Source organism: Ostrea edulis, chromosome 9 (genome assembly GCF_947568905.1).
Source record: "Ostrea edulis chromosome 9, xbOstEdul1.1, whole genome shotgun sequence".
Classification (NCBI taxonomy): domain Eukaryota; kingdom Metazoa; phylum Mollusca; class Bivalvia; order Ostreida; family Ostreidae; genus Ostrea; species Ostrea edulis.
The window spans coordinates 12,509,327-12,570,274 of record NC_079172.1 but is presented as its reverse complement, the minus strand read 5'-3'; the positions used below and the strand labels follow the sequence as shown (position 1 = coordinate 12,570,274).

Below are 60,948 nucleotides of genomic sequence, written 5' to 3'. Positions count from 1 at the left end.
TTTACTACTTATTTTCTACAACTACTTACAATTTCAGGTCTGGAATTAAGCGTAGTTTTGCCAATATTTCTTTTTATAGAAAACGATATTTTTAGCGTTTGTTTTTTATTTCAAAAACGTTCACCTGGTGAACATAAAAAAGTTTTTCTACCATGTACCAATAACAAATTCTTGAAAGATACTGAATCTTTTTCAACAGGTCACTCTTACATATCTGCGGGAGAAAAATGATTGAAGAATATGAGTATATGCAATTTTTCTTCAAAATAATCAGTATGTTTCAGGTAAAACGTTATATCATATATATATATATATATATATGCAAACCATGTCAGAATGATGCTCAGTCGACAAAATTGATCAATATAAAGTGCTTTAAAAAGTATTAAAGTCATTTTAGGGATAATTTTATTCAATTTCAATAAGGCATAAATGTAGTCACAAATCTTTCATGTGCGAAAACTGGCGCTAAATTAATGTTTGAAAACACCATAATTTTCAACCATTCGTAAGCCACTCTTTGCTATTACCGACACAATCTTGTAATGAATGAAAATAGAAATAGTAACACGTTTTATAAAATGCAGTTGTTCACAAAACATTAGAAATAGACATAATGATAATGCTGATACATAATTACAAATTACCGATGGTTGAATAGTTTTAAAGCTTGTATAGTCAGAAATTTGATCCGTCCTAGTGATTTATCGCTAAATATACGGACTAGTTGAAAGGCGGCTATGTATGATTAAAAGTTTGCCCATGCGTCACAGAAACTCTTTGACACCTGGAAAGCTGCCGGGCCCTTAGGAAATTTGATAACTCCAGATCCTCCCGGGGCAGATCACCACGACACTTTGAAGAAGAAAATTCGGAATTTAGAAAATAACAAAGAAGCAAACGATATATTTACATCTTTTATATTATAGATAAACGGGTAAAAATATAACCAACAAGAATGTTCTTAAAATATATATTTATGTGATTTCCTTGGTCAAAGATGGCGTTATGTAACGTGCAAAAAGTTCATTAATAGGTACACCAAAATAAAGTGCAATATAAAATTGGATGGAATACATCTTGGAAAACATCTAAGCAAAATCTAATCCTCAGGAGTAGCATTAGAAATATCAGTAAACACTGTATGACTTGTTTCAAATAAAGGAATGTCGTCCTTGGATTTGCCTGACGAATCCAAACAGGACCTGTTAGAGTACGGAATGGTACTGAAAGTAGATTCTGAGCGTAATATAGCGGACATTGTTTTCATTCTGCACCGATAAAAGAAGTCGCATCTGCCTAGCAAACCATCTTGTTTGCGCCAGGAAGTTGTGTGGCGAGATCTAAAGCATGCTACGCGGGATTTTACCTCTTTGCGGAAGGATTCATTCATCCAGCAGTAAACAAACGGGTTGTAACAAGTGCTACTTATGGCTATCCAGTGAAAAACGAAGAACACTGTACTATCGTATTTGAAAACGCTGGTGTCGGGGTGAAAATCGGTCAGAATATGATATAAATTCAAAGGCATCCAGCAGAGTGCGAAAACAACCACCACTGCAACTAAAAGTTTGATGCTTTTGCGTTTTGCTCTATTCTGTAATTGTTGTTGAGAATGCGTTACTGCTCCCAGATGAGTTCGGAGCCATAACTTCCTCGCTATCCGTCCATAAGAAAAACCTATAATGGTTAGTGGAATAAAATATTGAATTATTGTTGTCGACATGGTCAGCGTCTTTTCAAACACTTCTTTCGGTTCTGGAAATACAGATCTGCATCGTTTAACTGCTTTAATCATGAAGAAGACATCTGTCACTTGAGAATAAATCCCATACGGCAAAGACAACAGGAAAGATACCATCCATATCACCAGCAAAATTATAAGTCCAGTCCGCTTGGTTATTCGTGGTTTTAGAGGATACAACAGGATGTACTGACGATCGAGGGCAATGGCCGTGAGTGTGAATGTAGAGACATACACCGATATCATCAATGAAAAGTTCGTCAAATGACAAATAAAGCTTCCAAATGGCCATTCTTCCATTAGGTGTCTAGCAATGTTGAATGGGACATTGAAACACGTGACGAACAAGTCAGATATAGCCATGTTGGCTATGAAAAAATTGGTCACCGTGTACATTCGTTTATTGCGAATGATTACGTAGCAGATTATGCTGTTTCCAAATAAAGAAATGCACATCAAAATAGCGTATGCCGTGATCAAAACAATATTCCCAACGACATGCTTACTAATCTTGGTAGCGTTCGTGTCGTTTGTCATGTGCAACTGGAACGCAGCCACCGCCGAAAGGTTTTCAGATTTGTTTTCAAATTCTTTTAAAAAATCCTCTAAATGGTCAAAATAATCCATTTTATCAGCATCCGCAGATGTCCACTCTGTGTGCACTTTGAGTTAAAACAAGAACAGGTAAATGTTAGACCAAGTCTGTATTCTGATATCAAAATCGGATTTACAGTTTATTTCACCTGCGATTCCAACAAGTCTTTTAGATCCTCTTCACCTGCAAAGATAACAAAACATTCATAAATCTGCAGTAACTCGAACAGGTGTATATAATCCTGTTCAAAAGTTAAATGGTTCATTTGATCACTTCAAAAGTCTTAAAGCATTGTTTTCACAAGGTGTTTACCGTTTTATGATTTCTTAATTATTTGGCCCTAACGAAAGAAAATTAACAATCACTCAATCGTTCAAAGACGATATAATTTGCTTTTGTTAACAACAGAAATATTTTAATAAATAAAGAGCTAATTATCAGTGATGATGATACTACGGTTAACCCAAATGGGCATACCACCATTAACGATTCACTTATTCAAAGACACGTGAATAATGTATAACTAGTATTGTTACCATTTTAAAAGATGTGTGCCTAGACCGAATGGCTAATGATGTTGTGTTTCGGTAAGATGAGGCGGTGAGATAAAAGTACAGATGGTCGTTTATTTTCTTTACTGTATAGTTTAAAACAAAAACATCCCTTTACATTAAATATAAATATCTCAAATAGTTTACATGAATCAGCAACACGATAATAAGTACATGTACACCTGCACTCTCTCTGTATACTCCTACATATATTATCTAAAATAGTGTACGTTACAAATGAGTTTCTTAGATACTGCAAAAAAAAAAAAAAATAATAATAATAACCGGATTTATACAGAATTGATAAACAGACCACAATAGACATCTGGGAAGGTTATTTTGTAATTATATCAACGAATTAAACAGCTTTTAGAACATAAACTGCAATAATTCAACAGCAACGGATTCTTTTGTTGGAGATTTATTACTTCCTTGATTAATAATTATACATGTATAATCACACGTCCTCCAATATTGTTAAAGGCCTTATGTATCTACACACTAGATTATAGCCTCTTTTTAAAAATATATTCATTTCTCATATTATACTATAGACACGTAAATGTTCATTTCTGCAATAAATAAATATTTGAAATATCATTTACATGTAGGCATTAATCGTTTTTTTTCTTTTTTTTTTTTCATACACACACTTTCTAAAGAAAGTTAGGATATATTTTTGTTACCCTGGTCCGTCCATCCGTCACACTTTCTTCTTCCTCAAACCCCTCTTTTATTTTAAGCAGTAAACAACTAACATTTTGAAATGTGATAGGTGGTATCCTGTAGATGTACTGTACATATATGGTGGCATATTTCTGCTTCCTATTTGCAAGTTATTTTTATAGATCATATCGACATGCAAGATAATTAATCATGTCAACATGCAACATATCAGATAAGGCTTTGGAATTTTTTTTAAATTATCAAATATCACCCACATGTGACTTTCAATAATGCTATGATGCAACTTATGTATGTCAACATCCAACTTATCTATATTGACGTGCAACTTATTTATGTCGACATGCAACTTATTTATATTGACATGCCAGATTAATATGTCGACTTGCATATTCATCTCGCGTGTCGACATATTTATATCGCATGTTAACATATATAAGTTGCATGTCGACATATTTATCTCGTATGTCACTATGAATAAGTTGAATGTCGACATAAATACATGTAAGTTGCATGTTAACATAAATAAATTGCATGTCGACATGAATATGCTACATGTCTGCATATTTATCTCGCATGTCAACATAATTAAGTTGTATGTCAACATAAATAAATTGCATCTAGCATCTTGGAAGTCACATGAAGGCGATATTTGATAATGGAATATTTTACAAATTCTTTTCTGATTATATTTTTCTTGCATGTCGACATATTTATCCTGCATGTCAACATATTTATCTTGCATGTAGACATAAATTATAGAAAAATAACTTGCATACAGGGGGCAGAAATTTGCCACCATATATAGATATGCTATAAGTTTTCGGAATTTTCAATTGGGGGGACTTGCTTCAGCTCCCACATTTAACTCGGCACTTTATGTGAACCAGGTCAAACAATGATGAATATACCTCATAATAACCTTAAAATGAAATGTTGGTCTGATTTTTTTCCTTCAGTTTTTTAAATTGATCAATAGGTTAGGCACTATTATACTCCAGCCGCCAGAGGTTCAGCGGAGACACTTTCATTATATGTTTGCATGTATATATATTGTTTGCTTTTAATTTCATTCTATTTTCATTTCATTTATTTATTTTCATTATGAGATATAAAAGGAACGTAGGGACGTTGACGGAGGTTATTACTTGTAGAGGCAGGTACTAGTAGTCCCCTTTTCAAAATAATTCTATGGGACTTGCAGACACTAAACATTTGAGCATTTTAAAATTTATGTGAAAGTCCGAGTCAATTCAAATGATCAATTCTATACTCTCAGTCTTTTTTAAAAGGACGTTTAATGTCGCGGATGTGTGTGTGTGTGTGTGTGTGCGCGCGCATGCGTGTGTGAAATACACACCCTCCGAGTTTACAATCGCTGCTTTTCGCAGACATTTGCAAACTGTAATGAATTATCATAGCAACCTTGTGTATGATTATATTTGAAATTTTACATTTTGGAAAAAGTACCAACAACTGAATCTCGTTTATATTGTAAGCCAGCCTTAAGTTGTGTGGGTATCTCATTAAAAGTGTGCAGATATTAGGTCATTCTAAACAAATAAAAATGAACGGATGGGGGAGATATTTACTTTTCACATCCCATTCCCTTTTAGAAATTGCCAGCTACGGGTCTGGTTAAACACGATAATCAATACCGGTATTTACATTATAATGTTTCTGTCATAGTTAACTGTTACCTGTATAGTTTTCTTTATTTTAAATAGATTTAAGATTACAATCAATTAAACGAAAAAAGAGTATGTGGGTAAACATATGGATTAATTTTTTTTTTAAAAACCGGAATAAATTGTTACAGGGTGTCATCGGTTAATATTCTCATATAACCTTCAATTCCATTGAATCATATAAGGTGTATTGGTCATTATTTAACCTGGTTCACATAAAATGCAGGATTTAATAACTTATTAGGGTTAATGTCATCAAATTCAATGACTCGTTGACAAATGCGGGTCCAGAGTTAGATTTGTTGGAGCTGGGGCAAGCTTATATAATGACATAAATTATGTTAAAACCTCGCTATTAATACAAGACAATATTGCAGCTCTGTTTCCATTAAATCATAACAGAAAACGTTTAAAATAACGAAACAATGCGAGTCCTAAAGATAAATATCGATACGTATATTCGCATCTTGGAATGAATGCAATACATCTAAAGTATTAGACAACAACAGTTCTCTTGTCCACAATGAAAGGTGAAGATAACGAACAGTGATCAATCTCATATGTTACCCCAAAAAATGCGATAAAATACAATATGAACATTTACTGGAAACAAAAGTGGCATATAAAAATGAAAAATAACAAATGAATGTTGGTAAAATTATTAGAATGAACCCAGCGATTGCGACCGATAATTGTTTGATTAGTTAGAAAACATAGTTTTGAATTTCAACAAAACATAAAAAGTGCACCGAATCCCTAACGTTTACCGTGCACAACATAAATGATAGAGATTTTCACTGCCTTTCTATCATATTTCAAATTTATGTACAATAACCTCAAACCTCTAATCTTACCATAAAGATGACGATCGGTTATATTTGATGAGCTTGATTAAAATATTTTGTCTCTTTATAAATCCTATAGAGTGACTTATATTTTGATATGGAATTTCGAACTTCTCTTGAATGTCGATTAAGCCTTTTGGGCTTTCGTATCTTTCTCATCTTTTGCATACTAATAACTCTTTTGCTTATAACATAGCTAAAGACCTCCAAACACCGTCTGTCTTCGTCTAATGCGCGCAAAAAATGCTGAGTACCGTTACTGCTTTACACGAATCAACAGCGTATTAGCAATTTCTTAAATTAACGTTCTTAAAATCATGCGAATCTGTCTACGTCGGTATATGTTATATATTTGTTTTATGGCTGTTAATTATTTTGTATCTTTTAAATCTAGGAACCATATTTTATGTGGAAATAATCGAGCAATTGTGGGAATTTAATAGAAAAGCTCGGCTTAACGCAATTTCCTTTCGATCTCCAGATCTTTTATTTCTTTTTAATTTCTGTCAAGAACTGCTTGTCTGCCGATAAGAGTGGGGGTGGGACTGGTAACTATGAGTGGAAAGGCTTTTCAAAGCGGAAGCTCAAACCTACGCATATATATTTTTTGTGCTTCATAAGAATCCCTATTCATTTAAAAAAAATATACCTGCACTCCGTTACTACAGCAATTCCGTCATTACAAACGCCACAGAGATTCCAGAAAACAAATGTGATTATGACGTTAAAATTCTTTGAAATAAATAAATACATTGAATTTGTTTCCGTAATAAATGATCACCTCCCCTTTCTTCCGTGGTAAGTCGTGGATTGGCAGGATCGAAACCTCCTGTCTCTGCCAAACGTCTTTTAAAGGGAAAGGCAACCCTAACCAAATTGTTGCTTTTATGAATAAAGTATTACTGATATCGTATATGATAATCTTTAAAGAACAAGAATTCTTGTTTAACGATGAAGTCAATATTAAGCTATCATTTATCTTAAATTACCCGCCGCTAGGAGAACGGCCATCGAAGTTTAATTGATGATGTCACACCGTCGGTTCCGGTTTATTTCATCAGCAGCACTGTAAACATGACAAGTCACGAACAGTAAAGTTTGGAGCCGTAAAGACTTGAAGCCGTTTTTTCGCAAGAAGAAATTAAGAACAGAAGACTTCAGTCGAGTCGCAGACCAGGCAGACGGTACACATTTCTTCATACAAATGTCTTGAACCTCAATTTGTCATTACGCAAATGATGGATCCACAGCTTACATAGTCTTTTGTTTTCAGATGACTTGGTTGGGTCAAGAATTAAAAAACAAAAATTCTTCACATCTCCCCTTCGCATTAGTGCAATTAACAGCTTGACCGGAATGCATCAACCTATTTATTCGTAAAAATTTACCACATGCATATCTTTGATGCTCTTAGAATCTCATCAAAACCGTTCAAAAGACGGTATAATGTTAAAATTATTGATTTTTGAAGACTTGAATATGACAGAGTTCCACACCATGGCAACCTCTATAGATGGCGGGAATTTCAATTTTTAACGCTTTCAAATTAGTACTGAAGCTTATCTAGGCCGTATATCAACAGAATATTATGACAATTTTTTATCATATAATTAATCCTATCGTTTATCATGTAAAAAAAAAAAAATTGGGGTTGCGTTCCCCTTTCAGTATATTTCGTCATTAAAAAGGGGGACAGCGTCAAATTTACTGTGTACTACACAAAAAAATGTTTATGTAAAGCCAAGAAGAATGGTGACATAGCACAAGTACCACAACTTTAGGTTTATGCTTAGCGCTTACGGCCGTTGCAGTGAGGGTTCTTTAACGTGCCATCGCCTGGCCTCCATGTTAAAGACCCGTGATTCTAAATGCCGAAGGAGCAATGCTGTCTGCATTCAGATAAGGAATGATGGAAAACGGAATAATTCTGTGAAATATTTGTAATATGTAAGACTTATACATTGTACGGTACCAATTTTGATGCATCCGATGCGCATTTCGACAAATAAGGTCTCTTCAGTGATGCTCAAGCCGACAGTTTGGAAATTCGAAATAACAATAAACTTGTAAGAGCTAAAAGGAAAACTAGAGTGCCAAAAACTGGAGCCAAATTCGTCCAAGGATAGAGCTATGAATGAGGGAGATAAACCTTAATTTTGAAATGAAATTCTAAATTTCATCCCAGCAATTAAATATACATCCGTATTTTCAAGATAGTAACGAAGTACTTAGCTACTGGGCTGTAGAGGCCCTCGGGGACTAACAGTCCACCAGCAGAGGTCTCGACCCAGGGGTCGTAATGTAAAACTTATAAGGTATCAATTTTGATGCACCAGATGCGCATATATATAATACAAAAGGGGAAACTAAATGTAACGGAACACTAACGAAAATTATTTATTATATATAGTTATTTGTCATCAAATAGAAATATGTTGGTATCATTAAGAGAACAGAAATGAAACAAAATGAGAATTGTATAACATCACTACGAGGACAGACATTTATTTAGACTACATGTATATGGAAATTCTATTACATTGGTCTTTGAAGCAACTTAGAAAAATATTTGTACATATGTGCCCTTGACTTTCAACTTCTTTTTCTAAAATTAATAAAAAACAAAACAAAAAACTCCCCCTCTCAAAAATACACTCCACACCACAAACAAGATTATGGCCAGACCATGACGTGGTTACTAGTTGGCATAACAAGTATCAATCATGTCCCACTCGAGAATTGAGAGATTTATCAGAATCCGACATTTATTGTGCGTGCCCCCTCAGGACGTACCGTTTGTACTGGAACATTGATGAAGATTTGCATCACACCATGAATTTGATTTTACCAACAGCTTTGACTATTCTACCATTGATGATACATATGTAGTTAGGTTTTAAGTTACTTTTAACCTGCGAAAAAATTATATTAAAATTTAACCTGTGATAGAAAATGTTAAAATTCAACCTGCGATAGAGATTATTAGAATTTAACCTATGGTAGAGATTAATAGAATTTCGTCTACGATAAAGAATGCTACGATTTAACATGGTAGGCTATAACGCAAAAGATATAGAATGATTAGAAAATCTAAATCATTTATTAACAAAATAAAATGAATTCTTTATTAATTAACAAAATGAACTCAAACGTGAAATGATGTTAAAGCCTCTGTTATTTGCAAGTTCAATTTTATTAAAAACAATTCATGAGAAAATGTGCATTGCATACTTTATGTGCAGTAATCTGCTTGAAGATGAATTTTATTTTGCTTTGAGACTTCCTTTGTATATGCGTTATAGACAGCAATAAATAACAACCTGAATACCAATCAGGCAGTGTATCTAAACTGATTTAAAGGGAATAGAAAGAGGTTCAGATGAGTTTCTATCAAAGACAAATCGTTCTCAGGAAACTTCTTTCTACATCTTGTATTTGCAGTGTTCTCTTAATAACTTTTATATTACAGATACTCCGGTCGATATTAATTTGTCTTCGCCCCTTGGTTATGTATCTACGAAGATCTTTCGCAAATTATTGAAACATCGCGATTTTTTATTGGTGATTAAAGAGATGGAATAAAAAATGTATGCTGTTACAAGTTAACGTATGTTGAATACCGTTTGTGTAAACCAGATGAGCGGAACCAGATGATTTCACTTTTGTCTACACTAGACACGATTTTGTCAAAGATATTGACATGTTGAACAGTTAAAAGCTGTAGGATTCTTGATTGGTATTTCAATAGATTATTATCCTCAGTAAAACTCAAGAGTATTTCCCATAGTTTTGGGCCAATATTAGATTTTAATGGAGAGAGTGCCAAGAACGGCCTAACAATCGGTATGATGCACGACATACAACATTTGACCCAATGATAGGTTGTATTGACAAACTAGATCGTCACAACAACCATAGAATTGGCGAAATACTGACTTTAAACGAGACTGTTGAAACCCCATGCACCATCAACTTGTTTGTTAGAATTTGAAAACTGACCATAAGCAGAACAAGCTCTTGAGTATCGAATCAGTTGAGAGACATAAACACTATATGCAGGTGATGATGGAATATTGCTACATAAATATGGGAAGCTGGCGATGGAGAAACTGAAATCATCCCATTTGTCATAAGTTTGAGTTGTTTGTTTGCGTGGTTAACAATTCGCTACTATTTTTCTGGTAGAAATGTTTAATCAAAGAGTTGAGAAATCAACTTAGCTTTGTGTTCTGGTTCATGTCTTGATTTTCTAACCAGATCAAAAACTTCATAGCATACCTCACAAACACTAATCAACATTTTAGAGGACTTTTTTCTTATTTTGCTTTTCGCTTTGGGGTTTCTATATTGGAAAGGATATTGAGAAGGTGATTCACGCTCGTTCTTGTAAATTAAATTGATCTTAATCAAGGACATCCGCGACGCTTCTGGATAATATATATATTTTTCGTAACATATCGTGTATAATTCACTTACATTCTATATCGTTTCTACAAAATATTTTGGGGAATATTACCACGTAGCTTCATTTCTTGATTTTCTAACCAGATCAAAAACTTCATTGCATATCTCCTAAACTCAAATTAGAGAGGACCTTTTTTCTTATTTTGCTTTTCGCTTTGGGGTGTCCATATTGGAAAGGATATTGATAAGGTAATTCGCGCTCGTTCTTATAAATTGATCTTAACCAAGGACATATGCGACGTTTCTCAATAATATATAATTTTTCGTGACATTTCGCGTATAATTCACTTTTCTACAAAATATTTTGGGGAATACCGTATTACCATGTCTGTTATAGAGTTAGTGTATTTTGATAGTTCCTAGATGTTGCAAGAAAAAAATGTTATATTAGGTCAGCTCTTATGCATTTCTGTAAATTGTGTAAAGGTGTTGTAAAGAAGAAGATAAAAATCATTGGAACAATCCGGTATCGAACCCAGGACGCTTGCATTACTATTTATGCGATCTAACCACTGAACTACCTAGGTTGATATATGAAGTATTGTAATATTGCTACAATAAAAAAAAAATTAAACCTATTTCGGAAATTATTCAAGAACTTTTCATATCGAGGAGATAAAAAATTATTTTGGAGAAAACGTCAGCCACGTCGCGTAAGTCCTTAAAAATTAATAACTGTTGGTGAAATTTTATTATTTATACAGAACTGGGTTGTGTACTTTTTTAAAATACAGAAATACATAGAAAATTACGCATTCTGAAGTACAGTGTATTGGGTCAAGAGCTTGACTACACAAAATTGTATATTCATAAAATTATATGAAGAAATGTATGCCTCCCCGTATCCTAATTCATGGTTATCTGAGGTGAAAGATAAGTTATGCTTTCTAGGTTTCAATAATCTCTGGTATTCATACAAATTGTTAACAATCCCATAAAACGTTTTTGCAATAGTGAAACAAACGCTGATATATACTTTTATTCTAGATAGAAACTCATTCTTTGAAAAATATTCTAGATGTTTCGTTTAAAAATACTAGTCATATGTAATTTAATCTAAAAATACTAGTCATATGTAATTTGATCTAAAAATACTAGTCATATGTAATTTGATCTACAGTATTACCTTACCAAAACATAATCCGGAAAATCTTATTCACTAAGAATAGATTACATTCACATAGATTAGCCGTAGAACAGGGTCGTTACAATCGAATAGAACATGCATTACGTACGATTTGTAAGTAATGCACTTTTACATACTTAAGACGAATACAGCTGATTTTGGGAGTGCCTACAGTAGAGTTATTGGCGGAGTATATAAACTGAAAAGTATTATTTAATTATTTAGTCTTAGAAACAGAAAACAATTTTACAATCAATATATTTTTCTTTTAAAATTTGTGCGTAGGTGGTGTGTGTGGTATGTATGTGTTGTATATATGTGTTGTGTGGTGTATGTGTGTAGTGTATGTGTTGTATACATGTATGTGTGTGTGTGTGGTGTATGTGTGTGTAGTGTATGAGTGGTGTATGTGTGTGTTGTGTAGTGTATGTGTTGTATATATATGTGTGTGTGGTGTATGTGTTGTGTATGTGTGTAGTGTATGTGTTGTATACATGTATGTGTGTGTGGTGTATGTGTTGTGTATGTGTGTGTAGTGTATAAGTTGTATGTGTGTGTGTGGTGTATATGTGTGTGTTGTGTAGTGTATGTGTGTGCGTTGTGTAGTGTGTGTGTGTGTGATGTGTGTGTTTTGTGTGACCACGTGCACTGTACTCGCAGTATCATTATACGTGTACGTGGATGTTAACGTCTATAATCATTGAATACCTTTTATTATTTTTAATTGTATGTGGTTGTATTCAATTCATGCCTGTAAACCGTATGGTCTAGTGTCAATAAACTGAAATAAAAGTTAGGTGGTCTATGCATTACGTAATTTGGAAAGAAGGTGTCCCTTCTGGATACATTAGATAATATTTTACATGTACTTAAATATAGAGGTAACCCATATAGCATACCGATTTTCATACCTTCTAATTGTTCATGAAAGCCATAAATCAAATTATTGTCACGAAAAGTGAAGATAACGAACAGTGATCAATCTCATAACTCCTATAAGGAATACAAAATAGAGAGTTGGGCAAACACGGACCCCTGGGCACAAAAGAGGTGGGATCAAGTGCCTAGGAGGAGTAAGCATCCCCTGTCGACCGGTCACACCTGCCGGGTGCCCTTTGTCTTGATCAGGTAAACGGAGTAATCAGTGCACCAAGAACTGCCTAACAATGGGTATGAAACACGTCAGACAGCATTGGACCCATTGGTAGGTTGTTTTGGTAAACTAGATCATGATAACGACCACAGAATTTGCAAAATGTTGACTTTAAACGAGACTGACATGACTAATATTGATATCAATATATGTTTCTGTTCTATGACGACGTTGTCTGTCCTATAATTACCGTGATATTACCGAGTATAGGAAGCAATTAGGTGTGTTCAATATTAACATATCCATGAGAATACGAGTATTGTCACAAACTGCATCAAGATTGGTATCAATGTAGCCACATATTATGGTAATCCCATCTTCATGTAACGTCGCTCTATTATGGGTTCAAAGTAGAAAAAAATGTATTTCCACTTAATATATTTTAATGTAATCAATGAATAAAGAAAATGTGTATATTGCCACCTTTTTTAAAGATTTAAATAGTAGAACACACGTATGTCAATATCAGAAAATGGTACAGTTGTTGTTGAACAGAATAATCAAAATATGTATTAAAAAAATTTAAAATGACAAATTTCAAAGAAAACCGGTACTTTAAAAAATATATAAATTAATTGTGGGTATCAGTGGAATTTGATAGTTATATATAATGGAGAAAATACCTTAACAGGAACTATTGCCCTTGACAACCTTTTAAAAAATATTTTTTATTGGTAATTGTTGTTTGGTTGCTTTACGTCCCGTCGAAAATTGTTCACTCCTATTGAGACCTCGCCATTTGTAGGTGAAGTACTACAAACTTAGACATATGCTTAGGGATTATGACCGTAGCAATGAGGGTTATTTAACTTGCTAACGCCAGCCGCGACACGGGATCTCCGTTTTAAGGTGATACCCGAAAGGTCTATGATTCTCACTTCTAAATGCCGAACGTATAGAGAAGGAGCAATCCATACCTCTGTGTTTACATCAGGGATGTAACTGAATTCCTCAGAAATCAGAGGAAAACTGGTCAAAAAGGGAGGAAAACACCTCGCCCTACCTGGAAAAATATCATTTTTCTGCCACTATAGATCAAATCCAGTGTTTCATTTTTTCGAAAATTGAGCAAATCAGAGGATTTCCTCTGAAAAGAGGAAAAATCACATCCCTGTAATACATCCATGGCACTAGCGGGGCTCAAACTCGTGACCTCCCGGTTACGAAGCGAACGCGCTATCACTGAACTTTTTCAGTATCAAATAGCTTGTCAAATTCTTTATTTTACCCACTGAATACAATTCCTCTCAGATATATATTCCTATCATGCAAAACTTAAAAATAAGGAATATGAAAATATGAAAGCCCTATCATCATCCATTCAAAAATTATGATCAGGGTGGAAAATTTTACGGACAAACAGACCAAAATCTACAAGTCCCAAACTCTCAGATTACGTGGGCATAAAGCATAGACTTCTGCTCTTAAAAGTAAACACTTATTCCATGTAGTAAGAAGGGGGATCGAGTTAGTTTTGTAACAAGAATCCATTTTTACCTTATACAAATTGTGACCTTGACCTTTTGATCTAAACATAAATAGAGGTCTCTCTCATGTTACAGAGACTCATCACCTTGAGTGTCATTGCACAAACTTGGCGAAAACTAAAAGTTATCATTTGGACACCATTTTATGTAAAACATGAATTTATAACCTTGGTCACTGACCTCAGAATTAATGGAGGTGATTTGCAAGTGATATGGATTATTGTATGGATCGATTGATTGATGTTTCCGCCACACTCAACAATTTTTCAGTTATCTGGTGGCGTTCAGTTTTTATTGGTGGAAGAGAGAACTCAGATACAATGTACCTGGGAAGAGACCACGGACCTTCCGAAAGTAAACCGGGAAATTTTCTCACTTACCGACGCGAGCGGGATTCGAACCCACGCCAACCAGAGGTGAGAGGCCGTGTGATATTGTATGGAATTTCATTGCAAAAACTTAAGGAGTTTCAAAGATAAAAGCCGGAAAAGAAAGTGTGACAGAGACACAGACGGATGGACAGACAGACAACCAAAATTAATATTCCTCGCTTTTTGCTGAAAGTGGGGAACAAAATTTGCACACCCACAAACATTGACGATTTTACATTGAAGTGGTTACGGAATTCACTTTCCGCTACACCCAAAGGTTCGAAAAATACACAATTACAACTGTATGCTGACACCATGAGTTAACCGACTGACACCAGTCAGGTACATTGATATCTCACTGTCTGATTGATTGATTGAATATTGTTTAACGCCCCTCTCGAGAATCTTTCACTCATATGGAGACTTCACCACTGCCGGTGAAGGGCCGCAAACTTTAGACCTATGCTCGGCGCTTACGGCCTTTGAGCAGGGAGGGATCTTTATCGTGCCACACCTGCTGTGGCACAGGACCTAGGATTTTGCGGTCTCATCCGAAGGACCGCCCCATTTAGTCGGCTATTACGAAAAGCAGGGGGTACTGAGGACCTATTCTAACCTGGATTCCCACGGGACTCTCACTGCCTGGTACATTCAGTGTCTGATACATTCAGATGTGCATAAAATGAATTCCAATAAGTGGTGGTTTTATATATACATGTGTATATACAAAACCCGTTTCTATAAAACACCTAAATGTTTTATATATTACTTATACAAAACTGCCCATTTCTAATACCTATTCCTATCTCTCCCATAGAATGTAATCAATCAAAATGTCCCCATGACTATCATTGTCATCCATGTGTTTTTGTGATGGTATTAATATCATTATCTGTCAATTTATTATATTGACAGTATCAAATTCCGGGTATAAACGGATTAAGAACGACACTAATGTTTTAAATTAGACATGTTCATTTGACATATCAATGAGATTACTGTCACAGGGTACATTAAGATCGGTTTCAATGTAGCCACATATCAATTAAATGCAAATAGCACCTAAAGAAAAACGATGAATAGCGTAATAAACTTTTGTCATATGTCCAACCTATTATTTAGTTGGCATCTTAAATCCAATATTTTCTTTCATAACATTCTTAATATTCGCGATTGGATTCAGATCGGATGAATTAAGAGGCTACGAGAGTGGTATGATTCTAAGTCATTGCATACAGTACAGGGTAAAAGTAAGGATGTGAACTGTTTGATATGGTTTTACGTTTGAAACCAAGCTGTAGTATTTCTTTGCTTATATCAAATGATAAACACGAAATACTGAGGATTCACATTTAAATTAGTGGCTACAAATTTCCATACATTACCAAAAGTTTAATTGCATTAAAATGTAGTGCATGAATATGGTCCATGGAACGTTCTAACTATATATATTTTGCATTGTGTTGCGGCTTTAAAACTTTTCGATAAAGTCATCCTTATTGAGTGTATTTGGTATTGCATATTAATTTTGCTGATGTTTCTGAAAGATTTCTAATACTTTGTCAAATCATCGTAGCATTAACAAAACTAAAGCTGAAATTGTACGTGAAAGAGTCGTTACTTTTAATTACTTCTATTCTTAGCAAACAAAATACGTCTCAGCGGAATCAATCTTTGATTATGTTATTATCTTTGAAAACGTTGTCCAACTTCATAAAACTGTCAAATTATCAAGTAACATTACCCATGGAAATATCGGGCAAGATGCTCTAATTCGCTTGCTTCTTATCGAAATTACCTCTGGGACAGTTCCACAATTGGCTGTGAAGTGAAGCAATACCGTGTCGATGTGACTGAGTGCGTTGTTGCTGTTTTCACCGCGCAATGCCGGAAGGAATATTTTAATTGGATTTATCTTGGCCTTTATGATTTTAAATAAAAAATATATCTCTCTTCAACAGCTCTCGCAGGTGTCAACTACACTATTCATTCATTATCTAAAGTACAGTACAACCATGCCGTGGAGAAAACCAACCAGCTGCACACATGTCATTCCTAACAAATAAATAATGCTAGTTTAATTCCTCAGATAAGTGAAACATTCGGGTAATCTGAGGGTCCTTCTTAATCTTTATTGATTATTTTCTATAACTAGTTTACTGTATTCTACTTCATATATATAAAGATAAATGTTAGAAATAAAATATAACACGAGTTTCACGGGATATTGTAATGACTGTACACATTGATAAGGGTGGAGAGGAGGAAAACGAGCAGATGCACAACAATGATAAAATGTCTCCTTTTTTGTAGATATGGAAATTATCCGGGTTTGTCTTTATGAGAAAAAAAACCCATTAAAACATTCCAACAAAGTCACATCAAAAATGTGAACTAGTCAGTGAACATCCAAATCATTTCATATTTCAAAGGGAAATGTTATATAAAGAACAGGTTGCCAAGAGGAAGAGTGTAAAAATAACTTCTTTTGAAAATTCGGATGACAAGTTGTTACTACATTTCATAATGTTAGTTCGTGTCCTGATAAGGATTTGACGAATGCTTTTTTCGACCAATATTTTGGAAAATATAGTACCGGTATATTGATGAATGCTCCAGGGAATACATTTACGCAGTGATTTACATTCTCCGTGAACGGTTGGATGAAATTTAAACAAATGCAAGATCCTATTGGAATAATCACCAATTATTGAAGTTATCATTTTAGTGCGTGCTCTCAAGATATGCAAAGCCGTTAGTAATCCGCATTACTTCATATATTGGTAATTTTTTCCTATAGATTCTGAAGAGATTACCGAGCTTTATCGGAATCAGAAAAGCCCGTACTGGAAAAGTCGTGGGACTGCTTTTACTTACAGATGCTTTATTACCAAAAGCGTCCCACAGGAAAACATACATATTCATAGCATTACTTATAACATGGCATAATTTTGATCCGTAAATTATCAAGTCTCCCATACGGAGTGATATCACTAGAAATAACGTATCTGTTGCCCCCGGCAGTGGCCGGCGCTCATTCACTTTCCACAAAATTCGTCCTGCCTCAAAGAAAAGTTTGACTTAGGGGTGGGGCTCTGAATGTTTCCAAATACATTTGACCATCCCTGAAATAAGTGTCTGTTGGGGTGGGGTGGGGGTTGTTGATCCCGGGATCTCTGGTCCACATGGCACGCATTTATCTTGCCTCCAAGAACAACTTATATATGGTTTAGAAATGCTATTCTTATTAAACTATTTTCAAGACGTGACAATTCCTGAAATGAGAGAGAGAGAGAGAGAGAGAGAGAGAGAGAGAGAGAGAGAGAGAGAAGGGGGTAATCCCCGGGCCCATGATTCACATGCCACAAAATTCTCTAGACTCAATATGCAATTTTAGGGGATCTCAACTGTTCATAAATACATGACAAATTTTGCAATAACGACCGGGGTGAGGATGACCTTATGGGGTACTGAAATAGATGTTATTAAATTTGCCTTGTCTCAATGATTAAGTTCATAAATGCTTTTAAGATGGGACCTCCACGAAGCTTTCATCAAACTATATTTCCCCTAATGACCCCATGTTTCTATCTATTACGGATTTTAGATTATTACCATTCCATATGGGTGAAAAATTATCGAGCGGGACGTCAAACAATATACAACCAACCATTCTCTTTAGAGAAGTGAACAGGCATAGCCTAAATCCACATCTCTTTGCAAACTTCATATCAGGTTGTCACTTCGCTTGATCGAGCACGCAAATTTCACTCACTGGTTGGCCGTGTGGTTGAGTTTGGATGCAACCAGTGATGGTTTACGCTTCGACCGAAATATAACATTTACCTAACAAAAAAAACTTCTCGTAATGGTTAAATATTATTGTTAAAAAAGCTCTTCTAGAACCAAAATGCGTGCTTACTAATTTTTCCAATTTTCCGACTCCGTATTATCGAATTTTTTCCGGGACATAGAACATGTGAAAATGGATTAACAACGAGTAAGACTTTCTTGTGATAAATTTATGACGCAAATACAGGCATATTTGAGTAAACCGTCACCGGTTCCGACATTTCCACATTTTCCAGAATCAAACTCTGATCTCCGGGGGGAAAAGTGGATATAGATATTGTCCACTTCTCTAATGCGAATACCATTTTCCCAAAATTCCAGACGGAAATAGTAGACTATACAGTATTTGACCCCTTAAAATGTGCCGAAAACCCTTCATATTATTACAAGCTATTTCAGGGAATGTACATCCCCCTCCTAAAGACAGAATTAGAGGGAGGAATACCTAAAAGAAAAAAAAAAGAATTACACATAGTAACCCCCTCCCCTTAAAATCTCACAAAAGGTAGACGCATCCTTCCATTAAATCCTGATCTAAAATGTTTCTAAATGCATTAGGGTGAATTAAGTCAAAACTCTTAATTGGTTTGGTGATGAGGGCGGGCGGTTGGGCGTCAACAATTGGTTTCCAGATGATAACTCGAAAAGTTTACAATCTAATCAAATGAAACGTTGATATATTATTGGGTACCAGGTAAGGAAGACCCCTAATGATTTTGGAGAAAAATGGTCAAAGGTCAAGGTCACAGTGACCGAATATAGAATGAACATTTCAGAAAAATTTGGTTTCCGGATGATAACTCAGAAAGTTTAAATTTGAATCAAATAAAACTTTGATATATTGTTGGGTACTAGGTAAGGAAGACCCCTATTGATTATGGAGAAAAAAGGTCAAAGGTCAAGGTCACAGTGATCGAATTTAGAATGAAAATTTCAGAAATATTTGGTTTCCGGATGATAACTCAAAAAGTTTAAATCCGAATCAAATGATACTTAAATATATTGTTGGGTACCAGATAAGGAAGACCCCTATTGATTTGGAAGAAAATAGGTCAACGGTCAAGGTCACAGTGACCGAAAATAGATTGAAAACTTCAGACAAATATGGTTTCTGGACAGTAACTCGAAAAGTTTAAAACTGAAATTAGTTCTTCACAATTATAAATATGCCACATAATTCCTGACAATCAATCAATCAGTGGAATTCAAGACCCACAATCGTGACCTTCACCCGTTGAAGATCTTCCGATCGACGGCTTATATATTAAAATGCAAGTAAATGTACGACCGAAGACAGTCCAATGCCTTTCAAACCTTATTACCACATCAATCACAGATGTAAAATACATTCATAAGAATTTTCGTAATATGGGATAGCTCAAGAACCTAAGTTCTTAACAAAGTGAAACCAATCAAGAGATGGACGGACGAAAAGATAAAAAGACACATCAAATGAAAGATGAAGATAAAAAAACCGGTGATCAATCTCATAAATCCCATAAGCAATACAAAATAGAGAGTTGGGCAAAAACGGACCCCTGGACATACCAGTGATGGGATCAGGTGCCTAGGAGGAGTAAGCATCTCCTATCGACCGGTCACACCCGCCGTGAGGCCTATATCTTGATAACGTAAACAGTTATCCGTAGTCAAAATCAGTGCGCCACGAACGGTCTAACAATCGGTATGAAACACGGCAGACAGTATTTGACCAAATGATATGTTATATTGACAAACTAGATCGTTAGAACATAGACCACATATTTACGAAATCCTGACTGTTGAAACCCCTGTACCATCAACTTGTTTGTCAGTAGCTTGCCTCGATTTAAAAACTGACCATACGCATAACAAGCTCTTGCGTATCGAATCAGTTCAGATTGATTGTTTTGCTGTTTTCCGCCACTCAACAATATTTTAGCTATCTGGTGGCGCCCTGTTTTTATTGGTGGAAGAGAGAACCAAGATACAATGTTCCTGGGAAGAGACCACCAACCTTCCGAAAATAAACTGGGAAACTTTCTCACTTACCGGCGCGAGCGAGAATCAGTTTAGAGATATAAACTTCATATGCAGGTGATAATGGAATATTGCTACATAGATATGGAGAGTGGACGATGGAGAAGCTGAAATCATCCCGTTTCTCATCAAGTTGAGTTGTTAGTTTGCCGTTAGAAAATATCTAAGTATGAAGCAGAAGAGAATGACTCTGTTGTGTCTTTTATTTCGAGCTTGCAGGGATATATCGAATCGACATATGAATGAAAGTTATCATTGTAATTTGATAAAACATCGTTGATATATCTAAATGTCGTATTGATGGCCACAACAAGAGATTTTTTCTTTTCGCGTAGAAGTTTCTGAATAAATTCTGCTTCATATGAATATAAAAACAGGTCAGCTAACAAAGGAGCACAATTCGTGTCCATGGGAATTCCGACGGACTGTTGGAAGACCTGATCACCAAAGACCAAATAAATACACCCCAAATGTTGTGTGGGGGATACATGTACATCGACTGGCAGAATGTACAGAAATATGAAATAAATCTTCTTGAATGTTTTAGCATTATTGAGACGTTACCGAGTGGAGGTGAAGTACCATAAACAACCGTAGCATTGATCGAGGGTTCTTTAAATAAGCGAGCACCATAACCACCTGACTACCACAGACATGCATGTTTTAACTTCTACAGTCAGAAGTGATGTGAACGTTCCGCATGTTTGTGTTTTGTCACTAGTCATGACGTTTTCAGTAAGGGTTTCTACTATGCCTACGCACGATGTTTTCAAAGTTAAACGAATCAATCTGGATACACCAGGTGCACAGGGTTTATACAGTATACAACATTTAGTGAAAAAAAAGAAAATCCTCCGAGAAATTCTCCAGACAGCATTCGTCTACAGAGACTGATGCGAAACCAATATACCCCCAAACATCGTTTAAGAGGAGTGAGTGGGCTGGCTATGAATATTACATCATATTTATTTTGTATTGTGCCTGTGAAACGAATGAATAAAGATAAATAATTTGTGTGTTTGTAAATTGTACTATTTCAGTATCTAACTTAAAGGGTGTTACAGCATGTATGTACTTATGGGTCAGTGACTGAACCGAAATCACATTTATATTGCATAAGCTTGTCTTAGCCTCCTTCTTTAATGCTTCGAGTAAATTTGTATCTCTTTATAGATAATAATAGATGTTTATGTATCGATATTGGCTGTAAAACCTCCGTTCTCTTACAGCCATCACGGCAGAGTGCTACATGAATCCCCTCTCACTTTTCCACTTTTAAGGGAAAACAGAAGACTGATATATCATAAAGTTGATTTACTTCATGTTGATCATCTCACTGGACAGTGTGCATGTACAAGTCCTTTGATTGACAAATGTATATGAAGAAGGAGGGGGTACTGGAGAGAAAGGCCAGGTTACAGTGGTTACACAGGGTACTCTTGGATACAGATGGTCACAACTCTTTATTAAATGGACAAAAGCTGAATTATCGAGGTAAAGAATTAGGGAAGGGAGAGAGAAGATATCATAAGCGACATATTTATCTGGAAAATAACCTCGTTTTATAGTTGATTTTTACAAAAATGTTGTATTTCGCGCTCACTTCTAGAAATGTATGATTAATGAAAATATATGTACATTATTTATGTGAATCTTGTAGCAGAATTTATCATAGATTGTATGATATGTTGAAACAGTCCGCGCTCACGGGCGAATAAGAAAGAGTTGTTTGTTGTTATGTTTATACAGTGAATTAATTTTTAGCAAATGGGAATACACATAAAAATGTCGCCAGTACTTAATATAATGTTATTGTTTCGAGTGCCATTCCCTGCAGTCACGTGTCTTGTTTGTATGAAAATCCAGTAAATATTTAAAAAAATCCCCCAAAATTGAAGACCAGTTTTATTATTATGACAGTTTTGTGAGAATAGGTTTGGCAAATACACAAAACCAAGCTTAAGCAAAACAGGTTTGTTCTTTTATTAAAATCACGCACCAGTGTATGGTATTCTCCATCTTGCACTGTGAAACATTAAAAGTGGGATTCATTTCTTATCTTGCCTCTTTGTGGGGGCAGAGAAAAATGCTTGATCTCTGATTTGATAGAATGGTGATCTCTTTGTAATGTCTGATCAAGTGCAGAACTTTTAAAATTTTCAGTGACTCGTCAATTATCCGAGATACGTCGATAAACTTCGTTATTATGCTTCAGCGGTGTAGTAAATGGCATACGATATTCAAACACATCGTTAGAAGATTACCTTGTAAAATGTGTTGATTACAGTATGAGTAAAGTTTTCAACTTTATCAGATATAGATAATGTAAACATTGTATGTCAAAACGATAACCACCCGGAAATACACCTAAACGAGTTCTATTTCTCAGATTAATTGACAGATACCTTACAAAATAGTGAGCACAATTTAGTTGAATTGTTATCGATTGCAGCTATTTCCTAGGGCATAGGGCAATAATTGCGTTATGATTCACTTGCACGGGGTAAACATGATTTCTTCTTAAACGTCTCCATATCAGTGAAAGATTCTCGAGAGGGACGTTAACCAATATACAGTCAATCTTTGAAGTTCTTAAATATGGTTATTTGATTCTTTTTAGTTACTTATATCAAAACGTGCATGGGAATTGTGGGGTTTTGTCAGTTAGAATGTTAACGGACTGGGCTAAATTATTGATAGCCGTAGTAACAAACTCGAGATTTATTTACTGTTATTTCCATAAATGTCAAATGACGGGTTATTTGAGAACCCATGACTTACGTTTATACATGATATCTTATGGTTAAATCAATAGCTGATCAGTCTACCAAGGGGTGGCGAAGAGAATTTTACGAATCTTTAAACAGACATTGATCAACATCATAATTCGCAATAATTCAAAATTGAAATCTTTGGAATTTTTGAGAATTCTCATTTGATTTACACCACTTCTTGCATATGTTGTGGTAGAATACGTCTGAAGCGTCTCTGTCACACTATCGGAAAATATTTTTTATAGTTGAAGACAGCATCTCTGTGGTTTGAACGGGTTTTCCATAAGGATCTCTGTGAGTGCCACCTGTCTGTTTAATGTCTATATCCCGTGGCTTGGAATTACGCCATCTGATGTCATTGTTGTAAATACAGGTATATAAACTCACAATCTACCTACTCCTAAATATTAATTCAGTTCCAATTTAGTATCAATAACAATAAAGCAGATATCATTTACATGTTTTGCACATATACACTATACATGTATATACACTGTACCAAGCTTAGTTCCGCCATGAGTCAGAACCTCAATCCCGTGGACCATGACATTTACAATTTTGGTATAGGCCTTCCTACTCTATATCACTATGTATTTAATTTTTCTTACACGTGTGGTTGTAGAGAAGATTTTCTGAAAATTGGTCGATTTTTGACAGTTTTTGCCCCGCCCTTAAGGCCCCAGGGGTGCAGAAGTCCTGATATTTACAATTTTTGTTCTCCTTATCCCAAAGATGCTTCTTTCCAAATTTGAAAGGAATTGAAATAGAAGTTAGAGAGGTTCGCACCTGAAATTTGGAGTAATGTCAATTTTTAGGGAAGTGTATTTTTGATTTCTACATTGAAGGAGGATTAGAAAATTGAAAAGAAAAACTGGGGTAGCAACGCTTGTTATTGATCAAGAGTGTTCTGTTCTATAATGACCTTTTTGCACTTAAAATTAACTCCATATTTATTTAAACTTGATTTGTCTGTTGGTGTCAATACAACATAAGTAACACAAATCAATCATTACATAAAATAGATACACAATCAGGTCATCTAACACTACAGATAAAAACGGTTTAATACTAGTAATGGAAATAAATAATGACCATTTTGCACTTAATATACAAACAAAATCATGATAACAAAATTGAGAGTTTAAAAAGACATATTAGGAGTAATGTCCATTTCTAAAATTTCACATACTTTTCACGGTCTTGTCTTAAAACTTAAATTGGAACTAATAAAAAATGGGGGTTAGAGATCAAATGTTTAATTTACTGACGAAAATACAGAATTTTTATACAAACTTTCGAGTAAATTGATTTATACTTTTTTAAGAAACGGTGTTATGTTTGGAAAATTATATCAACCCTTTAATAAATTACAACATTTAAACTAGTTCCAAGTCTCAACTACTTGCATCATAAATTATAAAACTGAAAAACAAATATAGAAGTATAAAAATGGAAGATGTATTGGAGGGAACAGAAACCGTAAAATCATGCAGATTTAGAACCTTTTGATTAATCAATCCTTCCGCCACAAAATATTGTCCCTGCAAAACCTTTTCAAAATTTTAATTGACGCAAAATTTTGCAACTGAATAGGGTTCAGTTATAGATGACCGATGGGATCAGTAAATACTTAGTTGTAGCATCCTACACATTTGTGCTCAAAAGCTCAGGAGCTAACTTCCTTAAAACAGTTTTATTTTTCACACATTTAATAATTGACCATTTTGGTCCCACCCTGATACCAAAACCCCTACCCCATATACCAAGTTTGGTCCTACCCTCGGGTCAGAACCTCTACAATTTTGTTAGAGGTCTTCCTGTTCTACATCACGATGCATTTGGTTTTTCTTACACATTTGTGGTTGTAGAAGAGTTTTGAAAATTAGTCGATTTTTGGAATTTTTGTCCCGCCCATAAGGTCCCAGGGGTGCAGGAGTCCTGAAAATTACAGTTGATGTCCCCTTGTCCCAAAGACGCTTCATACCTAATTTTGAAAAGAATTGGAATGGTAGTCATCAAGAAGAAGTTAATATTGTTCAATTGTTAACGCACGACGACAAATTTAGTAATAAATGTTTTTCTTGTATATTTAAATTTGCGTTTATTTTTCCATTCAGTATGTTTGTAGTGGGGTTTTTTCCCACGCATGGAGCACGATTATAAAAAAAAGTTTTTTTTTTTAAATATCAATCTCTCAGACTCAAACACAAGAAATCGTAAACCTCCCTCGGACTGGCTGCTTCACTCATTATTAATATATTATATAGTTTTTCCTCTGTTTGAAGAATTATAAAATGAATGGACAGATTGCATGTACATGCCTAACAGTTTATACCCAGGGAATATGCAACAGTCGACTAATGATCTCATGTTATCAAAGTTTCCCTTTAATAAAAAATAAATAAATAATCATGTTTTGCTTTCATCCAAAAAAGTATGTGCGTTACATCACGGGTTTATTATATTGTATTAGATTAATTATCATAACAAGATACGTAACACATTATTGGATGCCAGGCAGCAGAGGTGGATATATTAAAATGCTTTATAAACATACCGTTTCGTCATAGAATATCTGAAAGAGAGCGATGATGATTCTACAGCCATCAATAAATGGATTTATGGCCAACTGACATCTTCCCCCACGGAACCATTACAAGTATATATGTAATTCCGTAAACACTTGCTAATCCATGCTTTTGATATTTTAACACATGGTTCTCATGATACGTGGTAAAAAATGTTTCAATTTTCGCCACAGACGTTAGTTATTGCTACATTTTATTTACCATTAATAAAAAAAATATATAACGAGAAGCTGTTAATAGGGCATTAAGAGGTTCATATCAATCTACGTTTTGTGGTTTTGTCAATTTTTTTTTATTTTTAACTTGAGGAGAATTATGAAGCTGGGTTATAGTGTTTGTTGTGCTAAACGTAACCGTTTTTGCTCTTCAAATTTGCTTACGATTTATTCGCATCAACACAACATAAAGCAATCAAATTAATCATTACATGCATCACATAAATACATACTCAAGTCTTCTAACAATATACATGTAGATATAGAAACGTTTTAAGTTGTAGACTGGAAATAATAATTTTTTTGCACTTAATATACAGAAAAATTCACCATGCATACTGTTTTGTATTTTGAGTAAAAAAAAAATATCAGGAGTATTGTCAGCTTTGAAGTAAATTTAAAATGGAAAAAAATATATCAACCCAATCAATGAATTCACAGCATTTGATTTAGTTCCACATCTCTACTTATAAATTACAAATTTGAAATACATGTCGATTGATTGATTGATTTTATACGGTTTAACGTCCCACTCGAGAATGTTTCACTTATATGGAGACGTCACCACTGCCGGTGAAGGGCTGCAAAATTTAGGCATATGTTCGGCACTTACGACCTTTGAGCAGGGAGGGATCTTTAATGTGCCACACCTGACGTGACAAGGGGTCTCGAATTTTGTGGTCTCATCCGAAGGACCACCCTATTAAGTCTCCTCTGACAAGCAAGCGGTACTGAGGACCTATTCTAACCCGGATCCCACGGGAAAAATACATGTCGAAGAGTATAAATATTGATAATATGTTGGATAAAACCCCTCGTCTCAAGCCACGGTCTGGAGTCCGCATATAGCTCTCTCCTAGAGGATCGTGCATATTGGCTGGTTGATTGATTGATTGGATCTTGCTTAACGTCTCGCTCGAGAATTTTTCACTCATATGGAGACGTCACCAAGACCGGCGAAGGGCTTCAAATTTTGGCCTATGCTCGGCGCTTACGGCCATGGAGCATTGAGGGTTCTTTAGCATGCCACACCTACTGTGACTCGGGTCATCCGTTTTAAAGGTAATCTCCGAGGACCCGTGACATTCACACCTGATGCCGAGCGTTTGGCGATGGAACTGTCACTACCTGTTTTAACGACTTAGGTTTTTCGCGGCCGGGATTCGAACCCCGGCCTTCCGCATGCCAGATTGGCCGGGGTTTGCGACGATGGATGAAACCGAAACTAATATTTTGCAGATTTAGAACTTTTTGATTCAACAATTCTTCCACTACAAAATGTAAGACATTTTCAAATTTGAAATATTTAAAAAACAAACAAAAAAACTAGGAGAATTGTTTTAGCACACTAAAACTGATCTCTCCCCTTTCAAGGACAAATGTCGTCAAATATGATATGAGACACACTGTCTCATCATAGTATACCCATATACCAAATATCAAAGGCCTATGTTAAAAGACAAAAGTTATCGTGGGCACAAAAAATGCCCCAAACATTTTATTATTTGACATTTACAAATATCATCAAAATATGACATGCAGCACACTTGAAGTTGTCTTATCGTTGTTTACTAACACATAAATATCAAAGTCCTAGCACAAAAATTCTTTCTTTAATTGTATCATTTGACCTTTACAAACAAGGTCAATGTCATCGAAAAAGGCACGCGACAAACTGTCTTATCATACATGTAACTATACCCACATACCAAAGTTATAGTCCGGACATTATTTGACTTCAAGGTCATCAAAAATGGTATGCGACACGGTTCAAGCCCAGTATTGCGATGGGCCGGTATTCCGATAGTCCGACATGTTGACCATCACCAAAAATTTTAATAGAGTTAAAATTTATTCATGTCAGGCATTATTTTATGGAAATTACCAGAAACCGCCAAAATCGACACGGCCTGGTAATAAATCAGACAATCAATTTCTGACAAAAATCATTCAAATGTGAACTAAATCAGAGAAACCCGGTATTTATGGAAATTAAAACTGCTAACTGGTGAAGTGCAGGCAAAATATGTAGTAAATGACCCTTACCATTGCAGAGAAATTCAACCAATGTTTTACACGGACGGACAAACATCATCCAGCTTTAAACCGGATTGCTTTGAAATCTGGCCAAAGAACATAACTTTTTAAAAAATAATTATTGCCTTTCAATGTTATGTTTAAGTCTCTCCGTGTCTTACTCCCTGACATGATAAAATTCGTACATAATTTTGAGATCTAACTGACTAGATCTTTGTGTATGAATATGAATTTAGTAGTCTATGAAATTATTATCTTCTGAAAAATCACTTGGCCAGAAAAGTTTATATTCACATGAAAGCTTCCTGAACTAGTACAGATTCAATTTTGAAAAAAAAAAATCATGGCCCTCCGGGAGTAGGTTGGGGTCACAATAGGGATCAAAGTTTTACAGGCGAATATATAGGAAAAATCTTTAAATATGAACCAAGATTACTCAGGTGAGCGATGTGGCCCACGGGCCTCTTGTATCATATGATTTAATGATTAGATTATACAAAGTCATTAAGTTATCCATGCCATCTTACATGTTGACATACCGGCCCGTCGGACTATCGGGCCGTCCGAATACTGGGCGGTCACCATGCGACACACTGTCTTATCATTGGTATACCCACATATCAAATATCAATTAAAGGCCTATGTCAATAGACAAAAAAGTTATGGCCCAGATAAATTTTGTATGACGAGTGGAAAAAGAATGATTCTCACTAAAACAATATGTCCCCTTGTGGGAAGGGGATACATAATTCAACTGAATAGGTTTAAGTAATAAACGCATGATATGCTTGGACGAATGAATGAAGTATGGAACCCGTACCTACGCATCATAGCATCCAGAGACCAAAACATGCCAAAGCCGAGGAGCTAACTTCCTTAACCAGACGTAATGAACATTATTTATGGCTGGAGTGCATCCATACAGTACTCATGAAGCTAATCTGATTGTACGCATTTTTAAGTACATGTAGCAATTTAATCATTGGAATTAATTTACAGTTCCCACGTGTTTGCCTTTGCTCATGAATGCGCTGCAGTTTTTAACATTGCGCGTTTGAATCTTGATAAATACATTACGTCTAATGAATTTTAACGACTGGGAATGAAATTTATTTCTTAAGTATTCACATTCTCAATGTTTTACAATTTGATACCTTTACAAATTGTAATGACATCTATTTCCTCATGAATGCACCGCAGGGGCGTGAATAATGCGCGTATCAATCTTAATAAATATAATTCATTATACCTATAGTAATGGCTAAGAATTCTGACAGATATGAAAGTGGAATGTAAATATTCTAACGCGCTTTATGAAGTATGTAGGTGTGAACTGTCGTGGTTCATACCCCCGTGAAAGGTGAAGGTGACTAACTGAACAATCTCATAACTCCTATAAGCAATACAAAATACAGAGTTGGGCAAACACGGACCCCTGGACACACCAGTGGTGGGATCAGGTGCCAAGGAGGAGTAAGCATCCCCTGTCGACTGGTCACATCCGCTGTGAGCTCTGTATCATGATCAGTGGCGGATTTAGGGGGGGCTGCGCCCCTTAAAATTTTCAAATTTAAGGTAAATCGTAGCATCTTATTTCGAAAAATGTACTAAACGATAAAATAAGCAATAATTCCTTCCACTCCTGGAGAAATAAATGACAAAATCTTTTGATTTCTTGAATTAATTTATTGGGAGAACTTTTTTTCCAAAAACCCTTAAAATTTGTGTCATTTTATTAATTTCATCTCATCAAAAATGATAGAAAATAGTACAAATGACTGGATAGGAAACATATTTCAAGCCCTATAAAACTTGTAAAATCCAGCCCCCAGACCCCCTGCCATCATAAAGTGCCCCCCCCCCTCCCCGTAACCGCAATTCCTGGATCCGCCTCTGGTGATCAGGTTAACGGAGTAATCCGTAGTTAAAATCAGTGTGCCAAGAACGACCTAACAATCGGTAAGAAACACGTCAGACAGCATTTGACCCAATGATAGATTGTATTGGCAAACTAGATCATTATAACGACTATAGAATTTGCGAAATACTGACTATGTGAAGCTGTATCTATTTTATTTCTATAAAAGGGCAGCTTGTGTTGTTTTGTCCCTAATTCGTTATCATATCTATGACCACTCAATTGATCAAACACTTTAAACAAAATTTTCATATACATTGATATCATCCATTCTCTTGTACTTTTAAGTAATTTGATACAATGATGAACATACATGTAACAGAATTTCTATTAACCTCTCCTTTGATTCTACACACCATGTAATGTAAAACTTAAAGGGTACCAATTTTGATGCACCAGATGCGTATTTCGACAAATATCTCTTTAGTGATGCTCAAGCCGAAATTTTGAAAATTCGAAATAACAATAAACTTGTAAGAGCTAAAAGGAAAACTGGAACCATCTCATCTGCTTTATGAGTCTCATTTTCATCCAAGTATCCTTAACCCAGACAGCCGCTTCAAACCTAGGACGTTGAAATACCAGTCACCGAGACACAGTGTGGGTACTAGTTGACACCGTTTCCCGGCGTTATCAGTAAAAGTCAAAGTCTTTCGCATGAGACCTTAAAATCGAGATTCCATTTCACGGTAAGTATTGATACGATAAAAAATCCATATTGACATAAAAATTTGCGGCATTTCACCTTGAGATTCAGACATCCCAATGTGAGGGAGAAATTCTTGAATAAGACGTAAAAGAATAAAAAAAAAAAAAAAAAAAAATACATGTATATACAAATGTTTTTGATGGAGACACTGTGTGTCATTGTTCTTTATCTTCACCTTTCATGTAAATTCTGAAATAATGTGTCAAAACTTTAGTAAACAACATGACGTCTCATTCCCCCCAAAATACACGAATTGCAGCAGGTACAAAAATTCATTCACGTCTTGGACAAAAACGAATTAGCGAACAAATCTTAATGTACAAAACATGGTTGTAAGTTATATGATATATTCCAGTTAATCATACATATAAAAAAAAAAAAAGAAATTAAATGTTGTAATATTCTCAGAATTTTGTTTCACAACAATTCCTTCACTGAAATGAAAATTATTAAACAAATTATGGCGAAGTAACTCGGTGCTCAGTGTTCGCTTGGTCGCCAGTTCGAGTCCCACTCGTGCCTTGTATTGTATTGTTTATTGGCTTTAAGCCTTACGACTCACCAACATATAGCCTTTTTGAGTCAAACCTAAACGTCAAAATAGGTATAGTAAATGCTCTTTCGTCAAACGCTGGGCATTTAGAAGCGAGAGTCGTGAGTCTTTCGGATACGACCTTAAAAACGGAGGACCGGAGTCGCTTAAGGCGTTAGCACGATAAAGAACCCCCACTGCAACGATCAAAAAGACCATGCAATCGATCAATCTTTATTTTTGTGACCCAACTGATTCACCAGAGTAACACATAAAATAATAATTCCATGTAATCCAGAGAGAGGGGCCGTACAAAGTAAACAAGTAAAAATCAAACATCAATGTGACTTAAAATAGTATAGCAGCACTCCAAAATGTTCCCCGTTTCAAAAGAGCGCTGGCATTACTAGTATTTAATAAGTGAATTAATTTCGCATTCGGTCTACAATAGTGATACTTTTGGATAGGTATAAATTTGTAGTACTTTATGTACAGCTGCTGATGTCTCAATATGAATGAAACATTATCTAAGGGACGTAAAAAACAAACAACAACAACCCGCAAACAAAAAGCTAACAAATGTATTCATAAGATTCAGAAAATATCATAGTTCTTGCACGGATATGACATCCATGTTTCCTACATTTTAGTTATAGAAACCACTATTTAATAGCCCGCGACCGTACAGACAGTATTGCAGTCTACCTCCATATAACCTCATATACACAGAAGAATTTTAGACAGTTTGAATAGTAATTCACATAGTACAAATCATTTAACTTCAAAATTCTGTTATCGGCCAATGTAAAAGTTTAAAATCCGAACTATCGTACAACTTTGAAGTCTTTCTGATTGTACTTCTACAATATCTCTGTAACAGTGAGTACTAATTAACGAAATTAGCGCCTTACCTCATCCACGTACCTCCCAGTCGTATATATAACAAAATAGAGCAAAATAAGACTGCCTGTTGACTGCCACACAACGTACTGTGTCCGCAATGACGTCGACCCAGCCGTGTACATTTATCCAATAATCATTTTAAGCTTTTCCCAACGATCTCTGAAACCGCCAGTATATGAGTATTTCTACGATACATTCTTAAATAATTAAATCCATACGTGCTTTTATTTTATTTTCGACAAAATCGACATGACGTCTTGTGTTCTTAACCTTTATCTCAGAGGAATCGAATTAGATTTATAATACACGTAGTAATATATATGTATTTATCTCAATTGTCACAGCTCGATTACAGTTAGCATTTCGATCAAAATCGGGGAAAAGAAAAAAGGTCACACACGAACACTCTATTTCAAAGACATGTTTCGTATGTAACAAAGAAAAAGGACTTGAATACATTCGAATTCAAAACTGGGTAATGTAGGTCGAACTGGTTTTAGGCCACACAGGCTTATGGACTGTTTTAACACCCTCTCCAGGAGCGGATCCAGGAATTGTGGTTAGGGGGGGGGGGGGGGGCACTTTATGAGGCAGTGAAATATTTCTCCTATTAAGTCATTTGTACTATTTTCTATAATTTTAATAAGGTGAAATTAATAAAATGACCCAAATTTTAAGGGGTCTTGGGAAAAAATTAGGTTCTCCCAATAAAGTAATTCAAGAAATCAAAGGATTTTGTCATTTATTTCTCCGGGAGTGGAAGAAATTGCTTCTTTTATCGTTTAGTACATTTTCCGAAACAAGATACCGCGATTTACCTTAAATTTGAAAATTTTAGGGGTGGGGGGTCGGGCGCGCCGGCTGCGCCCCCTCTAAATCCGCTACTGCTCTCCACAGGGAACTCTGCTGCATAGTGCAATTATAATGTTATGTACGGTACTGCGAGAATCTTAGAAACGCATAACTGATGTTACGTCAGTTTTGCGTTTTTAAAAAGCATTGCCTTTTTTATTTTGATTGAATTAGTTTGTGTTTTATCATTAGAAAAGAAATACGCGCGTGTGTGTTTCTTCTTTTTCAAAATGTTCTTATCCAGTAAGACCCGGGTTAGAATAGGTCCTCAGTACCCCTTGCTTGTCGTAAAGGGCGACTACATGGTGCGGTCCTTCGTATTAGAATGCAAAAATCGAGGCCCCTTGTCACAGTAGGTGTGGCACGATAAAGATCCTGCTCAAAGGCTGTAAGCGCCGAGCTTAGTTTTAAATTTTGCATCCCTTCACCGGAAATGGTGTCGTCTCCATATGAGTGAAATATTGTCGAGCGGGACGTTAAACAATATACAATCAAAATGTTCGTTCGTATTACACATATATTAGTTTCGTTCAACTCAGTCATCTTCTAATAGCTGAAAAATGTTTATACATGTACATCCTAACATTTAGAAAACGATATCTTTAGGAATATTCAATGTAGAAAGGAAGGATAGGCTTAATGAACAATTTTGAAGGATTTTAAATCAACATAAATGGTTATTGTTAAGTAATGATGAAAATGAAGTAAATGAAATTCATGATTAGAAACTGACCTTTTTGCACGTGAAACTTTTTAAGTTATCTGCCCTTTGTAAAAATAAGAAAAAATCTAATTTTCTAAAAATGCATGGTAAATGATTCATTCCATTTCATATTTTCATACAGAGAAAGTTTATGTAACTTTCTATCAAGAAATTTGTATGAAAATATAATGTCTTTAAAAAATATTTTATTAAACCGTGCTCTTCCCATATACAATGTTAAATTCTTGGTGAAATAAATCAAGCTGTAAACAAAATTTCGGAAATTCCTATGGCGACTCATTTTTATTGGATGTACCCTTCAAAATGATACCATGATTTCAAAAATCCCACGATTCATTTACTAGATATGAAATATTGTCGTTATACGTGTATATTGAATATCTTAAGGAAGCTGTTCTTTATTTTCAGAACACTTCTTCTTATTCTATTGTTTCAAAATCAATGTTACATATTGAACAACTCTTACTCAAGAACTACTGGGCCCATATCAACCATACTTGGCAAAAAAGTATCCTTGAGTGACAGGAATTCAAAACTGTCCAAAGGGACCACATCTTATTCAAAGGGAATATAAAAAAAAATCCATAAGAAAAATGGAGTGGAGTATTTAACAAATGTTTTATTAGTCATAAATATGTATTCTTGAGCCTTTGAGATACATTTTTTTAAAAATGGTCGCCATCACTTTCACAGCTATAATGCCCCTTTAAGGGTATGATGGCAACAACAAACTTGTATCAAGGTCAACTAAATCTAATGTTAGTGTTTGGTCAATCTTCAGAACCTTGACGGATAGACATGGAATCTGCACCAATGATGCCCACAAGCGACCTTGAATTCTGACATTTTATCATAAAATCTTGACAATGCAATCAGAACTTGTGTTGATAGAGACATTGGATCTTCAACAATGATGATTAGTTGATAAGGCCTATACACTAGTATCAAGGTCAAGTGATTCCAGTGACCTTGACATATCACATTGATCAATAAAACGTGTATAACCTAGAGCCTTGACTGATTGAAACATAGGGCAGTCAACAATGATGATTGGATGATGAGCACTACAATCTAGTATGAAGGTCAGATGAATCTGGTAATCTTCATACTTGACCTTGTGTCAAAGCTAGTCCAATGGTATATGAAGTAGATTATTCTATTGAGTTTCCCACACTTAAAGCATAATTTTTCTTGTGGCAAAGCAAGTGTAATGATTTATGACAGAAATGCATGAGGGACCATCTCAAGTTCTTTCCTATCGAAAATTATCCAACATCTTCAAAAGGATTGAGATCCCCACACCTAAGCTAATATAATATCTTATTTTTGTGACGATATGAGTTTAATGATATACAACAGAAGGAAAATGGAGCTCTTTAAAAATTATCAATTCATTTTTGAATTGTTGAAAATAATTTACTCAGGTGGGTGTTGTGGCCCATGGTTTGTAATGTACATTAGAAGCGTCTGCTGTTATAATAAAGACGTCAGCAGAATTATTAAAAGGCACTTTTTAATTTAAAAACTGAAAGACTTTAGACTTGTCTTAAATTGCCTACGTGTCTATTTACCGAACAAAGAATGTAATCAACAGCCTTGCATCAATTCTACTTCGCAGTAACAGTTCGTGATATAATAAATGTGTTATGCGAATAATATATGTGCATGTAATTTTAGAGCTTTTTGACCCATTTTTGCACTCGGATGATATCAACAAATTGTAACTAATCGTAGTTTTGCTTAATTTACCTGCACCGCATCACCTGAAGTCTGAAACCCTAATTCTGTCCTTAGACTGTATCTTTAAATCTTCGGGTTTCAAACACCTGTACAATCAATTTGCTTAGTTCTTGGAATCTAATGCCAAAGTAGCATGCCGTCTCTGTGTAAAGATACCAAAGAGGAGACGTATAGTCCTTGATATTAGATAAACATTATCTCCCACAAAAATCCCCGAACCACATTATAAAAGAAATGTTTAGAAATATACATACCCCCGTGTGGCAATATTGAAAAAGGATCAACTTCAAAATTTAGAATGTCTGTAATGATATTTAAAATTATAGGTTATCTACTAGTCAGGGACAACCACAATGGCAAGTTTGATCTTCATCAGGCAAGAGTTCCAAAGATAACAATCAGCATTTTTTATATACAGATTGAGTTGATTTAAAACTGTGAGATTCAAAATGAAAATACTAGTCAGGGACAACCACAATGGCAAGTTTGATGTTCATCAGGCAAGAGTTCCAAAGATAACAATCAGCATTTTATAATCAGCATTTTTTATATACAGATTGAGTTGATTTAAAACTGTGAGATTCAAAATGAAAAGGTGAACATAACGAACAGTGATCTATCTCATGGGTGTTCCTAAAACGCGGAACGGAACGGAAAATATTGTATGTAATAAATCAAAAGGCTTATTATGAGCAGGAGAAGCATACATTTCAGACAGAACAGGAAGACATCCTCAGAATCCACCGTCTCATATACTTCATACTAATGCTAATTGCGCTCAAAATCACACGGCCTCTCACCTTTGCTCGGCGCAGGTTCGAATCCCGCTCGCGCCGGTAAGTAAGAAACTTTCCCAGTTTACTTGTGGAAGGTAGGTGGTCTTTTTCCAGGTACATTGTATCTGGGTTTACTCGTCCACCAATAAAAACTGGGCGCCACCATATGACTGAAAAATTGTTGAGTGTGGCAGAAAACATCAATCAATTGAAAACCATTATAACTTATGAATAGATTTAAACACGCGCCTGTGGGTACCACCCCCTTTTACCGGCTTTGCTATTTTCACCCCCTCCCCCAATAGTGACAGTATGTTGTTTCACAATTGAAAAAATAAAATATTTCTGAAAAAGATTTGAATTCTTGTTTAATCCCTTTCAAATGTTATTATACTTTACTTTGGCCGGCCCATTAGGAAATTTCTTTATGAGCCTATGTAATGAATGATGGCTAGGTTTTCACACACTCAAACCCTCCCGAAAACATCATTGTAATGATAAGGTAATTTCCCCCAAACTTTTACTCAAACACAGCCTGTTTTAATCGAACTTGCTTGAAATCGAACTAAATATTTCTAAGATAATTGAATTTGAATGGAATTAAAGTCATCTCATTATTAATATAAATAATAAGGTACAAGTATTTAGATTGGGAATAAACTGTCACAAGTCCTCGCTTATTTAGGATTGGAGTGTTGCGGTCTCCCAGTCTCTGTTAGAAACAAATCAGACACAAGATGCTTAACTTGTTGATTTAATGAGATCATGAACCACCGCTGTTAAATTCATGCCACAATCACTGTTTTAAGTACAAACAATTACACTGTATTTTGTGTAAATATATGCGATTTGAAGAGGTTTTGTCAGGAGAGGGGGGCATATGAACGCTGTGTGTTCTTTCCATTCTCTACCCATAGGTGTCGCTGCTCGTTAACAGCTCTGCCAATACCGACATTAAAGGATTCTTGTCAAATGCTCTGTAAACTCTTAGGCAATCATTTAACTTAACTCAACCATTTATTGTGCAGAATTTAAAGATAAAATTGTTTTACCACTTATAAAGAAATTCTTAAAAATTTTGATTTTAATAAAAATAAAACATATTTGCCCGAGTTTGGTGTTATCTTTGCTACATTATTCATTTTAATTCTTAAATTCCGTTCCATTGTCCGTTCCGCGCTTTAGCAACACCCCGATCTCGTAAATTCTGTTAGGAATACAAAATTAAAAGATGGGCAAACACGGACCACTCAACACACCAGAGGTGTGATCATATGCCTAGGAGGAGCAATAATTCCCTGGTGATATATTACACCCGCCGTAAGCCTTATATCTGGATCAAGTAAATTGAGTAATCCGAAGTCAAAATCAGTGTGGGCCAAGAACAGCCTAATAATTCGTACGAAACACGTCAGACATCATTTTATCCAATGACCGGTTGTATTGGCAAACCAGATCGTTATAACGACTATATTGAATTTCCGAAATGCTAACTTGAAACGAGAATGTTGAAACTCCTGTAACATCAGCTTGTTTGTCAGTAGCCTGTCTCAATTTAAAAACTGATCATATGCAGGACAAGTTCTTCCGTATCGAACCAGTTGAGAGATGTAAACACCATAAGCAGGTGATAATGGAATATTGCTACTTAGATATGGGAAGATGACTATGGAGAAGCTGAAATCATCCCGTTTATAATAAAGTTGTTACTTTGTCGTTAGTATCTATTTTGAATAAAATATTTAAGTACGAAGCAGAGGTGGACAACTCTGTGTTGTCTTTTATTTTGAGTTCATTGGGATATACATATGTATCGATATATGACTGAATGAAAATTATTATTTTGATTGATAAAACTTCATCGATATATCAAAATGTCGAGTTGAAAGCCACAGCAAGAGATTTTTTTCTCTCATGTAGAAGCTTTTGAATCAATTCTATCTCATAAGAATATAACAAGAGTACCACAAACGGTACATAATACGCCCGTGAAATGCTTACATAGGGTGTTTTTCTTGTGGTATAATTTGTATAACTAATATCAGCCATCATGAGGCTGTGACAAACTTTCATATGAACAAAGGTCTTAGCTTAAAAATCGAGATTTCCTCAAAATGGACCAAGTTCAACAGCCTGTAATTTTTTTCAAAATTGGAAGAAAATCTAAATCCTTCACCAGATGCACATCTTCAATACCCATACAAACACTCCACAACATAAGATGGTCCTCACTTGAAAACTATGGGAGGAGTTGGGCAGACAAATTATGTACCCTCCATAGAATATTAATTTCCAAATAGACTAAGTTCAACAACCTGTAATTTTCTCAAAAATTGTAGAATATCAAAATCCATCCCACATGCACATCTTCAATACCTATACAAATACATGTACTCCACAAAATAAGAAGGTCTTCACTTGAAAACTGTGGAAGGAGTAGGGCGGACAGATTATGTACCCTCCATAAAATATTAATTTCCAAATCGACTAAGTTCAACAATCTGTAATGTTCTCAAAAATTGTATAAAATCAAAATCCATCCCACATGCCCATCTTCAATACCCATACAAACACTCCACAAAGTAAGAAGGCTCTCACTTGAAAACTGTGGGAGGAGTAGGGCGGACAAATTATGTATCCTCCATATGATAGTTATTTCCAAATAAAGGGGCAAAACTCCTGGAAAAAGGTCGAAATGGATCACAATTGCAGTAAGATCTAGAGTGACCCACAGAGAAGCTACACAGCAAGTTTCAGCATGATATGTGAAAGGAAAATGAAATTATAAAGAGAAAACCCCGAACGGATGGATGGACGGACGAACGTACAGACATCACTGTACCATAATACGTCCCGTCTAAAGACGGACGTATAAAAAATAACAAAGGAACACAATAAATATTGTTCATGAGGAACTCTAGCATCTCAACTTCAGAGTACATGTACATAGAATCAGAATGGTGTTTAAGAAAGTAAATGTTTGAATGACTAATTACTACATATGTAGATGAAAGGTGAAGATAACGAACAGTGATCGATCTCATAACTCCTACAAGCAATACAAAATAGATAGTTGGGCAAACACGGACCCCTGGACACACCAGAGGTGGGATCAGGTGCCTAAGAGGAGTAAGCATCCCCTGTCGACCGGTTACGCCCGCCGTGATCCCTATATCCTGATCAGGTAAACGGAGTTATCCGCTGTCAAAATCAGTGTACCAAGAACGGCTTAACAATCAGTATGAAACATGTCAGACAGCATTTGACCCAATGATAGGTTGTATTGACGAACTAGATCGTTATAACGACCATAAAATTTGCGAAATGCTGACTTCAATCGAGACTGTTGAAACCCCTGTACCATCAACTTGTTTGTCAGTAGCTTACCTCGATTTACAAACTGGCTATACGCTGAACAAACTCTTGCATATCGAATCAGTTGAGATATATAAACACCATATGCAGGTGATAATGGAATATTGCTACATAAATGTGGGAAATTGACGATGGAGAATCTGAAATCAATCCATTTGTCATACAGTTGAATTGTCAGTTTGCTGTTAATGTCTACTTTCAATAAAATATCTAAGTATGAAGCAGAAGTGGACGACTCTGTGGTGTCCTTTATTTCGAGCTCACAGGGATATATCAAATCGACATATGAATGAAAGTTTATATTGTTAATAGACAAAACGTCATCGAAATGGCAAAGTCCACAGCGAGATATTTTTTTCTTCTCACGTAGAAGTGTTTGAATAAATTTTGCTTCATATGAATATAGAAACAGGTCAGCTAACAAAGGAGCACAATTCGTGCCCATGGGAATTCCAACAGACTGTTGGAAGACCTGATCACCAAAGACCACGAATATATTGTCAATGAGGAACTCTAGCATATATTTTATTTCAACTTCAGAGTACTTATGCGTGGAATCAGAGTGGTGTTTAACAAAGTAAGTTTTTGAATGACTGATCACTATTTCCGTTTTCTATTTCTGTTGAAGAAGCAACTGTCTATGATGTCAAAAAGTCTAGTCTTTAATTTATCGTGAAGGAATGGTCGTGTATAGTGTTGAAAAGTCATATGTTTGAATGTTATTGATTTGGGAAACATTCTGCGATGTCAAGTTTACAATGTACTAAAAGTTCTTTAGAATTTCTTAGAATCCACATTTGATTAACAGCACTTCTGGCATATGTAGTCGCACATTTAGTTTAGGAATCCAGTATAGGTACGGTAACTCATAATCATTCGACCCATTGACTGGGATATTAAATGTGTCCAAAACTGAAGCATGGGTTTGAAGAATTTAATCTTTTGAAAGGGCAGTTGGAGTATAAGTACGATGACCAAAAGTGGAATTAATGCCAAGTTCGTTGAAAATACAGTTGTAATAATGAGCCTTACAAAGACAATGTTGTTACTAGATTTGTTAGCTGAAACCTAAACATATTCCTCATGTAACCTATCTAATTCTTTTATCACTTCTGGTTTACTAAACACAGAAGGATATATGGTACGTACTTTTGTTTTCATATGTCTAATGCGGGATTTTAATATTCCTCTTATGCTTTTAACCCATTCTGACAATGTATCAAGTTCTCCTTTTTCATATTTAGCCCATCGTCTGGCATAATCTTCGACATAATTCATAATAGAGACGAAGTTTTGTCGCCAATTAAAGGATCGAGGTTCTCTATATTTAGGACCTTTTAGAATAAGTGATTTGCGGTCCTCATTTTCAACTATATCAACATCACCAGTAATGACATGTCCAGCTGGACTATGGTTGAAAGAAGATGAACAAGAACACGTTGGTGGTTACGTATAAGATGGTCTACATCTAGGCACTGCACAGTTTGTTTATAATCAAAAAGTTTGGATGCAATAGTAGAAGTATAGCTGAAGGAATACAGGGTGTAGACCTGAACTTGAAATAAGTTGGAATACTCAACTGAACCCTTTTATGACGAAGAATGTTGCTTATGTTGACGGCATCTATTCCTTTGTTTGTAAATTTGGGCTTAAGGAAATGGCGGCATGATTTGGAAAGAATATCATCCATGACCAGTGCTGGTTTAAAAAGTCTGTGATATGAATATTTCCTTTTTCCATTTTTGTTAAAAAGGCAACTGTCTTTGTCTTGAATTCATCTTGAGGAATGGTCGTGTGAAGTGTTAAAATGTCATACGTTTTGATAGTGTTGATTTGAGAAAAGTTTTCTGATTTCAAATTTACTAGAAGTTCTTCAGAATTCTTTAAAATCCACATTTGATTTACACCTCTTCTGGCAAATGTTGCGGCACAATACGTTTGAAGTTGTTTCTCCTTGAGAGCTGTTGATAATGTTGTGAGGAGCAAAGATACGAGCTTCGTAGAACATTTACTGGATCCGGTAATATAAACTGTATATATGTTTGTAAAATGAAAGAGAGCAATAAAACCAAAAGACAATTTGACTAACAGAGGTCATATTCTCTTAATGGGGTACCAGTATACCAAGTTTGATGTCTGGTAAGTAAAAATTCACACGATTTTGAGCGAAAATTATTTTCTTACGATCAGGAGGGGCCTCCGTGGCCGAGTGGTTAGAGCATCACGCTCAATATCACACGGCCTCTCACCTCTGTCGACGCGAGATCGAATCCTGCTTGCGCCGGTATGAGAGATAGTTTCCCAGTTTACTTTCGGAAGGTCGGTGGTCTCTATCCAGGTACATTGTATTTGGGTTCTCTCTTCCACCAATAAAAACTGGGCGCCACCAGATAACTGAAAATTTGTTGAGTGTGGCGGAAAACATCAATCAATCAATCTTACGTTCAGGGTTGTTTGACGTGACCTTATGACCTCAAAACCTCAGTTCGCGGTGATTCAGTGGTGGAGCGTTCGCTTCGTAAATAAACGGGAGGTCGTGAGTTCGAGCCCAGCTCGTGCCATGGCTGCTTCAAACCTAAGATGTAAACATAAGTAGTGATTAATCCTTCGCCAAATATTCGGCATTTAGAAGTGAGAATCACGGGTCTTTCAGGCATGACCTTTAACAAATCGAAAGTCCCATGTCGCGACAGTCGTTGGCTCATTAAAGAACTCTTACGGCTACGGCTGAGCACTAAGCATAGGTCTTGATTTGTGGTACTTCATCTACAGCTGGAGACGTCTCAATAGGAGTGGAACGTAAACCAAACTCAATAGGGGACACCTGCTCTGTTACCCGTGTAACAAGTCTGATGAGTGTCAAGCAATAGGGGACACCTGCTCTGTTACCCGTGTAACAAGTCTGATGAGTGTCAAGCAATAGGGGACACCTGCTCTGTTACCCTTGTAACGAGTCTGATGAGTGTCAAGCAATAGGGGACACCTGCTCTGTTACCCGTGTAACGAGTCTGATGAGTGTCAAGCAATAGGGGACACCTGCTCTGTTACCCGTGTAACGAGTCTGATGAGTGTCAAGCAAAGGATTCTGAATATATTGAGCATACAATACCTTCCTCTCTTCCAATTGAATTAACCCTTTGACCTTGTAACCTCAAAATCAATAGAAGTCGTTTACTCGTGAGGGGAAATTAGTGTAACAAGTTTGATGTCTGTCAAGAAAAACATTTTTAAAAGATATTTAGCGGATAACACTATTAAGCCTTGCCTTTTTTCAAGGAGCAAAAGATTAACTCCACGTAAGATGTGTTATGTATAACGTGTTTGTTAACCAAACATGAAATATTACATGCAAGGTAGTTTTGCTGTAAACCGTTTCCAATACTGCCAAATTATGAAAATAAAGATGTTATACAACCAGCATCTACTGATGGTGAAGTAATTGGAAATCTAATTTTAAGATGTTTTTCCAATTCCAGAGTACAAGCTTTATTGAAGCTTAAATTTTGCATTTTACATGTAAGTTTTTGCAGCGATTGCCTACGTGTTTTTCTCCACGAAATCAAGCATTGATTGTGCTTGACGCCGACTTTCAACACGAGGAATTTGCATATTTAATTTGCCATGATATACTCATCATAGTACTTACCTACGCTACAACCCGCTATTTGAAGCCAAACGTATCCCGTTTCTGACATTCCTTATAGGAGTTATGAGATTGATCACTATTCATTATCTTCACCTTTCAGGTTCTTAGACTGAAAGAATGACATCAGAACTAAAATCAGAAAGAAGCATTGAGAAACGGATTTCAAACTGTAATACTAAGTGCCATGAAGAACATTAGAGTGTAAAACGACCCAGGAGGACAAAAAGCTAACGAAGAATTTATGTGTTTTGCACTACGTGTCCCACAAACCCAGTTCTGGTGGAGCGTCATCAGAAATTACTGACACCATCAATTGCCTTCTGATAGTTGGTTTGATATTTAATCAATTAATCACATAACTGTGATTGCTAAATTTGCAATTTCAATTTACATATAAAAGTTTAATTGGTGCTTTTGATATATTCACTTTGCATTGCTGATTAATTGAACAAAGCCTTTTACTGGAAGAAATTTCATTATCATTACAGTACTAATTTAAGGATTCGATATAGTGTCTATTTGTCATACACAAAAAGGTACCACAAATATTTCTTTCATCTTAAGCTTGTTTTCCTCATTGAAATGTTCATTTGTGGTTGTATAAAAGTTAAAGAAATCATTTAATCTTTTCCAAAAGATAAGTTTGTGTTTGTTATCTCGATCTAATTCCTCTGCAGTAACAAGACATCTAAATCAGTATCCAGCTCTGCTTCATTTAACGAAGAAACGGGATGATGCCAACTCTGCATTCAGTTGACTGATGTAGGTCTGTAATTTCTCCTCGCGTCGTAGGATGTGCCATCTTCTGTCTCATTTTCACACTCTCTCGTGCTTTAGAGCGTACTTGGAATTCGTTTGATAAGCTTCAGTAAAACTCCTCTCTTCATTTATATCCTCCATGGTTAGATTTGAAAACTTCCCTCATTTTAACCCGCGATGTTGTTGGAAGCTTAGAGTTTCTCGGGTTTATTCTTTGACCTACGTTTAGGAATATGTGATCGGTTAGTCTTTTAGTGGCAATTAAGGGGATACTTTGCACAATCGATGGATTATGTTGAAATCACTTCAACTTCCATTATTTTCATATATCCAATAATACAATAATTTCTTCCTCAAATTCATATTTTGTTATATAACTTGACTCTTGATAAATAAAAGAGTTTCCTTCAAGTTAAAAGGTTTTTCTCAAGTTAAATGGTCTTTTTGTAAATCAAGAAATAAAATGAAATGAAACATCTAAGTTTCATTACTGAAAGATGATTGGGATAATCATACAATGTTTCTTAATAATCAATGAGATGTTATAATTACTTATTTGCGACAGTAATTTTTTTTTTTCATTTTCCTTTCAAAACTCTACCAAAACAAAACATATTCTACACATCGTATTTAGATGATATATGAAATTTTATATTTACATTTTCAATGTTTTGCCTTCAATACCTTAGTCATGTCCTCCTAAATGCGATGCAGTTGTGAGTAATGCGCGTATAGATCTTCATGGATATAGTGCGTTGGTTGGAATTTCGACAGAAATGAAAGTAGAATGTAAAAAGTTTTCATTTTGCAAAGTACATGAGAGTATGAACAGCAACGCTTCACGCCAGCATACTTTTCATGACGCGTTAACGTGCTCCATCTTGTATGCTGGTGTAAAGCCCTCATTTATTTTCAAACATAAAAAATCAATAATAATGTATCCTATGTACACACCGGATGTTTAATAATTCAGATATATGGACATTGGGATGTGTAGATGTAAATCATCATTATGGAGGTATACTGCATCGTCATAATGACTTTTAAAACATGAATGGAAATATAAATATCAGCAATACATTGTATTTGTATATTCATTTTAATATGTCGACTGCTGATTTGTAGATCGCGGGTTCAAGTCTAGCAGGGGTCTTAATTTTTTTTTCAGATGCGACCTATTGCAATTGCTTGTCGTCCGTCGTGCGTTAACAATTGAACATTGTTAACTTCTTATTAACTACCATCATCTATTTTTTTTAAACTTCGAGATGTCTCAAATATACAACCTACCACTTTAATTGGCTGCTAGAATAGAAAGGAGGATATGACGCCACTGAGGCTATTTATATACTTGAGGGATTATTTAGAGCCGAACATGCAGGACGCTAAATATTCCGGAAAACGCAATTCAATCAAACGATGAATCGTCCACGAGATAAATCGGCGTATTCTTAGACCGAGATACGCGCTATTATTTTCAAACTTGGTATTAAGCGTTATTGGGACAGGGGGGGGGGGGGATACATTATAACAATTTAGGACTCCTGTACCCCTGGGATTTAAGGGGCAGGAGAAAAACTACTAAAACTTAATCAATTTTCAAAAATCTTCTCTACAACCGCTCATCTCTAAGAAAAACTAAATGCGGTTCTGACCCCAGGGCGGAGCCAAACTTGGTGCATAGCGTTTATGTGTAAAATATTTGATTAAAATCTTTAGTGCTATCGATACTAAATTCAAACTAAATGAATATTTAGAAAGAGCAGGTAGTCCTTTACCCAAATTGTAAATTTGATGACCCCAGGGGTAAGGGTTTCGGTATCATGGTGGGGCCAAACTGATCAGTTATGAAATGTGTGAACAATGGAAAATTTTTAACTAGCATTGCAATAGGGGGTAAGGGTTTGGTCCCAGGGTTGATCCAAAATTGTAATAGTGATTATATTTTCTTTACCATTTGAAATACTTCTTTACGTTTCCTGATGTGTTATGAAAACTAAATGCATGTTTAGGAAAAGCAGAAAAAGAATGTACCAAATTTGTGAATTTTGCAACCCCTGGGTATTGACTCTAGGATGGGTTCATATTACTCATATTGTGTTAATGTTACATATATTATATTATGTAAAGTATTCCATCACTATTAAAAGAAAGACGTAATCTGAAAACTTATACGTGTACTTTTGTTGAGTATAAGTATTGAAAACAATTTCTAGACTTCATTGGCCTTGGGATTAGTGGTACTTATAACTGATACTCGGGTGACCGATGACTGTGGACATTTTCTTCTACTAAAACTAAAACTACAGTAAATTTGACAGGTTTCAATTTCAAAACATTATACATATACTCCACTTTTTATCCAAATGAAATTTCTCGGATGTGTTTTTCCTCCTTAATAGTAAATCAAGGAAATAACCACTTCCAGTTCGTTAAAATTATTTCACAGTTTTTAAATACAAAATCCCACATCTACACTATGTTCCATAGAAATCACCATTAGTGTTGTCATGAATGAGGTTTTTTCTGCCCGGGTAATTTCATCTTAAATCTAATTTCTCTTTCTCAAACCTGCCTTACGTTAGGCACACCAACATCATTTGTATCTATCATCGACATTCTCTTTGTAATTACTTCCAGGATTGAAAATCTCCAATAGGGTTAAATCTCATTATCCCATTCTTTCGGTTAGATGAAAATACTGGATGACCATGTTATTGTAGTGTATATGTATCAACAATTCAATAAACAATGCATGCGAATAGAAGAAAATATATTAATAAGAATTAATCTAGCATTGAATGATTCTTTTTTGACAATGCAGAACTGGTATGCAGACAAAATGAAGCACGCATTACGATAATTTGGGCGCACACAGTTTTATGTTCCTTGCACAATGGATGTAAAACAAGAGGTACTGTGAGCAATGCTCACTAAGAATACCCCCCGCTTACCCCAATCTCCCAAAGGGTGTTGGTAATAGGTATAAACTACCTCTTTTCTGAGTGTAAAAAACAAATGGCATGACAAACCGAACCATATTGCAACTTCGATGTCCAGTGCGCTTGACCTTTGACCTTTTGACCCCAAAATCGATAGGGAACATTTTCATCCCATGGGTAGTCCATATGTATGATATGGTGACTGTAGGTGGAAAGGATAACGCTTTAGAGCCCGAAAACCATATTGCTACTTCAATGTCCAGTGCTCTTGACCTTTGACCTTTTGATCCCAAAATCGATAAGGAACATCTTCATCCTATGGGTAGTCCATATGTATGATATGGTGACTGTAGGTGGAAAGGATAACGCTTTAGAGCCCGGAAACCATATTGCTACTTCGATGTCCAATGCGCTTGACCTTTTACCTTTTGGCCCCAACATCGATAGGGAACATCTTCATCCCATGGGTAGTCCATATGTATGATATGGTGACTGTAGGTGGAAAGGATAACGCTTCAGAGCCCGGAAACCATATTGCTACTTCGATGCCCAGTGCGTTTGACCTTTGACCTTTTGACCCCAAAATCGATAGGGAACATCTTCATCCCATGGGTAGTCCATATATTTGATATGGTGACGTTAGGTGGAAAGGATAATGCTTTAGAGCCCGGAAACCATTGCGTCTACAGACGGACGGACGGACGGACAGACGGACAACCCGATTCCAGTATACCCCCCCCCCCCACCCCCCCCCCCCCCCCCCCACCCCCACACACACAACTTGTTGCGGGGGGTATAATGATAATCATTTAATGCGTAAGAAATGCTTTTACATTTTCTCAATAATTTGAAATTCATCGGTCCCGTGCGGATCCGGGTTAGAATAGGTCCTCAGTACCCCTTGCTTGTCGTAAGAGGTTACTAAATGGGGCGGTCCTTCGGATGAGACCGCAAAAACCGAGGACCCATGTCACAGCAGGTGTGGCACGATAAGGACCCCTCCCTGTTCAAAGGCTGTAAGCGCCGAGCATAGACATACATGTAAATTTTGCACTGGCAATAGTGACTTCTCCATGTGAGTGAAAATTTCTCGAAAGGGACGATAAGCAATATACAATCAATCAAAATCCACCGCGCATAGGCGTAGCTTGGGTTCGAATATTACCGAGGCAGGGGGTCTATTAACATTTTAATAACGTAAAAGTTGTTTTTTTTTTTTTTACCGAGGCAGCTGCCTCGGTTGCCTCAATGGAAGCTACGCCACTGCCGCCTACTCCGTACACGAGGGTGATCGATGAAATTGCTGACCCCAATACTACTCCATATCGGTTGTGACCAAGTATTCTTATCTGTTGTTGGAACGGGTACAAGGATACCATCATTGAGACTTGTGGAATAAAAGACAATATAATTTCATTGTAGTTTCATGTGAAAATACAGTGGAATGTATATAGATCAATTTTATCACGTGGAAATAAACAAGAGAATTACCAAGGATAGAAAATATATGCGTAATTCATAATTCTTTTCATAAATCTCCGAAAATAATGGACCAAAATCCCTCGAAACTTACACCTGTTCTGCAACTCAGCAGTATGTAGTAATATATCGAGTGTCAAAACATAAAGACAAAAGTTGTTCGTTGGATGGTGTGTTTGTTATTTTACGTCCTAATCGAAAAACGTTCAGTACTGCAGAGAAATCACCAGCTTTAACCGAAGTGCCACAAATTTTGACTTATGCATGATCCCTAGGGCCATAGCAACGAGGCTGCTTTTCTCTTCATCTCATCAATGTCTACCGTGATCTCCGTTTTGAAGGTCATGTCCGAAAGATGAGTGCCTTTCACTACCATTGTCGGGCGCTTGACAAACGAGCAGTTACAACCTCTATTATACGTCTTAGGTGTGACGCGGCATCGGGAATTGAGAACCAAACCGGGTCTCCCTAACCGATAAGCTACAACAACCGGTCAGACACACCGAGTTATTATTTTTTAACCTAAGTCATTTATTTTGTAATGATAAAATAATGTCCTTAAAAAATCAACAGCATCCAGTAAAGAGTTTAAAAGATGCCCTGAAGACGTAACACGTAATGTAATAGATTTTTATTTTTTACGAATCATTTGACGGTTATGACCCTCGTGGGAAAATTAATTTCTCTGCGGAATTCTACGAATCTGACAGCCAAAATATCGCGTGGGGCTATTTATAGATAGCTTAACAGACAGTGTTTAATTCATACGTACCCGCTATATTTACTTTTTGAATACCTAACTCTTCTCACTGCCCTGTCGTTCACACTCTTGCATCGCCAGATAATTAATTCGGATTACGAAATCACGTGATCATGATTAAGCCTTATTCATAGCGTTACTAGCGTGAATGCACTGTTATGTATTGATTGTTTGCAGGTCAATGAATAGTAATTACAAAATGTATCATATTTACATTTACTTTTGATTTGTTAGTGATTATCTTATGCTATTTCATTGTAATATATTTATCGATAAAATCTTTAGCATAGACAAGTGAAATTACCGAATGAATTGTTTGTATTTTAGTTTGGGTGGGGGATAAAAAAAACAATGAATGCATGGCGTATTTATTAAATACTTCATTGAATCATGAGAATGTTTCAGTTAATTTGAATAGAACATGTATGTGTGATCAACATGCTTCACACTGATCACTGTTCGTTATTGTCACCTATTCAAGTAGCTGTATGTATACGTTCACACCATCTGATATATACACATGTATGGGACATGATCCATTGTGATGCAGAGAAATATATCACGAAATGAACTAAGTGAAAAAGCAATACACTTAACATGCAATTTTACAACGCACTCTATATCCACGAACACGGCAGAGCATGTCGAGTGTGATACTGGCGATTCATATTTTACGAGTTAAAATACCGTGCTTTAAGAAAAGTCTCTTATTTTTCGAAACAATAATTACATCCTTAATGCATTAAAGCAGTAAAGATCCCAAGTTCTTAATTGATTACATATTTTGCAAAAATTCAAGGCAGTGCACACGCAACTCAGATTATGAGTACAGGCAATACGCTTCTTTCTCACGAGAGCACTGGAGCAAGGAGGCCTTTTAAAATCAATCAGTCTCGGCATCTTGTAGATAGAAACAATGATTGTGTTGATATATATATATATATATATAGTAGGAAATCGGTCAGTGTGCGTTATCACATTACATAAATTATATGTAAATTGCGGCTCTTAGTTTGGCGCCTTTCTTCAAGATTCCTGACGTACTTCTAATTTTCTTCTTAGAATCGTTTTGTGTAAATCGTCTGCGGAGGGAAAGTATTAACGTTCGTATCCGTCATGTTACACAAAAAAGTGAAGATAAGGAACAGTGATCAAACTTATAATTACTATCATAAACATAAACGTAGGAGTAGGGCAAACACGGACCCATGGCTACACATGAGGTTGGATAAGACACACACGGACCCATGGACACACATGAAGTGGGATAAGGTGGCCACACATGAGGTGGGATAAGGTGCCTAGGAGGAGTAAGGATCAGATCAAAAATAGCCGCTATAGTCGCTGATTGTAGAAACCGTTAGGTATCATGTAAAACTTATACGGTACCTATTTTGATGCACCAGATGCGCATTTCGACAAATAATGTCTCTTCAGTGATGCTCAACCGAAATGTTTGAAATCCGAAATAACAATGAAGTTTTAGAGCTATTATTGCCAAAAACAGCGTGCCCTCCCCCCCCAAAAAAAGTGGCACGCCCGCGATCAACTTTATGTCTTAAAATGCTGCGAAACGTCACCGCAGATAGTTTTTTTTGCATCATATATAAACATAAGGCAAATTGAGTATGAAAATGTCATTTATTCAAATGACGAACTTGATAACAAACTACTAACAAGGAGAAAGTTTTAAATTATATCGGTTTCTGACTTCCAGATTATCATGGTAGCAATCAAATAGCGTCCACTATATTGTTTATAAAATCTGACAGCTACTCGGGTATTAAAAACTTAGTAGTGAACTATCATCGATTCTGATGACCAGTCTAATCGTTAATTCTTGGTCTATAAAGGGCAAGTACATCGCTCGTTTCCAACTATATCCAGGGTTAACTCCCGGAACATTTGCTCGATGTCGTTGCCAATTGGCTCCTCTTTGTATCTATGGTGCGCCGTTTACCTCTGCGACCAAATCAGTATCATTCTTAAACAACTCATCTCAACAGGCGTCGTCATAACGATAACTACTAATGTGTTCAATGAAGACCTTGTTATCAGTCAAAGCCGCTATTAAGGCAATTTTCTTTCTTCTGGAGCATGTCCTAATGAGGCACTAACAGATATCGTATAAACTGGGCAGAAAGTAAGGAATCTGATAATTGAAGACATTGATAACCCCTGAATTTTGCGCCTCTTTATTCTTCCATTTCTTGTTGGGAGTCTATTACCACTTTACACCTGTACGTAATCAAGAGGTTCATGGATTGACGTGATAAAATTGATACTATGCAAGGTAGAATTTTTACATTTTGCGCACTTCCTAATCGGATGTGAGAAAGAGTAATGTGGCTTCATGACCCACATGGTTCATACACGCACTTACATCGATATCATCCAATTTGTCTGAATGATGACGAGATCAAAATACATGCACATGAGGGGATTACACGAACACGTCAGATGACAATATAATGTAATACTGACAGTTAAATCAATGATTAAGCCGGTACACTAAATATTTCTAGAGGCCAGAAAGCAAGGTAAACATAAATTTACGGAGTCCATGAATCATTGTTGGCCTTTTCGTGGCATCTAAAGCCATGTAGAGCAAACCGTCTAACGTTTACATTAAGTCATAAACTGTTAAACCAGGAATCGCACGCAACCCTTTGTCTGATAGGCGCCGGCTAGGGACATAATGTTATTAGAAAAGCAATATATTACATGTAGCTCAGGTGAGCTAAAATGTATTTCCGTTTTTCAAAGATAAATAAAATTTACTAAATCAGATACTGTTGTTCTCATGACTGGCAGTTCTTAAATTGATGGGAGAAAACACACCCATACAAAAACAATATAAAGAATTACGTATATTATTATATCTATGTGCTTGTAATCTTCATTTATAAACAAACAATATGAAGTTTCGAGACTACGACCGCGTATTCATGTCATTTCTTAGTAGAAAATACATGTATAATAAAGCGTTTCTACGACTTAGGGAATTGTATGAAAGGTGAAGATAACGAACAGTGATCAATCTCATAACTCCTATAACAATACAAAATAGATAAACGATTTCAAACGGCCATTTTACAATATCAAAAAGTCGTTTCTACGATTAAAAAAAAAACTTCCCGAATAAATCTACGATCTAATAAATCGTTAAAAAAATCGTTTTCGCGATTTTGAAATAGTAAATCGTTTCTACGATTAAAAGAAAATTCGTGTCTACGATTCCAAAAGTCGTGTCTACGATTTCAAATGTCGTGTCTATGATTTAAAAGCCCTTTCTACGATTCAAAAATTGTGTCCACGATTTCAAAAGTCGTTTCTACGATTAAAAAAATACATCGTAAACTGGTCGCAAGAACACATAAACTGCTCGTAAGAATCCGTACAACACTTGTAAAAGGTTTGTATTACTATAGGGCTTCTCACATTTCATGCGGGGCCCTAATAATGATGCTTCATGTATATGCTATCAAAACAAAAATCAAACCTAGTAAAATAAAAGAAAAATTGAACTATGTACACAGGCAATTAACAGCAAAATATGTCTGGATATCTGATTCAAAGTGAGTAGACAGTTGGCGGTTTAATTTTTTCTAATACAGAGAAATATAACCCCAGGGATATAAAGTGAAATCTTGTTTCGTTTTAGAGGTGATTTGGCGGATCTGATCTTTTTTATTACATAAAATTGCATTTAATTACAGCCCTGCTTTTAAAAATGAATATGGGCATTTGATCACCTGAGTTACTGCCCCTTTTATACTGTTTCCGGTTAGTTATATTAATCTATATAGATAAATGAATTACACGAAGATTATGCTAGATGATGGGCTAAATATGAAAAAGAACTTGATACCTTGTCAGAATGGATTAAAAGTATAAGAGGAATATTAAAATTCCGTATTAGACACATCAAACCGAAAGTACGTACCATCTATCCTTCTGTGTTTAATAAACCAGAAGTGATCAGAGAATTAGATAGGTAAATAATGAATATGTTTTGGTTCTAGCTGACAAAGCCTCTTACAACATTGTCTTTGTTTGTACGGCTCATTATTATAACTATTTTAAATGCACTTGGAATTAAGTCCACATTTGGTTATCGTACTTACACCTCCAACTACCCTTTCAAAAGATAAAATTCTTTAAAACCATTCTTCAGGTTTAGATGCAAGGTGAAGATAACGAACAGTGATCAATCTCATAACTCCTATAAACAATACAAAATAGATAGTTGGACAAACACGGACCCCTGGACACACCAGAGGTGGGATCAGGTGCCTAGGAGGAGTAAGCATCCCCTGTTGACCGGTCACACCCGCCGTGAGCCCTATATCCTGATCAGGTAAACGGAGTTATCCGCAGTCAAAATAAGTGTGCCAAGAATGGCTTAACAATGGGTATGAAACAAGTCAGACAGCATTTGACGTTTACAAGTTTACTAAACGTTCTTTAGTACGGTTTGGAATGCACATTTGATTTGCACCATTTCTGGTATATGTTGCACCATTTCTGGTATATGTTGTGGTACAGTACGCTTGAAGTTTGTCCTTCACAGCTGTTAATACTTTCATGAGAAGCGGCTTGGTAGAACATTTACTCGATCCAGCATGCAGCGCAATGTATCTTTCTTTGTAAGGTTTTTGTGAAGTTTAGGAATCCTGTATATGTATTTATCCGACCCATTGACTTGGGATATTAAAAGTATCCACATCATATTCGTACAAAACTTTACTCTGTTTCATTGAGAGTTATACACATGTTATTTGAAGAAACTATGGCTAGTCTATGCTTGGATTTTTCAACACCTGAACATAGACTGAACTCTATGATTATGGATGTTGCCCATCACAGGTTCTTTAAACCAGCACGGATCATGGATGATACTCCTTTCAAATCATGCCACCAGTTCCTTAATCTCCAATTTACAAACAAAGGAATAGATGCCGTCAACATAAGCAATATTCTTCGGCATAAAAGGATTCAGTGGTGTATTCCAACTTATTTCAAGTTCAAGTCTACACCATGTATTTCATACAGCTATACTTCTACTATTTCATCCAAACTTTTTAATTATATAGACCATCTTATACGTAATCCACCAACGTGTTCTTGTTCTTCATCTTCTTTCAACTATAGTCCAGCTGGAAATGTCATTATTGGTGATGTTAATATAGTTCAAAATGAGGACCTCAAATCACTTATTTTGAAAGGTCCTAAATACAGAGAACCTCGGTCTTTTAATTGGCGACAGAACTTCATCTCTATTATGAATTCTGTAGAAGATTATGGCCGACAATGGGCTAAATATGAAAAAGAAGAACTTGATACAATATCAGAATGGGTTAAACGCATTAGAGGAATATTAAAATCCCGCATTCGACATATGAAAACAAGAGTACGTACCATCCATCCCTCTGTGTTTAGTAAACCAGAAGTGATAAAAGAATTAGATAGGTTACATGAGGAATGTTTTGGTTCCAGCTGACAAAGCTAGTAACAACATTGTCTTTGTTTGTAAGGCTCATTATTACAACTGTATTTTCAACGAACATGGCATTAATTCCACTTTTGGTAATCGTACTTATACTCCAACTGCCCTTTCAAAAGATGAAATTCTTCAAAGCCATGCTTCAGTTTTAGACACATTTAATATCCCAGTCAATGGGTCGAATGAATATGAGTTACCTTACCTATACTGGATTCCTAAACTACATAAAACCCCTTACAAACAAAGATATATTGCTGGATGCATTAAGTGCTCTACCAAGCCCCTATCTTTGCTCCTCACGAAAATATTAACAGCTGTGAAGGATAAACTTCAAACGTACTGTGCCACTAAACGGCAATATTCGTATCTAGTGGTCAGTCATTCAAAATTACTTTGTTAAATACCACTCTGATTCCACTCTCAAGTACTCTGAAGTTGAAATAAAAAAAATATGCTAGAGTTCCTCATCGACAATATCTTCGTGGTCTTCGGTGATCAGGTCTTCCAACAATCTGTTCGAATTCCCATGGACACGAATTGTGCTCCTTTGTTGTCTGACCTGTTTTTATATTCCTATGAAGCAAAATTTATTCAAAAACTTCTACGTGAGAATAATCAAAAGCTACTTTATGAGAAGAACAAATACCTTGTTGTGACCTTCAACTCGACATTTAAACATATCGACGACGCTTTATCTATTAACAATAATCATTTTCGTTCATTTGACCATTCGATATCTATTCCTCTGAACTCCAAATAAAGACACCACTAAGTCAACCACATCTGCTTCGTACTTAGATATTTCATTGAAAACAAATATTAACGACAAACTATCAACTCAACTTTATGACAAACGGGATGATTTAAGCTTTTCCTCGTCAACTTCCAATATTCATGTAGCAATATTCCATTATCACCTGCATATGGTGTTTATATCTCTCAACTGATTCGATACGCAAGAGCTTGTTCTGCGTATGATCAGTTTTTAAATCCAGACAGGCTATTGACAAACAAGTTGATGGTACAGGGGTTTCAACAGTCTCGATTTAAGTCAGCATTTCACAAATTCTATGGTCGTTATAATGATCTAGTTTACCAATACAACCTATCATTGGGCCAAATGCTATCTGACGTGTTTCATACTGATTGTTAGGTCATTCTTGGCACACTGATTTTGACTACCGATCACTCCCTTTACCTGATCAATATATAGGGCTCACGGTGGTTGTAACCGGTAGACAGGGGATGATTTCTCCTCTTTTGTCACCTGATTCCACTTCTGGAATATCCAGGGGTCCATGTTTGATCAACTCTCTATTTTGTCTTATATTCCTTAAAGGAGTTATGAGATTGGTCAGTGTTCGTTATTATATATTCATCTTTCATATGAGTATGATAGAAGAAAAAGTGTATGTTGTTGAGGCTAGCATTGAAGATCACACACACACACACACACACACACACACACACACACACACACACACACACATATATATATATATATATATATATGGTGTTTGTATGTCGTAAATTTTGCAGCCCGGCAATGGTGACGTCGCCATGATTGAATGATTCTCTAGAGGTATGTTGAACAATATACAATCAATCATGTGTGTGTCGCTTATTAAATACATGATATTTCTGCACACAAACAACAGTCAGGGGTGTTTTATGAAATATTCAATAAACTGATCATGTTCAAATTTATGCCGTGGGACCTGTCGTAAAGTGTACTTTCTACTTCGTTACAATGTAAGGGAGTTTTGCAGTCTCGTTTAAAGTCAGCATTTCGCAATTTCTATGGTTGCCAATACAACCAATCATTGGGTGAAATGCTGTTTGACGTGTTTCATACCGATTGTTAGGCCGTTCTTGACACACTGATTTTGACTACGGATTACACCGTTTATACCCGCTGTCGGCGGATTTCATCCAAGAGTGTTGTTCAGGAGCTGGCACCTTGCATTGGTATACCCCTCAATATCTTCGGTAGGAAGTCTTTGGACTCCTTACACCTACAGATACAGTGGAAGCAGGGCCAGGTTACACCCATCTTCAAGAACGGAGAGAAATACGATGGGCAACTATAGACTCGTTAGCGTAACATCAGTTTTCTGTAAGGTTATGGAGGGCATAGTGAGAGATATACATATAGGGGTCACGGCGGGTGTGACAGGTCGACAGGGGATGCTTACTCCTCCTAGGCACCTGATCCCAACTCTGGTATATCCAGGGGTCCGTGTCTGCCCAGATCTCTTATTTTGTATTGCTGATAGGAGTTATGAGATTGATCACTATTCGTTATCTTCACCTTTCATATTGCAGTTCATATTACTTTCCACAAAACATGTTTAAAATATATCCCAATGTAGGTATACGCCACTTGGGGAGGGGGTATTACCCCCGTTGGCACATGTCTATTTTGTGCTAAGTTCTCTTTACCCTTGAATTTCTTCTCGAAACCTTATGGGCATTATTTGATCATAACAATAATTTTGAAGACAAAACGAACTCTTTTTTTACAGTATGATTGCTTGCAATCCGTCATAAGGCATCTTACCTAATGGTGTACGTATATTTTGCATACAGAGAGTCCTAATGAAGAGATAAATCATAGATTGACATCATTAGTGTAGGCTGCTAGTAAGGCGGCTCGGAGTTTAACGACAGTTTAACGACCCTCGTGCAAGTCTGAATTGAACATAATTCTTCCTTTCCATGCATACATACAATAGATAGTTAATCATACATATGTGATCATACAATAAAATAAATATTCTACATAAGTTTGTGTCATACAATGTTGAAGTGAAACAAATTAGTAGATATGTAAATTAGAGTCATGCAGTACATTGTAATGTGAGAGAAAAATCTTAAATTTTTGAGTTTAATAAAAAGGGGTGAATCAGCTTTAGAAACAGTTGGTTAGCTTAAACTCATAATACATGCACGCTGTTCATGTACATTGAACCAGCTTTCTTGGAGATGAAGACTTAAACTACTGTCGTGAAACTTTCACAAATGATGTGTATATTAAACGTTTTACATTGTGGGTAGTTTGACGCCAATCTTTATCATCTAAATACACGGTATGTTTATTCGGAGAACTACGAAATTTCATACCCCATCTATGATACGACATTGTCTGTCCGGCCAAGCACTGCCCAAGTCATAACGTTTATACAGTGTATAAAGGCATACTTTACGGAAACGTTTCTTATGGGAAACCGATGTATCCTGACCTTAATCCGAAGTCATACCTCGAGGGTCAAGGTGACTTTCATGATTTGGTTTTTGTCCGGCTTTACATGCTTTGATGCAATAAGTTCAAACTTCGTGCAAATTTTCCTTATCAAAAGGTAATGTCTCATGATCTTAACCCAGGGTCATATGTCCATCAATAAAGTCACAACTGACTTGAATTAAAACTTTCATTATATGTATATATATCCAAATCGTGCTGACTGAGGAAAAGAATAATGTGGTTAAAAAACGATAGAAAATGTTTTGGTTCTTGATGTAAAACTTATACGGTACCAATTTTGATGCACCAGATGCGCATTTCGACAAATAATGTCTCTTCAGTGATGCTCAACCGAAATGTTTGAAATCCGAAATAACTATGAAGTTTTAGAGCTAAATATAGCCCCAAAAAAGCGTGCCAAAAAAGTGGAGCCAAATTCGTCCAAGGATAAGAGCTATGCATGAGGGAGATAATCCTTAATTTTGAAATGAATTTCTAAATTTTATAACAGCAATTAAATATACATCCGTATTTTCAAGCTAGTAACGAAGTACTTAGCTACTGGGCTGTAGAGACCCTCGGGGACTAACAGTCCACCAGCAGAGGCCTCGACGCAGGGGTCATAAAGTAAAACTTACACGGTACCAATTTTGATGCACCAGATATATCTTGCCGGTGCAAACAAATATTTAGGTACTTTTCACAAACTATGATATTTTCCCGATCGATTGAGACCTGGACTGTAGAATTTAACAGCCGTGAAAAACAAAAGGAGATAAATGGAGGTTTTTGGGATTCCGGCCGGATCCTCTCTTGTGTTAATAGAGAATAAATGGTGTCAAATTTTGATAAGACAAAACATCGTGACGAGTCCCTGTAGTGCAATGTTCACATTTAGGGTGTATACGGTTAGAGCATAACAGGTTGTTTTGTTTGTTTTACATCCTGTCGAGGATTATTTACTCGTGTTGAATCGTTACCAGTTGTAGGTGGAAGTACAAGAAATTTACACCTATGCTTAGCGCTCAGAGCATTAAATTGTAGCAGTGAGGGTTTTTTATCGTGCCAACGCCTGTCGTGACACTTGACCTCCGTTTTGAGGCCATAACCAAAAGACCCGCGATTCTCACTTCTACGTTTTGAATGAGCAATCGCTATCTATGGTAACAATTTAGGTTTGACGTGACCATGACACGAGCGGGGTTCGAACTCACAGCTTTCTGGTTACAAAGCGAACGGTCTACAAATGAACTATCGCGAAATAGGCTTTCTGAACGAAATCTGGAGGATACCCTGAGAATGGATACGTATTCGATTAAAAATTCATGTCAGCTTTAAGGACAGTCCAGACTCCAAAAAAATGTAATAGCTAGGAATTTGTGAATAGTTAATAATAATGTAAAGCTTTATCTTTGCTGAAACTGATCATATTAAGAGATAAATGTAAATTTCAATTTTGAAAATAAGTAAGGGTATATGAACTGCGACACTCTTTATGAAGCGTGTTAGGTCTGCCGAATGTGTGATGCTTTGCAGCTCAAACCCTTATGTATTTTCAAATTCAAATATTCCTGATAGTTACATTCCACTTTAATTTCTGTCGGAATTCCTAGTCGTTAAAATATACGCACTATATTTTTGAAGATTCATACGCGCATTGTTCGTCACTGCAACGTTTTTATGAGGAAATGGTTATCGTTGCAATTTTTAAAGATTTCAGAGGTAAAACATTGGAAATGTACTTGTAAATGTTTATTCTTGTACATGTATTTTGACACATAACCTGGATTGTCATATCTATATTGAAATCAATCATGAAATTGGTGTCATTCGTGTGTAATTGCTTGATTTCATCCTCGAAAAACTCTTTTTTTTTTGGAGCGTATGAACTGACCTTGAGGTCGTTAACGACTTCTAAGATGTCAACGTACGTTACATTTACACGAAGGATGGAAGAAAAGATAGCGCGAAAACCCTCGGCCCTTAGGCCATATTTGTTTTCATTAGATGATGTCAGGTTGCTGATTTTGTCAGATGGATACGCAGACGCAGTGGTTATCAATAATTGTCAATTTCCCACCAGTCAACGCCCGAATTCTATACTCCTTATATTTTAAGGAAATGAACTTGAGAAAAGATATCTCACATTTTTCGGATTAAGCCATAATCTTCTTGGAATAATGCCCTGGGAAAAGTGAATTGAGAATCTTAGATGATGGCGGAAGCGAAAGAATAGAATCTGACAGGCTGTATCCGGATGCACATAAACACGGTCGTGTGATTGACTAAACCAGTAATCCCCATTACTGGCAATAAATTTATTCCAAATTTCTGCATATGCTTTTTAAACCGTCGTTATTAATTTGAATGATTCGAACACCCTGAGGGACGTTAAAGACGCAAAAGTGGTCACCTTTTTTGGCATTTGTGATCAATCAAAATTACCCCCCCCCCTTTTTTTTTTTGGACATTTAACTTTTTAAAGTTATTTTACTTTGTAATAAATCAATGACACGTTGGGTATATCCTTTCACTGCAATATTATGAGTTGGGGTGATAATTGTCGTATTTTACTGAGTTGCACCGCCTTTACTTAAAACTGAATGATTTAATTTAAACAATATCCTATCTATAAAATCAGTACAATTAGACAAGACCTACGTAAATTTTCTCGTTTAAAATGAAGGTCAAATGCATGTACATATGCTTACCAGTATATGTATGTATTCAAAATGACTTAACTTATCTTTTGACAAACTTGACTGGCATACAATATAAGATAATAAACCTTACAGACTTATAATCTAGTACATGTACTTCAATGTACTTTTAGGTTCGTGTACTTGTCGGTCACATTATTATTCTCTGTTTCATACAACATTGTGTTCAT

At 35.9% G+C, this 60,948-nt stretch overlaps 1 protein-coding gene and 1 long non-coding RNA gene across 5 annotated transcripts; both read right to left on the bottom strand.

Moving 5' to 3' along the window:
• Positions 1-390: 390 nt before the first annotated feature.
• LOC130050049 (G-protein coupled receptor 83-like) lies at positions 391-32,462 on the bottom strand. 4 transcript variants are annotated; one of them, XM_056148579.1, is made up of 3 exons: positions 32,264-32,462; positions 1,370-2,522; positions 391-855 (listed from the first exon to the last, which is right to left on the bottom strand). In XM_056148579.1, exons 2-3 carry the CDS (start codon positions 2,369-2,371, stop codon positions 739-741), a joined length of 1,119 nt encoding a protein of 372 aa, XP_056004554.1. In that variant the 5' UTR covers positions 2,372-2,522; positions 32,264-32,462; the 3' UTR covers positions 391-738. The 4 variants fall into 4 exon arrangements, 3 of the variants coding, with proteins under 3 accessions (XP_056004554.1, XP_056004552.1, XP_056004553.1); XM_056148577.1 differs by having other exon boundaries at positions 391-2,522; positions 32,264-32,460; XM_056148578.1 differs by lacking the exon at positions 32,264-32,462 and adding an exon at positions 25,911-26,055 and having other exon boundaries at positions 391-2,522.
• An 11,318-nt stretch (positions 32,463-43,780) lies between these two features.
• On the bottom strand, positions 43,781-45,439 carry LOC130050051 (uncharacterized). The gene is made up of 2 exons (XR_008798432.1): positions 44,812-45,439; positions 43,781-44,346 (listed from the first exon to the last, which is right to left on the bottom strand). It is a non-coding gene; the product is annotated as an uncharacterized LOC130050051 (long non-coding RNA).
• Between the last annotated feature and the right edge of the window lie 15,509 nt (positions 45,440-60,948).

What these genes read in the sequence shown, in the direction of transcription:
- LOC130050049 (XM_056148577.1), bottom strand. Translation starts at nt 2,371, where the DNA reads ATGGATTATTTTGACCATTTAGAGGATTTTTTAAAAGAATTTGAAAAC.